Source organism: Impatiens glandulifera, chromosome 6 (assembly GCF_907164915.1).
Source record: "Impatiens glandulifera chromosome 6, dImpGla2.1, whole genome shotgun sequence".
Lineage (NCBI taxonomy): Eukaryota > Viridiplantae > Streptophyta > Magnoliopsida > Ericales > Balsaminaceae > Impatiens > Impatiens glandulifera.
In genome coordinates this window covers 50,798,978-50,857,036 of record NC_061867.1, presented here as the reverse complement: position 1 = coordinate 50,857,036, position 58,059 = coordinate 50,798,978, and the positions used below count along the sequence as shown (strand labels likewise).

The following is a 58,059-nucleotide window of genomic DNA, read 5'->3' as shown; positions in this document are numbered from 1 at the left end:
AAGAATATCAGTCATTTTTAAGGGTGTTAGGGTTTAGAAATAAACGTCAAATAAACCTTGGTCAAAATATTTGTTGGGAAACATCCTAGAAATATTTTAAAGTCATTTCCAACCTCTCGAGATTTTTAGAAAATGGATCGGGGTCCCAAAATTATAAAAATAATTTTGGATTTTGAAAAGTGGAACCAAACAAACATTAGGATCGGAGTCCTAAGGTTTGAGTCCAATTTTATTGGTCGGGGTCTAAAGACCCTCGATTTATGCTCGGGAGCTCTCGGTTTGAGTACCGGAGTCCCTCTATTTTGGTGCTAAGAACTCGGTCATTGGTTGGGATTTATCAGTCTATGTGTAAAACCTATTGGTCCTAGACTAACATGGGGTTAGGTTTATCGGTTGAGGTATAAATACCTCTCGGTATGGGGCTAGCTCTAGGTTAAGTCCCTCTTTCCTGGGATCGAGAAGCTCTCACTCCCAAGCTTGAGATTCTCAGTCCCAAGGTTAGACCTCTCGGTCTTGGGTCTCGGGAGTCTCGATCCCAAGTTTGGATTTTTCGGTCCCAAGTCGAAACTCTCGGTCCTAGGTCAGACTCATCAGTTCTAGGTCTCGGTCCTAAGTCCCGAGCATCAGTCGAACCTCTCGGTCATAGCTCAAGAACATTGGTCCTAGGTCGGATTTTCTCGTTCATTGGTCTCTGTCCGAACTGAGGATCTTCGGTCGAACCTCTCGGTCCTACGCTAACAAGACTCGGTCCTCAAGAACATGAGGATCTATTTTTTAAAATTCATTTTGTTAGCTCTAATTCTTTAATCCAAGAGCTTGGGTATCCTCACAAAGCTCCCAAAAACATGTTGATCATCATCTCAATGTATTAATCGACCTAGATGATGATCAATTTGTTCAAAACAATTTGTGATCAAAATTTGGGTTATTGATTTTAAAGCTGTTTTGAAGTGAAATGAGTTATTTAATAGCTTCCTTATATCACGTATACTTGATTGGTACCAAAACAAGAACACTAGTTGTTCGTTTTGACCAATTCAAGAACATTAAAATTTTCATTTTATATGAATTTTTTTTATTTTGATCAAACATGATCGGGATGGATCAAACTTGATCCAAATAATTTCCCAGCATGTTTACAATCATGTTAGGAAACTTTATGGGATGTGATTCAACAGAATTAACCTAAGAACAACGAACTCGTTTATTTGATTTTGAAAATTTAAATTTGGGTTTTTGTTATTTAAATTGATTGATCGGTTCTATCATATTCAAATAGTTTTTAAATTATCCTAGGATCAATATTCAATCATAAAACTACATGAACATGAAGCATACAAGCTTTTGTAATTTGAAATATAAAAATTTCGAATTCAAATTGTAAATATGAATTAGAGGTAGAGGGTGATTGGAACCTTACCAAGAATTAAAGTACCTGCTTGATCCTTAGGGAAGCTTTCGAGATGCTTAGATCTAAGCTTTAAGGTCTCAAACAAAAAATTTGAAAAATCCAAAAGTTTTGAAGCTTTATTGGCGGATTTTGATTTTCTTCGATTTGAAGGTTGTGTGTTGATTCCTTTTCTTCGGAATGACTTAGGGAATCTATATATAGCATTCCTAAGTCGGTTGATGGCCTCAAGTGGACTAAATCATCCAAAAACTATTCATGGCGTTTTGACTGTTCTTTAGTCAACTGGCTAGAGTAGGCGGTGACGATGCCTAATCTTATAAAGAAAATGATCATCTTCATAGGGTGATCATTTCAAACTTTAAATCAAGTAATTTGGCGGATTAATGACTGAGTTCCAAAAAGAGAAGATCATCACGGATCTTCATCCTTATCCAGATGGTGGTCGCGCTGAAGAAAAAGACCGGAGGCGTTCCGTCAACGGTTCCGTCAAAGACGCATCGTTTCATTAGCGATCGAGTGGACGAAACTAACATCCAGTTATTTGATCCGGTACGACCTGGGTGCGCGTTCCTTCTGCTACAACGGGATACTCGGAGTGCTCAAGCGCGTTGAATCTGATTCGAGCGTCCATGCAATGGACGCGGCTCCTGCTGTAACTAATTCATCCGTTTTCGGCCACATAGGATTACATATATTTGTTTTTATTAAAACCTTAAAAGTTTATTTGAAATTTATTTTTTTCACCCTTTTAACTTTAATTTTGATATTTTCAAATACATAAAATATTAAAATAAATATGACAAATATTTTACAATTTTTTTTTTTTATATTTTTAGGTAAATAAATAATTCTTTTAGATGAAATTGATACAACAATTCATCAAAATTATTTATTTTTGTCCATTAATTTTTTTAAAATTATTTTTAGATAATATGGGTACAACATTTATCGTAATTTTTTTTTATTTTGGCCTTAACCCTAATTAATTTGATTAATTAACACAATAATTAATCTTAATTAACTATTTTAGATAGTGTTTGATCATGTGGTTAATTATTTTGTCTTATTTATTTAAAAATAATTATTTTAATATTATAAATTAGAGTGTTGATTTTTAGTGTTTACAAGCGTTGATGATGAATTCGAGGCAACCCTCATTGAAGAAATGAAGCAGCTCGAAATTTTCAATTAGAATATCGACAATGAGGACCTTGTAAGTAAAATCTCATTCAAATAACTTTGTAAGTAAGTGCTTCATTAAATGCAAAATAAAAGGTTATTTGAAGGTGTAAATAGTTTTATATGATAGTTTGCTATATATTTTTCAGTTTTCAAGCATTTTAAGTCGCATTTAAACATTAAACAAACCATTCTATTATTATCTTTTAATTTTTAAGCATTTTAGTAAATCTCATTACAGGTCTGAACTACATTTTATATGAAAGCGTAAATCGTTTTATACGAAGGTTTCAATCATTTCATATGAAGGTGTAAATCATTTTATATGACAAATTGCTATATATTTTTCAATTCAAGCAATAAAAGTCGTATCTTAATACTAAACCCAAACATTCTAAATGATTTACATGAAATTATTTTGCAAATATTCATTCACTTAAAAGCTAATCACTCTGCATTTTACATGAAAACCTTGCCATATGATTCAAAAAGTGTAGTCAAATATGTACATTATCTACTTTTTAAAATGATTTACATGAACACCTAATTCATTCACTTAAAAACTAATCAGTCTGCTTTCTACATGAAAATCAACTACAATATTAAAAACAATACTATATAAATACAGTTTTAAATGCGTTACTTCTTAGTTTTATTTGTCAATTTCTTTAACGATTCAGTAAACGAAACGACTTTTTCTGTGATTCATGAGTATCAAATGAGAGATAAATGTAGAATTTTAAAAGAAATAAGAAACAAAACGTAAAGTTTGAAAAACTGAAATAAGAAATTAAACTAAGCTTCAGAAACTATTTTCTTACCATTTTGGCTTCAGAAGACTAGAGCTTTAGAAATATTTTTCAAAAATGTTTGATATCAAGCCAACGGAAAGACCAATCGGAGAGAAGAAGAAGAAACGCGAGCAAGCGGAAGAGCAACCAGAATAAAGAAGAAAAAATGCAAGCAACGGAAGAGACGAGACCAGACGAAGAGACGCGACTGGTAGCGAGGGTGTGAAACGTTTTTTTATTATATCTTTTTCCTCCGCTATGGCAGGTACATGACAGTATGACATGCCACGTTCTCTATGTCACCCTACCTATCATTTCTCGCTATAATACCTGAGTTATTATATATAATTTATCGTATCAATATATTAACAATTTTAATTGTTAACCTATCTATTTTTAAGCTTATAAAATGATACATATATCAATATGATTTATAATAAAATAATATATAATTAGTTAGAGGGAGACAATAACACATTAAAGAATATTTTTTAAATTTTTTTATTGAAAATAAATAAAATATATATATATATATATATATATATATATTTAAAACAAACAAAATTGAATAGGTGAGGACAAAAAATACTTGTTGAGCAATAGTCAGCCGGGTTATTTTCTGCAGGAAAAATGCAAACGACGTCGTTTCTTTGTTTGTTCAATGTTCATCTTCAAATTTTGAGTTTCTGACTGCAGATTACAATGAATTTCCATTGCGATGAATGATTCTTCTTTATGTATTGCAAAGTGACGCTTCGAGGAGGAAGTAATTGAATTAACTTATTTGGGTTTCTTCAATAAGGTAGGGTTTCCGACGCTAATTCGTATTTATTCCCTCACTGTCATGTTCTTAAGTATTTTTATCGTCCACAACATCCTGGTTGTTTGCTGCATGAGAGATTATAAATTATTTTCATATGGATGATACTCACAGTGAACTGTAGCTTAAACAGAAACAAGTTAGTCAAAACTGTTGCTTTCCAATTGTTTCTGTGTATTTTAATGCATTCTAATTAGCAGGGGAGAAACAGAAGGAAGGGCGGAATTGATTCTAATTCTTTGTTAGGCTTTAGAACTGTTTAGTTACTTATGAACTAGAAACTGAAATTGCTAATAATGTACTGTCAGGGTTTTTTATTTGATTTGTTAAACTTATTTGATTCAGTATTTATTTGATAATCTGAATTTTGTTGTTTGTTATATGTAGAGACTAGAGATAGATGTCTGTAAATTTGGTGGTGAATGAAAAGTTATATCAACATGCTGAAAATGTGCATGAGATGGACTGAAATGTGCTAAAAAAAGTTTTTGTAAATAACTAGCATATGTCATTTAACTATTTGATAACCGATGGTTGGAGTTTTTGGAAAACCGACCCCAACGGATAAGATGACTTTTTCGGTGGAATAAACGACTCAACCAACCTGTTTATGCACATAATTGTTGGAGCTCTCAATCTTTGAGAATTTTGTTATTTATATAGATAAAGTATATACCTTTGTGAATCCGACATGCTTCACAGTTTAAGATTTTATTTATGCATCACATCCTCCCACACTCATTATGAAGCAATTTTGTTAGAGAATCATAACTGATACGTGAGATAGGGTTAGGTTATGAGGCAATTGGGCTGATTGAGTAAGTTGGGCATTAGGCCATCTTTTATGATATTAGCTTTTGTTAGAGTAGTATAAATTGTGATAATCTTTCATTTGTAGTTAATCAAAATATTAGTAAAATTTGGATTCTCTATCACCTAATGTGTCAGGATCACTTGATGTTATATTAGAATGACTTAATATTGTAATAGGTCAATAGATTGTATCAAATTTGTTGATTTAATGAAATGCAAGTTGATTTTCAAACTATTGATGCTCCATTTCTTGTTGTTAAATTGTTGATTTAATGAAATGCAAGTTGATTTTCAAACTATTGATGCTCCATTTTTGTTGTTAAATTGTTGATTTAATGAAATGCAATTTGATTTTGAAACTATTGATGCTTCATTTCTTATTATTAGGTTTAATGCACTCTAGGTTTATGTTAAAATGATTTAGAATGGACTTCATCTAGAGAATGTAGCTGAAATCCAATCAAAACCTTTTCATATTCATAGTTTCAAATTCAAAACAGTCTTGTATTTGATTGAGATTGTTTGATCAAGATCTTGTGTCTTTCATAGATACTTGGCCTAGAAGTTGGTTTTGGATTTCATTATTTAATCTTATGATCTAGATGTGTTTAAAGTTGAAATGATTAAAGGTATCTTGTTTCAGATTCATAACTTGTTCAAGTGACATGACATTCTGCCAAAGTAAAGTTGAGTAGGTTATCTATTACTGTCTGAAATCAATTGCATGATATCTAGATGAATTTAGATTTTATTTGCTGAAAACAAAATGTCTGTTAGATTTCCGAAATCTGAAATTTCAAAATCTATCAAGTCTGCTTTTTTAGGAATAACATCGAAACGAGCTGAAAAGTGCAACCTCAGGTGGAAAGATGAATTTTCGGAAAACCTGTTAGGAAGAACTCTTGTTTTTTAAGTTTTGGCATTTGGATTGAAGGATGACCTATTGCCCAACTTTCCAACCGAGACTCAACTCACTCAATCAACGCAATTGCCTCCTAACCTAACATTATTTCACTTGTTCTTGATTTATTTATGCTTCGCATATACTGAACCTAATGCAGTCTTTTTTTTTGGGAAAAAAAACTAATGCAGTCTTAATTTTGTCATGATTTGGTAAACCACAACCATAACTAGAAATGGATTAGTTTTACAATTAGGTTTTGTTATTAAAGTTGCTAACCATTTAATCCAATCCTTTGACAAGCTCCCTTCAAATTATATGTTACAAAATTATTCTCCTTTTCTTTCTTTTGACTAATTTAGTTAATTTCTCCTTTTCTTTGTTGCTCACTTTCATGTGGTTTACTAAAGAAATGAAGATCTTCTTGCTGACATCCACCAGTTGTTCAACAAAAGTTGTGGATGATCCAGTTGCAGTCTCAAGGAGACCGCGCTTATCGCAAATCATGTCTGCCAAGAAGAACTCCGAGTCTATTTCTCAAGGTCTTCAGAGAGAACCCCAAAAGGACCTTTCTCGGATTCTTCGAACAGAGGCTGCCATTAAAGCCATTGAGTGTAAAGCTAACTCGACCAAGTACAGTCAGCTATGGCCTAAGGCGGTTTTGGACTCGCTGGATGTGGCAATTCGAGAAAAACAGTGGGAATCGGCTCTCAAGGTCAGTACACTTTCTGTTCACTTCATGGAAACAAAAATAACTGAACCTATTTGGATACTGGTATTTTGTCACCCTCACAATAACATTAGAAAATCGCTAGAGTAAAAAGTGAGAGTAATAGTTATATGAAACTTCATTTAGTATTTATTTAGCATACAAGAAATTCCAAGATTAAACTCTTGAATTAACAAATAGCCATATGGATATCCTACTTATAGATTTTCAGTCTGCTTCGCAAGCAACTTTGGTATGAGCCAAGATGCCAAACTTACACCAAACTGTTAATAATGCTTGGCAAATGCAACCAGCCAAAGCAAGTCGGTCTTCTGTTTGAGATCATGCGATCGGATGGAATCCAGCCCACGATTGATGTATACACCGCGCTTATTGGTGCCTATGGCCTGAACGGTTTTCTCGATGAAGCATTCTTCATTCTAGATGAGATGAAATCTGCCGCCAACTGTAAACCGGATGTCTATATGTTCTCCACTCTTATCAACTGCTGCATCAAAAGCTGTCGCTTTGACCTCATTAAAGGCGTTCTTACCGAAATGTCATATCTTGGGATCGATTGTAACGACGTTACCTACAATACCATAATCGATGGATACGGAAAGACAAAACAATTTAATCAGATGGAAAGCGTTTTAACGGATATGATTGAAAGTGGGACATGTCTTCCGGATGTCTTCACATTTAATTCGATTATCGGCGCTTATGGTAAATATGGGGATATAGAGAGAATGGAGAAATGGTTTGACGAGTTCCAGCTTATGGGAGTAAAACCAGATATTAGAACCTTCAACATCTTAATTAGATCGTACGGGAAATCGAGAATGTACGAAAAGATGGAATCTGTAATGGAATTCATGCAAAAAAGATTCTATTCTCCGACAATTGTAACTTTTAATATTTTCATTGAGATGTTTGGGAAAGCAGGTGATATTCAGAAAATGGAAGAATATTTTTTGAGAATGAAAGATGGAGGAATGAAACCGAATACTGTCACGTATTGTTCGGTTGTGAGCGCTTATAGTAAATGCGGGCTTGTAACTAAGGTTGATTCGGTTATGAGGCAAGTGGAGAATTCGGATGTGGTTTTGGACACAGCTTTCTTCAACTGTGTTATCTATGCTTATGGTATGGCGGGTGATGTTAGAAAGATTGGCGAATTGTATATGTCAATGAAGGAAAGAAAATTGAAACCTGATAGTATCACTTTTACTACTATGATTCAATTTTATAATACTCTAGACATGCCTGAATTTGCTCAACAATTACACAAAGAGATGATTGCTGCAAAAAACATTTCAGGTATACCCTTTCTCCTTTTTCTTTTTGCTAAAGGTTTTAATTTCATGTAAGTTTTTGTTATGAATAGTTCAAATATTTTAGAGGAATGACTAATTTTTTTGCCAAAGAAAAAACAAGCTCTTAGATTAAATACAAATAACCCTTAAGAATAAGCTCTTAAATGTGTGTCTCGAATATGGTTTTTTAGTTTTCATGACCTTGCGAACATGAGTATTTGCTCTTTGAAAATGTTAACACAGTTTTCTTTAATGACATGTTATTATGTAGGTATGAAGCTGATGAAGACATAAGTTGAGTTTTTTTTCTTCCAATTTTCATATATGAAATAGTTCTTTCTGCCTCGGATTTGAGCTTTGATGGCAATGTATGCAATTGCAAATCCGCCCGAATTCAACTATTATTTTGTATATATAAAACCCTTTTAAACAAGATTTTATTTTTCATTCAAGCTTGAAGTCACATAGGAACACTTTTGTCATGTGATGTGCTTGTTTTAGTGACTTGGCATTCTGCCAAAGTGCAATTAGAGACTAGGTTGATGAGTTAGGATTTGAATTATGAAAGTGTTACGACTTAAATCTGTAACTAGTGTTACCGGTTCTTGATCTCAAAGATCAAAAGAGAATTTATGTTCAAAGTGCAGCGAGATAATTATGAGTAATAGTCTAAAACAAAAAGCGAAATTAGAAAATACAATTGAGATAAACAAACTTTCACAAAACTTTTCATTGATATTTGTTCGGGGAATGAGTTTCAAAAAAAGAAAAACAGAAACTCCACGACAATATCTAGCCTATGGCTAACTGCACAATTGAACATTATAGGGTGAGATTCTATTAAGAGATTGTAAAGGAAAGTATTTATATTTTGAGCATGAAATGGCATTGAACTTAACCAAAACAGTGATCTCCCCTGTTCTTGGGAACCTGCTGTCCACTTTTGAAATAATCCAAAACTATCTTAATCAATACATTTTATGTTGAAAATCTACCAAATGATAAGACATAGGGTCATTTCCTAAAGCTAATTATGAGAAAAAATGATTTTGTAAGTTGAGGTTAGAAACTGATATTGTAACTTTCTGAAATTTATAAGATGTCTTGTTTTCCTCTATTTGGAATTTATTTATAAAATGATTGAAGTAATTATTAAAAAAATATATAATAAATATTAACCAAAGTAAATTTTTTCATACAAAAAACTTAATTATATTTTCAATTAACCTTACATCAATTAACGCTATAAATGATACACTTTCATCAAATAACACTATAAATGATACACTTTCATCATATTTTAAAATTTTTATATGAATACATTTTCTTATCAAGCACATTATAAATTATTTACTTTGTTACGGCCATTTCAATCCAAAAATTATCTTATACCATATGTTACAGTTTCATAAAAAAAATTGAAAATCTTAGGAAATAACATTTATATTAACTTTAATATCATAAATATTAATTTACGAAATTGTTATAAAAAAACAATTGGGCGTTTGGTCTAGTGGTATGATTCTTGCTTTGGGTGCAAGAGGTCCCGAGTTCGATTCTCGGAACGCCCCCACTTACTTCTATGTTATTTTTCTTATTTGATTGTGAAAAAAATAATTTTTTTTACATCAAACAAGTTATAATTTAAAAGAATTGAATTAGTGTATTTCATTTTCATTTTCACAGTTTTGGTGTAAGTTATGTATCTAAACTATTTATTTTTCTTTTAAAAAGATTAAAAGAAAATTGTTTAATTAAATTTTAATAATAAAACAACCTCCATGTTTATTGTTCCCTTATTTGTGTGTTTTGCTAGCTGATATATGATTCCATTGTTATGTATTGGCCTGCTTAAAATTAAATATGTTATTTAGAAATGAGATCCTCCTATGTTTCTTAAGATTTTAGTCTCATTAATTTTATCTATATTTTTTCAGTATAGTCATTCATTTTTTTAATCTCACCAAAATGTTAAAATAAATATTAGTTAAATTAATTCATTTTAAAAATACTCTTTTACATAGTCAAAATTTAAAAATATAAAGTTGTAAGTTTCTGAATTACCCACGCAAATATTTATAATAAAGAATTCATGCCTGCACCACATATCTCAACTACAATTACCTTTTATTAAAATATTAAAATAATTCAATAAATATTATGTTTTAATTGAAGGAGAAAATGAAATTAGTAAGTTAAGTCAAAACTATATTAACTATTTCATTTTTTTTAAGATGAAAAAAAAAGTTTAATTAAACAACTTTAATGACAGAAGAATTTGAATTTACCAATAATCATTGCACGAGCAAATTCCATCGCGAAAGTGATGAAACCGATTTACATCCCTAACAACGATTTCTCGGTCCACAACCTTCGAAACAAACTTCATAACAGCATGACAATCCAAACATATTCTTAGATTCTTTATAATCCGAACTAGACTTCCAGATGGGGTCCGAACCAATGCAAACGCCAAAGCCAATCTCTCGCTATGCATCCACAATAGATTAGATTTCTCATTATCATCAACATCTAACAAAACAACATCACAATTGGGAACAAAACCTGCCCTGCTTACTTTCATTTTCAACCATACCAACATTCCATGAATCAACCTAGTATCATAATCTGAATTGTTGTTGTTATTGTTCTTCCCCCCGACTGAAAAGTAATGAACAATGCCTTGATACTCTATCCAACTCAAACCCGGTTCTTTCTTCACCCCTTTCCTTTTCATACTCTCCCTAACGAAACGCACTTCATCCCATTTCTTCGCGATAGCATACATATTCGAAACCAAAACATACGATCCATCGTCTTCAGGATCCATTATTCTAAGCAAACTTTCCACACATTCTAAGCCAACCTCAATCTCTTTATGAACAACACAAGAACTAAGCAAAGCTCGCCAAACCGACACGTTAGGCTCGAAAGGAATTTCTCGAATCAACTTAACCGCCTTATCGAAAAGTCGACATCTTCCAAATAGACCTACCATACAAGTATAGTGTTCTCCGCTAGGCTCGATGTTATAGTCTTTAACCATGGAAGTAAAGTATTCTTCGCCTTTCTCTAATAACCCTGTGTTTGTACAAGCAGAAAGGACTCCGATAAACGTCGTCTTGTTCGGTTTACAACCGATTTTCTTCATTCTTTCGAAGGTTTTTAACGCTTCGTCCCCTCGACCGTGCATGGAATAAACTGAGATCATTGTGTTCCATGAAACTATATCCTGTTCGTTCATTTCGTCAAAAACCAATTGCGCGTTAACGATACTACCACATTTTCCATACATGTCGATTAAAGAATTAGCAACTATCGAGTCAAGGTTATATAAAGTTTTTACGGTTAAGGAATGTAACTGAGAACCAGTCTCCATTGATGCTAATCCGGCACAAGCACGAACAACAGTCGAGTAGGTCACCTCGGTAGGGTGAATTCGGTTTCTAAGCATATTCAAAAACAAGCTCAAAACCATTTCCCCATCTCCCAAACTAACATAACCCACAATTATCGTGTTCCACGACACTTCATTTGTGTTGGTGCATTCCCGAAATAGTTTCATCGATATTTCTATCCGACCACATTTAGCATATACGTCCATAAGAGCGTTTGAAACAAACACAACAGAATCTAAACCGACTTTCATAACAAAGGTATGAATCTGGCTTCCTAATTCAAGATTTTTTGTATTCGCACAAGCTTGCAACAAGCTAGTGAAAGTAAATTGATTAGGAAGAACAAAGTGAGTACCTTGCATTCTACGGAAAACCTCAATGGCTTCGTTGCTTCGGTTATTCTGCGAGTACCTTGCAATCATGAAACTCCAAGACACTACATCTTTTTCGGGAATTTCGTTGAATACTTTCTCAACATCATCCATGTCTTCTCCACATCTTGAATACAATTCGAGAAGAGCTGGTCCGACATAAGGATCCACCTCATAGTTCATTTTCAATGTACATGCATGAACACCTTGAGCAATGTCATGGGCTTCAAGACCAAGACAAGCTTTAATCACACTTGCAAATGTGTAGTTGTTAGGCTTCAATCCTGTACATCTCATTTGAGAAAAAAACTGCAATGCTTGTTCAAAATAACCATTCTCTGAATAACATCCTATCATGCCTGTCCAAGAAACCATGTCCTTGTCAATAATTGAATCAAATACATCCTCAGCAACATTAACAAAGCCAGAAACAGAATAGGAATCAATAAGAGCAGTGGCAACAAAGGTATTGGAAACATGCCCAAGCTTATATATACAAGCATGGAACCTCCATGACATCTCTGCTGATTCCATACTAACAAGCAGTTTGAGAATAGTTGTGAAAACAAATGGATTAAGCTCGTGGCCTTCTCTATGTAGTCTCAGAAACAAATCTAAAGCCTCAACAAACCGTAAAGACTGCACATATCCCTGAATCATTGTCACGAAAGAGATGGTATTTCTCTCGGGCATTTCATCGAACAGCGTGATTGCATGGGACAATAGGTCTAACTTAACATACATATTCAGGAGAACATTCCAGGCAAACAAATCCAAACAGTTCCCTTTCTTCAAAATGTCGCAATGAAGACTCATTCCTGTGTTGGGTACTCCATTCACAACACACTGTTGCAGACGGCGTGCAGTTGAGTGAGAGTCGAAATTTGTAGTCACCTCCTCAAAGATGTTCAACGTTTCTTTGTTCATCTGGGTTGAGAAGAAACATGCTTTTTTAAGGAAAACAGACAATTCCCTAGTAAAAGAGGACGTTTTTGAGTAAAGTGTCCCGTCGATCTCCATAGTAGACAACCAAGGAGAAAAACTCGTGGCTGCCGTTCGAAAGTTGTTCGTGATAAGTGTACGACATTTGGCGAACGTGTAGTTGTTGCTCATATCGGATCAGTCTAATGTTCAGCTAAAGAAGGACCAACGGATTATTCGAGTTTCCTCAGTCGTCTATCATTTGATATCAGAGTGGGTATTGATCCCCAAACTGAAACAAGCTGTTGTCACAACAATGATTAAGAAAAACGATTCTTGACAACCAGTAAACTGAGATTAGGCAAATGCAATAAAAAACTAAGCGACATACCTGCTGGAGGAGTGGAGAATCGATGAAATTGTTCGTGTTGTTCGACGTTCTTCGTTCTTCAACGGAAGGAGATGAAGAGCGAGCAGGAGAAGAGCTTTGTTCATCGATCTTCATCGGAGAGTAGAAGCGGCTGTTCTTCATCTTCAGCGGTTGGAGAATTGAGCCCTTTGTTTGCATTTTGTTTAGCCCATTACAAAATAAAATATATATATATATCAAAATCAAATCTTAGCGGTTTTAATATATCTAGTTGTTTGTGGTTTCTTATGTAATTTTCCTTTTTTATAGTGAATCATAAAGGTGAGAAAGAAGGGTGCATGCTTGTGTGATTGTGAGATTTATCACACACCAAAATAAATTTTGCACCATGTTTTTCAAATAAAAAGATGAATAGAAAATTGGGTGCTTATTAAGTTTATGACATGTACGGGCATAAGGGTTACACAACTTGTCTCTATTAATTTTTTCTCGACTCAGACTTAACACAGATCGAGGTTCTAACTAAAGGGTGGTCGACACACCGATTAAATGGTTGAAAACATGGCCTAAAGGAATCAAAGAGAGTTGTGGCCCTCATGAGATAAAGCTACCCCGCCTGACCATGTATGCCGAGAATAAAGATCATACGGCTCACATTAACATGTATATGATGAATATCATGTTGTTACAACTCGAGGAACACATTGTATTGTAGTTATTCCTCTGACATCTCAAAGAAGTGCCAATTAAATGATATCTGTGTCAAAACATTGTCGAGTACCAAACTATTGAAAACTAACCAAGTCTTCATTAGTCATATGTTGAAAATCAGTCCCGATTGGGACATACTTATATGATATGTACAGCCATAATCGAGTATCCATTCATCTTGCGATCTCGTGTTGCAAACAGAAGCCATGAGAAGTTCACTGTCTTCAGCTTCGATAATACTAGATTCACTGAAATTTGAAGTCTGCTTTTTAGTCAAATTAATACCCTTTTCTTACCTTTATTTTGTAGCTTACAACACTCAAATTTTATGTGGCCTCATTTCTTGCAGTAATTGCAAGTCTTTCAATGTTTTATGGACTTCAATCTATCTCTATCATTACTTTTTGAACATTTTTTTGAGTTCTTCCTCCAGCAGTAAGGCCATCTACCGGACCTTCGGAATGACTAACAATGTTGAGTCAAATTAGTTTGACTAATGTTATTTTGATGATGTATGAGTAAAACTTAAATAAGAATGAAGCTAAGTCGTCTAAATTCTTTTTATGCAGGAGCATCAGACTATTCTGCTTTAGACGTGGTCTAAGAAGGCTAATTAGACGTGTTGCTATGTTAGACGTGCAGTCTAATAGATACGTAGTTAGGCGTGCAGTCTAACTCCATTAGATGTGTTAGTCTAATGAGATGCGAAGTTAGACATTGCCGTCTAACTCCTTCAGACAAGTCTGAAGTAATACGTAGTTAGACGTGCAATCTAACAGATGCGTAGTTAAACGTACAGTCTAACAGATGCGTAATTAGACGTGCAGTCTAACAGATGCGTAGTTAGACGTGCAATCTAACAGATGCGTAATTAGATGTGCAGTCTAACAAATACGAAGTTAGATGTGCAGTCTAACTCCATTAGACGTGTTAGTCTAATAAGATGCGAAATTAGACGTGCAATCTAACTCCATTAGACGTGTTAGTCTAATGGGATGTGAAGTTAGACGTTGACGTCTAACTCCTTCAGACAAGTCTAAAGTGAAACGTAGTTAGACGTTGCAGTCTAACTCCATTAGACTTGGTGGTCTAATAGAACTCGCTATTAGACGTTGACGTCTAACTCCCTTAGATTTGGCAGTCTAATGGAGCACGTCTAATGCCTCGCTTCAACAGTTGTTTGAAGTTATCATATGTCTACCCACGATCAACTAACTGTACGCTACTTCTGCTCCACTCATCTGTGCAATCCAGTACGCCAGTTATTTGTATCAAATGACTGAATGCCACGTAAGTAAATATTCTTTCCACTACTTATTCTGTGCAGGACAATTACAGAAGAATATTTGGCACACGTACCAGTATGGTACGACCACGATCCATGTGCATAGTGCCTGCGGTACTCGTGTACTATGGGCGGCTTTCCAATGGATGCTTGCCACGTGTCCATGCAGAAGATTCGACCGTTGGTGCCCTTCTACTACATATATAGATGCCAAAGGACAATGGACAAACAACTTTTACCGGTTACCGAATTGAATATTCTGAATTCACTCTTGCACTTACTGATTTCATCATCTTCCAAGTTCAAGAGAGATAGAATAAAAACATTGTCTAGTTGAGAGATATTCTTGATCATATTGTAAGTTGAATCGAGTTTGTTCTATTCAACAGAGTGTTAGCTAGTCAGTAAACTGTATTTGATTCAAAGAAGTTTAGTGAAATCCTTCCGGTTGTTGGAAGAATGTGTGACGTAGGAGAGTTTGCTCCGAACATCCATAAACAACTTGCTGTATTCTTTACATTCTGGCTTTCATTCTCATTAGTTCAAAGCTTCAAATCTAAGAAAATAGTTCCGTACTTGAATCGTTTCAAGAGTTTGCAAGGGTTTGTGAAGAATAGAAAGTGACATTAATCCCTAACAGGATTTCTATCAATTCGTTTATCAGAAGTTGCTAACAATAGTCAGACCCCCGTCTCTATTGGTTGCACTGATCCTATCAAACAATATATTTTATTTTCTCCTTAGAGAATAATGCATTATAAAAATCATTAGTCGTGATAATATCACGACTAAATAACATATTATCAAGAAACGTAATATATGATGGGGGCAACGAACACAACAAAACTTAAGCTAGATCTTCATCGTCATACTTGACTTCTAAGGCTTCCAAATCAGCATAGTTTCTTTAAATGCCGATAAATGTTCTTGTAGAGGCGTACCTTCTAACATACGATGAAAATATAATCGCTACTCCAGATGCAACTTATTAGTAAGAATTTTTTTCATACATAGTTGTTCTAGCTTCAAACATAACCCAACAACACCCGTCTCTTTCAGAACATCGTGTAGAATATTGTTTGATATATGTAGATGTATATGAGACATAACTTTGCGATCCTTCCTCATTTTCTCTTATACTGTCCATGAACTGTGTATTTTATCAAACCCTAATAGAGTTTCGTCCAAATTCATCTGAGTGAGCAAACCTCGCATCTTTATTTGGCATAAAGAAATCTGGTGTTGTGATCCAATAACAGAATATTGTTTGACATCTCCAAAAATAAATATAGTCTCAGAATAAAAAAAGCTAAAGACTTTGATACCAATTATTGAAAAACATGATATGAATATGACACTAATCAAGATATAGAAGAGACAAATTATTAATCAAGAAAACACGTAAATAACACAAGATTTACGTGAAAATCCAAGACGAAAAAAGCACATGCAGAGTTGGAAACAATTCACTATGTTTAAAATAGAAGAATGAAACTTAGAAAGAGAGTGAAGAATAATGACAAATATTTTGTGTGTGAATAAAACTCTAACTAAGACCATATATTTATAGGTTACAAAACTGGGTCTAGTGGGCCCAATATCAAATAGTAGGATTTTATTTTATTACATCGCGAGCCTAGACCTAAATCCCGATCAAAACCCATATAGGTCACAAAATCTAACAAACTCTTATTAGTTTTGTTAGTTAGAATTGTGCACACTTGTATTAATTGATTCATAATTGTTCTATGTGATTGGAGAATATTGGTAGATTACGTGAGAGTTAATTTTGAATTTGTGTATAAGGATTAGCATTTTTCGATTATGATTTCTTATTTTCCGGTGAAACTTCAACCAATTTATTACTACATTTGAGGTCACATGGACGATGTGGTTTAACGCTTCATTGAATGGTGACAATATGTATGCATATGGTTTTGGTTTTAGAAGTTATACATTTTAAGACAGAATATGAAAAATTATATCTCCTGTTATATTTTAAGTAATAAGTATAAGGCAATATAACTACCTATAAGACTGCAATATTCATTTACAGAATATGAAAATTTTGAGATAGACAGTCTCTTGTTGATTTCTTTCTTTTTAATATTCTAAAAAATAAGATTGTGTTGGTTAAGATATTAAAATCACCACTTGTTGCTCAACTTAGACTCTTGTAAAGATTGTTAAACACAAGAAAAAAAATGTATCGATTCTATCGGATATACGTCGGTCACAGAAAAATATACGATGAAAAAATACTCATAGTGGTTGAGATATTAAAATTACCACTTATTGTTTGCCTAAACTTTTATCCGATTGTACTAAATGAAATAACATAATTGTATTGATTCTATCAGATATACATCAAGTATGTCTAGAATGAAAATGAAAAAAAAAACACTTTGAGGTCTAGAGTTTAAAGCACATAACTTTAAAAAGAGAAGCAAAATTTAACCTCATGGTACGTGGTTGAAATATTAAGCTTTTTCGTGAACTTCAAAATATTGATGTTCGAGCACATAAAAAACCCTCAAGATAATTAAACTCTATTGTTTGAATTCATAATTGATCAACTATATCTCGAAGAAATGCACTTACAATTGGTGGGGGAGAGTACATTAGGCCTTTTGATGAGTATTGTCGACATCAATGTATTCATCACCAAAAATCGCCTAAAAAAATACCACAGTTAATTAAATGGGTTGGTTGAAAGAATAAATGTGATACTGGTAGAAAGGGTGATATGTGTTCTTTCACAAACAAAGTTGCCAAAATACTTTTTGGGTGAAGTATTGAGTACAGTGGTACATGTGTTAAATATCACATCATATGTCTCTTTAAACTTTAATGTCTCGAACCATGTTTGGAGTGGTAAAAATGTCTATTATGATCATCTTAGAGTATTTGGGTGTATGGCTTATATGCATGTTCCTAAAGATGAGAGGTTAAAGTTGGAAGACAAGATCAATAAGTGTGTGTTTGTCGGTTATGGACTTGATTAATTTAGATATCGATTTTTTGATCCGATTAATAAGAAGCTTATTCGTAGTCGTGATGATGTATTTATGGAGGATTATACTATTAAAGATATCGACAATGTAGACGAGGTTGTTCTCACTCAAGTAAACGAGAAGATAGTTGAAATGAATTCAATTATAGTTGCTCCTAACTCAATCAGCATTAACAACGATCAAACTGAAAATCAAGGTATATATTTAGATGTTGGTAATCCTTTAAAAACTAATGATTTTATTGATGTTGGCTTTAGTAGTGAAGCTAATGATAGAAATGACAATCAGTAAGGGAATGAAAATGTTGATAAGTCAATTTCTTTTAATGAACCAAGACGGTCTACTCGAGAGATACATCCTTCAATTAGATACCCAACAAATGAGTATATATTTTTCACTAATGGTGAAGAACTTAAGAGTTTTCAAGAAGCATTAGAAAGTGAGAATAAAAAGGAATTGATGAATGCCAGGGAAGATGAGATGCAAGTGAATAACACTTTTGAGGTAACAAGGCTGCATAAGAGCAGTAAGGCTTTGAAAAATCGATGGTTTTATCGGTTGAAGCAAGATGAGAATAATTAACCTATATATAAGGCTCGGTTTGTTGTAAAGGCTTATTGCAAAGAAAATATGATAATTGATCATATATGATGACAAATATGTTGTCATGAAATATGTTCGAGTTCAATCGCTCAGTTGTTAGTCGGGGAAGTTTGTTGGGCTTGTTCTCCTAGTTGGAGAGACTCAATTTGTTGTGGACTTTATTTAGGCCAAGAGTATATAATGTGAAGAGACATTATTTTTTATTTAGGCTTTTCAGTGGATTTTACATAATAATAATAAGAGAGAAAGAGAGAAAAAAAGAAGATTTAGGGGGTTTGAGGTGCAATTGGAGAAGATTTTTGTTTGTCAGAGTTTGCACATTTTGATCAACTTCAAACGTTGACAACTTGTTGGTTATTTCAAGGGCTACGTTATGAACGGTGAAAATTTGTTTTGTGTTAGGATTTATATCTCCCAAATCCGACCTGCTTGAAACGATCTGTAAAAACGCAAGAAAGAAGAACACAAGAAGACACATATTTATAGTGGTTCACTCAAATTAAGCTACGTCCACTTCAGCCGCCAACAGATTTCACTATGAAGAAGAAGAATGAATATAAAGTTTTTGCCTCAGACTTTATCTCTCTAGAATTATGTCTAGTATATGTAAACTCTTAATAATCACATATTTATAAGGTAAAAACATTCAGGTAATAATACCTAAATAACTCTTGGTCAGACCCAAGCCCAAAATCAAATACAAACCCAATAAACTCTAATTGACAATTGTAGAGCTTATTATAAGTGTAGGCTCCATAACTTAATAATCACCCACTTGGAGACTAACTTCATCATCTCTCGATCGATAACAACTTTCCATTCAATGTCTTAAAGAAGAAAACCAACTTTCCATTCAAGTTTCTCATTTGTCACAGCTTTCGTCAGTATATCAGCTAGATTCTCACTCCCGGGAATCTTCCCAAGAACTAATATTCCATCTTCTAAAGCTGACCGGATGAAATGATAACGAACTTGTATATGCTTTGTCCTTCCATGATAAACGGAATTCTTTGCCAAATAAATGACACTCTGACTGTCGCATCGCAACACACTTTCCTTGTAGTCTTGACCCAATTCTCGCAAAAAGGGTTGTATCAAATCATCTCCTTAACAGGCTCTGTCACAATAACATACTCTGCCTCACAACTAGAGAGAGCAACAATCTTCTACAATTTTGAAACTCAACTGATTGTAGTATCTCTTAGAGTATAATTGTACAATGTTGTGTTCTCCCTACTATCAATATCACCACCATTGTTAGCATCAACATATCCTTCAAACCCATATTAGACTTTCGAAAACAAAAAGCGAGACACATATTTCCTCTTAAGTATCGTAGTATCCACTTTACTAGTTCTCAATGTTGTCTACCCGGGTTACTAATGAATCTTCTAACAACTCCCATTGTATATGATATGTCTGGTCTTGTGCAAACCATCGCATAAATAATGCAACCAATGACATAGGCATACGGAACAGTGTCCATGTAATTTTTCTCCTCCTCTGTTGAAGGCGATTGATCTTTAGATAGTCTGAAGTGACTAGCTAAGGGGGAAGTAACTGGTTTTACATCATACAAGTTGAACCTGCTAAGAACTTTCTTCAAATATTCTTCTTGTCAAAGCTTGAGAACTTCTCCATCCCTGAAAATTCTCATCCCAATGATTTGTTTTGCAGCTCTTAAATCATTCATTGCAAACTTTTCAGACAACTCTTTCTTGAGATTGTTAATCTCATACAAGCTTGCTTCAACAATCAACATGTCATCAACGTAGAGGAGCAGAATAATGTACGATTTATCAAACTTCTTGATATAGAAGCAATGATCAGCTTCACACCTTAGAAATTGTTACTTTTCATGAAGCTATCGAACTTCTTATACCATTACCTTAGAGTCTGTTTCAAACCATATAGACTCTTCTGAAGCTTACACACAAACTCATCTTTTCCTTTAATTTCAAATCCTTCTAGTTGTCGCGTGTAAATTTCTTCATCAAAATCACCATGAAGAAAAATAGTTTTGACATTCATTTGTTGAAGATAAATGTCTTCTTTCACAATCAAATTCAAAATAGTTATGATTGTCATCAATTTAACTATTGGAGAGAAGATCTCATTGTAGTCAATACCTTCTTTCTGTTGAAATCCTTTCACAATCAATCTTACCTTGTACCTACCTCATGGTTTTATCATGTTCTTCTTTAATCCTAAAGATCCATTTGTTGTAACTGCTTTCTTTGTCTTTGGTAGCTTAGTGAGATCCCAAGTCTGATTCAACATCAAAGAGTCCATCTCATTTTCCATTGCAGACTGCCACTTAACCGATTCATTAGATTGTATTGCTTCCTCAAAGCATTCAGGTTCACCTCTATCTGTCAACAAGATATAGTTCAAAGATGAAGACCATCTCTCGACTAGTTTTCGATTCCTTGACAATCTTCTTAACTGTATAATCGGTGTTTGCTGATTTGTCTCTAGGGCCACGTTCTCAACGATTTTATCTTCAACAACACACTAGTCTTCTTCGACAGTCGGTATATATTTAGCTGAAAATTCTCTCAAATCGGTCGTACTAGTCTTTTCTAACTTGGAATCATCATCTGATGTCTTCCTAACACAATTTTTATAGAGACTATGTTCATTGAAGATAACATTTCTACTACGAATGATCTTCCGATTTTGATTATCCCCAAAACGATAACCAAACTCGATATCACCATAACCAATAAAAAACATTTGTTAGACTTTGGATCAAGCTTACTCTTATCACATTCATTAATATGAACATATGATAAACAACCAAATATTTTCAAATAAGAAATGTTTACCTTTTTATTGCTCTAGACTTCTTCAGGAATTCTGAATTCAAGAGAAATAGAGGGTTCCATGTTTATCAAGTAGGCATCAATATTGATAGTTTCTTCCTAGAAGGTTTTAGGCAGCCCTACATGTAATCTCATTCTTCTAGCACGTTCGTTCAATGTTCGATTCATCCGTTCAGCTACTCCATTCTATTAGGCGTTCGAGTAACAGTCTTCACCATACTGATCTCATTTACATCACAATATATTCTTTGAAACCTGAATTGATGTACTCGCCTCCGTCGTCGGATCTCAAGCATTTAACCTTCTGATTTATTTCATTTTCAACCAAAGTCTTCCCCTTTTTGAAAATAACAAATACTTCAGACTTGTGCTTCATAAAATCTACCTATACCTTTCTTGTCGAATCATCTACAAACGTCACGTAGTATTATGATCCGCCAATAGAAGAAACAAGTGCAGGTCCCCACACATCAGTGTGTACCAACTCTAGTCTTTCTTTCTTGAGCTCCTTCCTAATCTTTAAGAAACTCACCCGTTTCTGTCTTCCAAGAATGCAGTTTTCACATATATAACTGATGTTCAATAGACTTCAATTCTAGAATCTGTCCATTCTTCAAAAGAATTTTCATCCATTTTTCGCTCATATGGCCCAACCTGCAATGTCAGAACTCATTGTTCTTCGAGTCATCAACTACAAAAGCAATTGTTTCTCTTGCAAGTTGAAGTAGTGTATAACGTTCCAGTTTTGTGACCTCGAGCAACAACTACTGCTCCTTTAGTCACCTTCCACGCACTATTTCCACTACTGAAATTGTGACCTTCTTCATCAAGTTGTGTAACATAAATCAGATTGCGCATTAAACCTAGAATGTGTCTCACTTTATTAATCTTCCAAACAGAATCATTGCCATCTTCAATTTGATGTCCCCTATGCCAAGAATATTTAGTGGCTCACCATCTACGAGATAAACTTTACCACAGTTTCCAGCCACATAATTCTCCATTAATTTTTTGTGGGCAGTGGTGTGGAAAGACGCTCCCAAGTCCAAAACTCATAAATCTATCGGGCTATCAACAGACATAAGTAACTCATTAATGACAGTTTCTGTAACAACGTTGGCTGTATCATTTTTATCATCGCCGTTTCTCTTCGGTGCTTTGCAGTTCCTCTTCAAATGACCATGTTTACCAAAATTCTAGTACTCAAATGTCCGCCCAGACTTGAATTGACTCATCCTGCTCCTCGACATAGATATGCTCTTACCTCGGTTGAAATTTCTATCATTACCTCTCCCCTTGTTTTCTATATTCATAGTAGAATCTTTGAACGTTTCACCAGAATAAATTTTACGAGCCTCTTCAGAAATAATACGATCTCTAACTTCAACAAATTTCAGTTTAGAATTTCCAACGGAATTACTAATTGTTTCCCTCATAGGTTTTAACTATTTGATAGAGATGCTAACAAAATTAGGGCACTAACTTCGTCCCAAAAATCAATCTCAACAGATAGCAATTGATTCACAATTGTATTGAATTCATTCAAATGAGTAGTGACAAAAGTATCATCAACCATTCTTAAGTAAAATAGTCTTTCATTAAGTGTACATTATTGTTAGCATATGGTTTCTCATACTTATCATAAAGAGCTTTCATCAGACCCATGGTGGTCTTCTCCTTTGCTATATTGTGAGCAACCGTCTTGGCTAGCGTCAGTCAGACAATTCTTAAAACCTGTCTATCAAGGAGTTTCCATTCAACTTCATTCATCAACTCTATTTTCTCACCCAAAGGACATTAATTTTTTACCATAGAGATAATCTTCAATCTGCATCCTCTAGAAGGCATAATTTGTCCCATCGAATCTTTCAATCCCATGTCCTATACTGTTCTCGCTTGCCATCGTTTCCAATGTTCAGATGTAGCCTAGAAGCTTTGATACTAGTTGTTAGGATTTGTATCTCCCGAATCATACCTGCTTGAAACGATCTATAAAAACGCAAGAAAGAAGAACACAAGAATACACATATTTATAGTGGTTCACTTAAATTGAGTTACATCCACTTCAGCCGCCACCAGATTTCACTATGAAGAAGAAGAATGAATACAGAGTTTTTGCCTCACCTTTTATCTCTCTAAAATTATGTCTTGTATATGTAAACCCTTAATAATCACATATTTATTGAGTAAATATTCAAGTACTAAAACTTAAATAACTCTTGGCCAGACTCAAACCCAAAATCAAATACAAATCCAATAAACTCTAATTGACAATTGTAGAGTTTATTATAAATGTAGACTCTATAACTCAACATTCTGAAACTTCTAAGTCAATCCAAGTGAAACCAAAATTGTAGAATTTATAAGGTTGATTGATCTTGCTCTTTCTATTCTTTGTTGTTATTTGTCAAGATTGTTGTGTGATTTTGATGGAAATGATTAGACTCTAGTTTGGTTATATCTAGAGTGAAATCTTATTTGTAACCCTTTTGATGATAGTGGATTGTTAAGTGGCTTGTTCAGGTCCTGTGATTTTTATTCTCGATTTGAAGATAGATTTTTCCACGCTAAAATTTGTTTTATATGGTCGATTCAATTTCATTATGTTTTGCTATGAAAATGTTTTGTTTTGAAGAATCCATTTTTAAATCAGAACCCGCTCAAGACCAGACCCACGAGTAAAACACTTGTGCCAAGCGCCTGTTGACTGCTTTGAGCCCGTGTTGACCTTGCATGGTTGGCACCTCCCGACTTCCGGTGGCAGGCTGCAGTTTTCGGCCGCCCATGTGGTTGTCCTTAAATGACGACTTCATATTTGCCCCCAAAATTATGTTTCCTTCATTTATTTATATAATAACTAGTTTTGGAGTTAATTTAAAATTTTGCGACATATAATAATTCATTTGGAATCCGACTTTTAAGATAGATTCAAAATTAATTATTATTAATTATTATAACAAAGTCTTATAAAAATATTTTTTAAATAATTTTGAGGCTCAAAACATTTTAAATTTTTATAATTGGAGAGTAAAAAAATTATTAATTCCGTATAACAAGACCTTATAAGAATTTTGAAATTTGATTTAGTAAATCTAGAAAATTTATTATTACTTAATCCAGTATTATAAGAGTTCTTGTATCTTTGTTCAATAATGTAAGACATTACAAATTACAAATTCTTACAAAATTACAAATTAAAGATTCAAGATGTATCCCATCTTATAATTTTATTTATTTATTTTTGTAATAAAATAAAATAAACTAAATGTCATTTATTAAATACAAATTTACTTGTTAATTTTTCCGATAAATTAAATATTATAATTTGGGTTATATACAAATATTTAAATTCAACTACTTTATTCATTTTATTTTCCATTTATTTAAAAATTTATAGTTAGACTATACATTATTGATTTAGATTAAATATATAGAATTAACCCAATTCACACCCCCTTGCTTATAAAAGAAAAGATAGAGTTACATAAAAATTAAAGAAAAATAATATACTTAATAGGATCGATCTCAAACAAATGCAAAATAATGAAGGAAATGAAAATTTATCCCATTTTTTTTTTATTAGTATAAGAGAACAAAATTAGACATTATTTATGTACAGAGTAAGACTTCTTCTAAAATTTAAGAATAAAAATATCAATTAATTCTTATATTTTTGCTTACATTTATTTAATAATTACAAAATTATATTTCAAACAATTATTATATATTATTAATATTTTAAAACTAAATTTAATAGGAAATTTTTATTTAATATAAAAAATTGTTTGAAACTGATATCATATTTAAACTTGATTTCTTAAATTAATTATTTAAATTTATCAAAAAAAAAAATAGAATTAATCCAATAATTCAAAATGCCTTGATTAAAAAAAGTGAAAAATCACGTCAATAAGGTAACATAAATGGAAAATAATTAAAGAAAAATAATATATGTAATATCTCAAACAGATGCAAAATAATGGAGGAAATGAAAAATTATCCTTTTGTATCAGATTGGGTAGAAGATCCACTGCACAAGGTAATTTAAAATCAAATTAAATTGTGGGACAAATTTGTACATTTATTTTTATAAAATCTCTATATTGGTTTATTTATAAAATATTGATTACTAAAGAAATTTTTAATTATATAGAAAGATAAATTCCTAGTTCAATTTATACCATTATGGTTTAAAAAATTCAATAAAATAATAATTAACTTTATTTTATTTAATTAATTTGGAAAATAAGTAAATGTATTAGTATATATATTGATTAGGAGTTTTCTAATCAAAGAAAAATCATTATTATAAAATTTAAATTTTATTTTAGTAATATCATTAATTATTAATAATAATTTTTTATTATTAGTAAAATCATTTTGTAATAAAAAAAGTAAAGACAAATGATTAATTTCCATACAAGATTAATTGTCCATTATTTAAATGATTTAAAGTAAATTGACATTATATTACTTGAAACTCATAAAAAAAGATTTATATCATGACGAGATCGACCGAGTATTTGTTTTACATTGTGAAAACACTTTTTATTTTTTCATTGGTCGATACATCTTTTGAATCTACTGAGGAGCAAAGAAATGTATACATTCCTCTTTGTTTCTTTCATATATTATCGTGGACACAAATTAATATATGATTTGTATTTTTTTTATTACAAAAATAATAAGATTTTTGTTTGATTTTTTTAGGTACACATCATTTATATGGGAAGCCTTCCAGAAGGAGAATACTTAGCTCGTTCCAACCATATAAGCATGCTCCAAGATATAGGCCATAACAAAATGTATGTTGTATGTGATTAATATATTGCGTTTTGTAGTTAGTTTTTATAACGTGTACTATCTAGATTGTGTTAATTGAAATTATTCTTTATATATATTTAAGAATTGAGATGTTTTGATTTGTTTGACAATTTTTGAAGAATGTTATTAAGTAAATATTTTTAGATATGATTATTTTATATATTAAACAAAAGAAATATTTATTAATTATATTATAATCCTAAGAAACATGTATGTAAACTCATATATCTTACCCAAATAGATAAATCTTTGCTAGGTTTATTAATATGCCTATAAAACATTAATTTTAATTAAATTTAACTCACATGTTCCCTTTATATATAACATTGTAACAGGACTTCGGAAAAAACATTAATAAGAAGTTATACGAGAAGTTTTAATGGTTTTGTTGCGAATCTCAATTCACGTGAAGTATTAAAGTTGAAAGGTGCATATTTTATAATTGAGAAAATAATATAAATATTTAAATGCTATTATATATCTATATACATGTATCAACTTATTACTTTTTATTTCTATCATACATACAGCTACAAAAGGTGTTGTATCTATTTTCAAAAGACAACAATTGCAACTTCAGACCACAAGATCTTGGGATTATATTGGTTTGTCACTAAATGTTTCGCGAAATCCAATTATTGAGAGTGATATTATAATTGGACACTTTGACGGCGGTGTAACACCCGAGTCACATAGTTTTTCGGATCACGGTTTAAGCCCTGTACCTACAAAATGGAAAGGTGTCTGTGATGGTGGAAAAGACTTCGTCTGTAACAGGTACTCTCTACTTTAGTTAAATATAAGGTTTTGTAATCATGAATTGATTGTTTTTTTTTGTGTAATATAGAAAGATAATTGGAGCGAGGGCCTACGACATAGATGATAAGTCCGCAAGGGATGAGAGTGGACATGGGACTCATACGGCCTCTACGGCTGCGGGAAGGGTATTGGGAAACACTAGTTTTTTTGGGATAGCAAACGGAACTGCTAGAGGAGGAGTCCCATCGGCAAGGATTGCTGTGTATAAAGTGTGTAGAGCCTTTTGTTTTAATGATTATGTGTTGGCTGCCTTTGATGATGCAATTGCAGACAATGTTAACATTATTACCATTTCTATTGGTGGTAATGTTCGATACCCAAAGTTGAGTAACGATGCGATTGCTATTGGATCATTTCATGCAATAGAAAAGGGTATTTTAACTGTAAAATCTGCGGGAAATGAAGGAAAATTCGGTTTCGGAAAGACAGACAGCTTTGCGCCATGGGTTTTCACAGTAGCCGCAAGTACCGACAGAACAGTAAAAAACAAACTTATCCTTGAAAATGGTAAAACACTCATGGTACGTAAGTAGTATATATATATATTAGTGAAAATGTGTTGTGGTAAAACATTTATAATATTTATTATAACTAAATGTGAGATATTTATTAATATGTTTTGATGATTGATTGATTGATTCAGAGTACTACCGTGAATGCTTTTGAAATGCAAAACAACACAAATTTGTTGTATGGAAGAAGTGTCGGCCTTAGATGCAATGAATCAAGTGCCATGTAATTATTAAATTTCACATTTATATTATTATTGATATAAATATATATAAATGCTTCTTTCTTAAATCTGGATAATAGGCAATGCACGCCCGATTGTGTAGATCCTCACTTGGTGAAGGGAAAAATCATAATATGCGATTCTTTGGAAACATCATTTGTTTCGGCTATTTCAACTGCAGAAAGTGTCGGTGCAAGCGGGGTTGTTCTTCGAACAAATGAAACATCAGAATATGGTTCAATTGTAGCCCTACCCACTGCGATATTGGATGACTCTGACTTTCTGTATCTTACATCTTACCTCAATTCCAAAACGGTGCACTTGGGGCGCATAACGAAGAGTGAGATGGTTGAGAATAATACGCCTTTAATCGCTTCTTATTCGAGCAGAGGACCTAATAGAATTTTTCCACAAATTTTGAAGGTATATATAATTAATTATACAATAATTCGCTTGTTGATTATTAATGTTACAACAATTCAACTCTCTTTAGTTTTATTGTGCATCTAACTAATCATATATATATAATATTGTTCTTCTATACTTTATAGCCTGATATAACCGCGCCAGGCACAAATATTTTAGCGGCATTTCTTCGATCATCGAATCCTTCGTCCTTTCCATCAGATTCTAAAACATTCAAGACTAATTACACTTTCAATACTGGAACTTCAATGGCGTGTCCACATGTTGCTGGTGCAGTAGCCTATGTGAAATCAAAACATCCTGATTGGTCTTCTTCTGCCATCAAATCTTCACTCATGACTTCTGGTAAATAATTTAAATTTAATTTGCATTTAACAAATATTAAAATGATTAATGATCGGTCATGTCTATTTGATTGAATGACTTGTTAATTTGTAGCTTGGAATATGAATTCAAATTACAATTTGGACAATGAACTTGGCCACGGAGCAGGGCATGTTGATCCAGTGAAAGCTCTAAATCCCGGGCTTGTGTATGAGACATCTATAGACGACTATTTCAAATTGTTTTGTAGTCTCGGCACAGAAGGAGATAAATTGATAAAAATGTTCAAAGGAAAAAATAAGTGTCCAAAGGGGGTTACAACATCATCTCCAAAAGATCTCAATTACCCAACAATGACTACATCGGTGCATAAGAACTCGAATTTCACCGTTACATTCTTGAGAGTTGTCACAAATGTTGGAAATAGTAACTCTACATATCACGCCGAAACCGTTACGGGTGATAGCATGGTCCATGTTAGTGTGGAGCCAAGCATCCTCTCTTTTGTTAATCTGAAAGAGAAGAAATCTTTTTTGGTGACCGTTAGTGGAAAGTGGTTAAACCAAAATCATATTTCATGTTCTTTAACCTGGTCTGACGGTACTCATAGAGTTAGAAGCCCAATTCTCTTGTATGAGTCATCATTGATTTGATTTATGTAAATGGATATATTGTTTGGATAACTTGAATAAAATTCCTTAATGAAAAGATTTATGATATATGTTTCAATTTAACAATCTTATTAATCGTGTTATTTAATATAGTCTGATATCATCGGGCCGGCCGGTTTCCTAGTTTCAACAGACAACGTTGGGATCAAAGGTTATTAACGACAGTCGGCAGAGAGTTTTCAAAGCGACGGCATGGGACAGAAAAGCCTCTTGTAAACCGAAACTAAGACAAAAACAGATGTCTTTTCTATCGGAGGATGACGACCCCTTTGCGCGTTCATCTAGCTAGAATCTTAGCAGCAGCGCAACAAGCCTGACTAGGTCGTGTGATTAAAGGAGAATAGAGGAACGGTTCACAGTTAGCCACATACTTTCCAATCGCTCGGCAAGAGATTCCTCGGTGGGAGTGGTACTGGTCAGTTGCTGATGTTGCTTCTTCTTCTGCTGCTGCTGCACCTGCACAGATTGTTGCCGTCGCCATTATCATCATCATCGTCGCGGCGACCTTTTTCTTCTTCTTCTTCAATGAATTATGAGATATGAAATTAACATATTCGAGGATGCATTTATAGAGTTATTTTCATAGCAGCCCTCCTCCTCCTCCTCCTCGGGTTCTTTTTTTACTTAAAAAATTATATTTCACTTTTAATTAACAAAAATATATATTTAATATTTTATTTTAATTATTTATTTAATTGATGAGAAGATGTCAAAAAAAAAAAGTATTGAATGCTAATTAACATTAAATTATACCCGTTTTCTTTCTTTTCTTATTTCAAACTCAATCATAAAAATAGTAAATAGTTCCATTAATACATCAAATTCATTTAATTATTCAATTATATATTTTTCATGGTAAATTGTAGTTATGCTTAACCACTTTTTTGTTTCATTCTATAATAGATTATTATAGATGTAAATATAAAATAATTTATTTCTTTCAAGAAAGAATACTATATATATATATATTCCTAATAAATAGAAAACAAATATAATACCTTTTATAGAACAAAAGAGATTTATTTAATTTTTCTTCCTGAGAATATCTGATCAGCATTTTTTTTTGTTACTACTGCTAAAAATAATAATAATAATAATAATAATGGTAAACAATTATATATTTATATAATATATATATATATATATATATATATATATATATATATATATATATCATAATTATTTTCATTTCAATATTATACATATTTATTTTGCATATATTCACTTCTCCTCCCCTTTCAACTCATGAGCATAGGCTTCCATGGCCAATGTGATCTAGCTTCCCAAAATTTTTATAAAAATAAAAAATATATTTATTAGGAATATATATATATATATATATATATATATATATATATATATATATATATATATATATATATATATATATATATATATATATATATATATATATAATTCCAAGATTTTTAATTTTAGTTCCCATTTAAGCGTTCAAATATCATATTTATTTTAATTATAATATGATCTTCAACTAAGACCGTACACCTATAAACTACAAAAATGTATATTTAATATTTTATTTAATTGATGAGAAAATATAAAAAATAATAATAATAACTAATGCTAATTAAGATTAAATTATACCCTTCCTTTTTCTTTTCGTATTTCAAACTCAATGCTAAAAATAGTAAAACAGCTCCATTAATACATCAAATTCATTTAATTATAACTGCATCTTAGGGTAAAATGTGAACAAATCAATTATACCATTTCTATCCTAACAGATGGGAAGCTTACTGCCATACTTATACTTTATTTTAAATTATTTATAATTTAATTGATTTTAATATATATGATAAATTATTAATTATTCAAATATCTTAAACAAAATAAATATATATTGATTATGGTGTCCAATTTCCAATAGACATAATGCATAAAACATATTGTTTTTAAAGAATTCTCAATTTCTTACACTAATTACTTTCTTTACAAAATAAAAAATAAACCAGTCAATGAAACTATTTTTTAACTAAGATTTTAAACAAAACAAAAATTAATGATATAAGTAGCTAGATATAGGAAAAAGTTTATAAAATATTTATCTTTTATATTGTATTATGCATATATTTATTTATTTATTTTTCATGGTAAATTGTAGTTATGCTTAACCACTTTTTTGTTTCATTATATAATAGATTATTTTATATGTAAATAAAAAATATTTTCTTTCTTTCAAGAAAGAATACTTTATATATATATATATATATATATATATATATATATATATATATATATATATATATATATATATATATATATATATATATATATATATAATTGATTAAGAGTTACCTCCCAAAACAAAATGTATTATAGTTATTACATATATAATTTAATATAATTATTTAGTTTATTCATATATCATTTTATAATTTAATTGATTATAAACTTATTATTTTTAACTCTCAACACAAATAAAAATAATAACTATTAAATATATTTTTTAAAGAAAAAAAATATCAAAAAATGATAAAAACCAATTAATCAAAATCTATTACTATATTCTTTGTTAAACTTTATATATTAGACAAAACTAAGAAGATGTCTAGATAATTTCCATGTGGTTATCAACTTAATATTCACTACCAAAATTAAATAACTAAACAATTTTTTTATTCTATCATCAAACACAACGATCACGCTCATAGACGCCTTCATCAAAAATATATTCTATTGATGAACGCTAGAAGAGGAGGAAGTCATTGTTCTTGAGCCGAAACTCAATAACAATGCCTATAATTTTCTTATGATTAAAGCTAAAATCAAATAGACTTAGTTGATTTTGAAATTGTGATTACATATGTTCAGGCGCCTTACAAATGCTTGGAGTTATGTTGGAAGCGTAAGTTGCAACAGTCACGAAAAATTTGCTTTGATAAAGAAGCTTCCGCCACACTAGGCACGGACTCAGGATTCAATGGTGGGGTGGACTTAAAATTTTTTTAGGGTGGGTTAAAGTAAAAAAGAACGTTTTTTTTTTTGATAAAACGGGTAAATAAAAGTAAATTTTACCATTTTTTAATAATTAAATAAATAAATTAGTGGATTTTATTGAATTTTTTTTAATAATTAAGGGGTAATGTCACATTTTAACCGTAAAAAATAAAATAAAATAAAATTTGGGTAAACTCATATATTCGTCCCAGCGCCAGACGTTCTTCAAGATTGGAGGGAGCAATTATCAACAAACGATTTTCTCAATTCTAGTGATCTCCCGTTGTAGTTTAGGATTCAATTCTAGTGATCTCCCATTGTAGTTTGGGATTCAATTCTAGTGAGGGATTAAAGATGATTTGGTTTACATATTTAGCTGGAGGGGAGATTTATTAGTGAAGTGTCGTTAGTTTGGATCTTATCTAAGCATCCTCCATTGTTTCTAAAAATGTAGCTTGGTTCTAAAATTTGGATTAATTATTGTTTTTCATAGGGGGATAGAGGACTCCTCCATTTTTTCAATCCAATAAAAATCAACTAATTCCATTAATAATTGAAATATTTAGAGCCATTTGAAGAAGTTATAAGTGCTCTTCCTACCTAAATTCTAGAATTTCAACACCAAATCAAGAACAAAGTTATTTGAAGGTCGAAGATTCCAGTGACCCTCCGTGGTGGTTCCATTTGTCGGTCTGATGGGTGAAATAGCCTATGGTGGGAAACCCGTTTTGGGGCCGCATATTGCTTCTTTAGCATACAAATCCGCATCAATAGACGCATAAGCTGCTTCCTTAGAGTTCTATTCTTTCAGAGCCAATCCCAAAGAAGACAAAGAAAAAGGGTCTTGTCGATTCTCAAATTCGAAATTTGAAATTTTTTTCTTCTCTTGTGTCAATTGAACGTTTATCTGAAAAATTAAAAACAAAAATATAGTCAATTTTGTGTTTCTTTCTACATTCCGGACATCATACATGTATTAGGTTTCCTGGATTTTGTGTTTTACAAAAAAATATTGCGTTTAGATTAAATTTCAAAGAATGGCCATCGGGGACCTTTTTGTTAAAAATGCATAATAACAATATTATACTCAAAATTTTGTATTTTTGAGTCGGTCGTTCAAAACGCTAAAATTCTAAGTATTTTTAAAAATAGCGTTTGTATAACTCCAAATAGGCCAAAAATGACTGTTTTGCGAATTAATAATTAATTTTAAATATTACGGTCTAACAATCATGTATGATCATCATGCTAAACTGAGTATATTTATTCTAATTATTTGTGAGTAAAAATAGAGTATATACAAAATACCTTTCTTGGACAGAGTTTGGAAAAAAGAGTCTCGTTAGTAAAACGTGTGTCCAAGTTTGAACAAATAGACACCACCTTTACAAACCCAAGTAATTAAATAAAAGGGGATAGAGAAATACAACTCAATGTGTTGTATTCTTATCTAAACTTCTTACTTGTGGCCGCTTGTTAGAAGAACTTGAGTGTGAATTGTATGTAAGTTCTGGTATGACACCTATAAGACAAAATCAAATGTGAGAAAACATGATTTAACAATTTTAGCTACATATGTTAACTGTAAACGATGAATGGGTTGTGTCATAATCCAATGAGGGATCTAAATTTTTGGATGCATCCTTGAATGAATACCCATCGGATGATATCTTTATAAGGAACGATATATTGAAATTTACAATTGATCATGTATGGGATCATTGTAAAATGCTGCTATCACTGATTCTTTTAAGCAAACAAATGTCAAACGATATCTTAGCATACCTATCCGATGGTAATACAATATTAATAAACCCACATCTTGTCAAGCATAAACACACATAGTGATTCATGTGAATCATCTTTCGTGTCATCTCCCTCTTTAGGAATTTTTAACAAGAAGAAATTTCATGTAAACTCATCAACCGAAAGGGCGATTAGATGAAGGGTTATGTTTTTATACAAGTAAACTTATCAATCAAGCGAGTGATTGGACAAGTTTCAAATCAGGTTTACAATCAATTATGTGATCAAGTCCATGTGAGGATAACTGATGAGGTGCATCTGTGTTAAAAGGAATAACAAACTAAAGACATTAATCAAGTGAGTGATCAAATTTAGTCAATCAAATGAGTGATTTATGATTATGGATTAGAGTGATGATCGTATAGTAAGACTTTTTGTGAGTGACATTAACCACTCACTTGCCCGATTCTATGAGGAATCAAATCATAATATCCTATGAGTGATGGATAATCACTCACTTTTCTGATCCAAGGAAGGATTACAATGATTAGGATTTTCAAATGGGTTAGGATAACAAACTAAGTACGGTCCTATAGGGATCTAGAGTATTGATTCAAGAAATGAATTAACTACGATCATGTGGGGATCAATAGTAGATAGTTGTAAGGAAATACAAACCAACTACGATCTTATGGAGATCTAGAGTAGATGGTTGTGTTTTAAGAAATAAACTAACTATGGTCCTATAGGGATCTAAAGTAGATAGTTGTGAAGAATACGATCATATGGGGTATCTAGAATATAATTCTGTGATTCAAGAAATGAACTAACTATGGTCTTGTGGGGATCTAGAGTAGATAATTGTAAAACAAATGCAAACCAACTATGATCTTTTGGGGATATAGAGTAGAGGATTGTGCTTCTAAATGATTAGAAATGTGAAATACACTACGATCATATGGGGATCCTGAATAGAGAATTGCATCTCTTCTAGAATAAATGGAAAACTATACGATCATATGGGGATCCCGAGTAGTGGGTTGTGCTTCTAGATGATGAAAAAAGCGAGTTGCACTGCAAACATATGGGGGATCATCAGAAGAGAGTTGCATCTCTTATACAGAAAAAGACAAACCGCACTATGATCCTAAGAAGAGCGAACTACACTACGATCCTATGGGGGTGCTAAGTAGAGAGTTGCATCTTTAATATAATAAAAGGCAAATCGCACTACGATCCTATGAGGGATCTTGGGTAGAGATTTGCATCTTTGATAAAATAAAAGGCAAGCCACACTAAGATCATATGGGGATCTTGAGTAGTGGAATAGTTGTCTATCAAGTTAACATGATCAGATATGATATCGCGGTTAACTAGAACAATTGTCTATCGATCAAGCAAGTGATCAGGAAGGAAATTGTGAGAACTAGAAAAGTTTCTTATCGATCAAATGAGTGATCAGATAGAGGAATCATGAAAATTGGAACAATTGCCTATCGATCAAGTGAGTGATTATATAGGGAATCGTGTGAACTGGAATATTTTTCTATCGATCAAGCGAGTGATTAGATAGAGGAATCACATAAACTGGAATAGATGCAAATCGATCAAGTGAGTGATCAGATAGGGAATTATGGGAACTAGAATAATTGTTTATCGATCAAGCGAGTGATAAAGAGGGAAATGTGGGAACTCGAACAGTTGCCTATGGATTAAGCGAGTGATCAGATAGAGGAATCGCGTAAACTGAAACAATTGCCTTTCGATTAAGCGAGTGATCGGATAAAGGAATTGAAAATTTTGGAACAATCGCCTATTGATCAAGTGATCGGATAGATTGTTGTATTACTCCTGGCTGTTACAACGTTTACAAATAAATGGAAGATCTGCATTAATGAGGAAAACGGCAGATTTGCAATGATGAAGAAAACAAAATATTTGCAATAATGAGGAAAATAGAATATTTTCAATAAATTTCATTAAATTAGAAAATTAAGAGTTTTTTTTATTTAGTATAAATAAAGTGTATGTTACTCTTATTAAAGGAAGAAAAATAAAAGAGAGATAACAACTCTTGTAATTATTTTTTTAAGATTTTATAGAAATTTCTCAAAGTTTTGTGAGTGATTCTCTTCCTGGGCCAACATTTGGTATCAGAGCATCAGGTGAATGCCCAAAATCATCCGGTGGGATCAAATGTCGAAGGGTGCAGGATCATCAGGGGCGCAGTAAAACAATGGCATATTCCACTATCCGCAGCTAACACACACGAACTACATCAGTTGGGTGATACGTGTACAGGCTATGATGGAGGACCAAGGAGTATGGGAGGCAGTCGAGTCAGTAGAAGGCACAAAGATTGATGTTCAACTTGATAAGAAGGCGAGGTCACATCTTCTGCAAGCATTTCCGGAGGATCTTCTAATGCAGGTGGCAAATAAGAAGACAACGAAGGAAGTGTGGGATTGTCTCAAGACGAGGTTCGTCGGCGCAGACCGAGTGAAGAATGCACGATTGCAGACATTGAAGAGTGAGTTTGATAGGATGCATATGAACGACAGTGAGTCGCTCGATCAATATGCTGGTCGACTCACATCCATATCAGTCAGGTACTCAAGCCTTGGAGAAACACTAAATGATATTGCGATAGTAAAGAAGCTATTCGACACCGTGCTAGAAAGGTTTATCAGTGTGGTAGCCGGCATCGAGCAATTTTACAACCTCGAGACATTTGAGGAAGCTGTTGGAAGGCTGAAGGTCTTCGAGGAACGTACGCGCAAGAAAAACACAAACTTTGGAGGAAACGAAGGACAAGTGCTACTCACTCAGGAGGAGTGGAAGACACGGTTTAAAAAGGACGAGGAAGACTCATTGAACTAGTGGAAAAAGGATTCCACAGATAGTGGGACCCGTGGTCAAGGAGGTAGAACCCGAGGTAGAGGCCAAGGGAGAGGAGGCCGAGGAGCACCATCTCGGAAAGACAAAGAAGGTGGTTCAGGTGGTCGAGGAGCTCCTCGAGACAAGCGTCACATTCGTTGTTTTAATTGCAACGAGATGGGACATTACTCAACACAATGTCGAGCAAAGAAGAACGAGGTATCACACCTTACCCACGCAGACAACGTCGAACCAGCATTACTTATGGCAATCTCGGAGGAGATTCCTCCAATCAATGTTGCCATGCTGAATGAAATGAAGCTGACTCCAGAAATTCTAGAAGCTAAGAACGATGAGACATCAAGAGATGCTTGGTTCTTGGACAACGGCGCTAGCAATCACATGACTGGCGATAAAGAGAAGTTCTTTGAACTAGACGAGGCAGTCACTGGAAAGGTGAAGTTCGGAAATGGTTCCACGGTACAAATTTGTGGTAAAGGTTCTATCATGTTCGAATGCAAAAATGGCGACTAGTGGCTTCTCGAGGGAGTTTTTTTCATTCCTTCTTTAAAAAGTAATCTAGTGAGTCTCGGGCAACTTACCGAGACAGGTCACAGGGTGGTGATGGATGGAGAATATCTTGAAGTCTTTGCTAAGAACCCTTCATGCCTTATCATGAAAGTGAGACGAACGCATAATCGACTATATCAAATTTGCTTGAAATTAGCAAAAACGGTTTATCTTTTAGCTAATCTTGAAGATCCAGCATGGTTATGGCACGCTCGTCTCGGTCATGTTAACTTCCAAGCACTAAAGTCCCTCATAAATAAGGGAATGGCTGCTGGTGTTCCAAAAATTTCTCCTCCAAAACAACTTTGTCGAACATGCCTAGTTGCAAAACAAACGAGACAACCGTTTGCGTTAGAAGCCATGTTTCGAGCGAAAAAGCCACTCGAATTGTTGCACATTGACTTATGTGGGCCAATCACGCCATCAACCCCAGGAGGAAATCGATACTTCATGCTGATTGTTGATGATAATTCCAGGTGGATGTGGTTCCATATGTTGAAAACAAAGGACGAAGCATGCTCTTCGTTTAAGAAGACAAAGAAATTGGTCGAGAATGTGACCGGACTTCGAATCAAAGTCCTTCGTTCAGATAGAGGAGGTGAATTCTTCTCGAGGGAATTTAGAGAGATGTGTGAAGAAGCAGGGATAGAGCGACAATTCACAGCACCATACTCTCCTCAACAAAATGGTGTGGTGGAGAGGCGTAATCGAACAGTGATGGCCATGGCTAGGTCGTTGCTCAAAAGCATGGAAGTCCCGAGCAAGTATTGGGGGGAGGCAGTTCGTCATGCAGTCTATCTTCTCAATCGGGTTCCAACCAAAGATGTTCGAGACAAAACTCCATTTGAGATGTGGACTGGAATGAGGCCACACCTAGCGCACCTTCGTGTTTTTGGGTGTACTGCGCATGCCAAGGTGACCACTCCCTATCTAAAAAAGTTAGATGACAGAAGTCAGTCGTTTGTCTATTTAGGTGTCGAAGAAGGAAGTAAGGCACACAGGTTGCTCGAACCACAAAATGACAAGATCCATGTGATTCGTGACGTTGTGTTCGAAGAAAGTGCAGCATGGGATTGGCAAAATGAAAAGAGTGATCAACCCTTCAAAGTTTACGAAGAGGTTAATCACGAGCATGTTGGAATTCGAACGATCCCATTTGAGAGTGGATCGACAAGAGGACAGTATACTTCAGAAATGTTCCAAGAGGATGTCTCGAATCCTCCACAGCTCGAGCAAGTGACTGAACAAACAGACCAAGGCGATGGTTTACCCACTCCATGGTCAGGTGGACACATTGGGAGTGATAAAGGACCTGTTCGATACAAGAACATGACCGATATCTTGGAAGAAACACCTCGAGTGACACTTGATTTTGAAGACTTGATGTTAGCATAGACGGAGGAACCTTCTTGCTACAATGAAGCGGTTGGACAACCACAATGGGAAGAAGCAATGACTAAAGAAATTGAAGCCATCGAGAAGAATGAGACGTGGTCTCTCGTCCCATTGCCAGTCGGACACAAGGTAATTGGACTCAAATGGGTATTTAAGCTCAAGAAAAACTCAGATAGTGAGGTGATCCAACACAAAGCTCGTTTAGTTGCAAAGAGATGTGTGCAATGACAAGGCATTGACTTCGAAGAAACCTTCGCTCCAGTTGCTCGAATGGACACAATTCGAGTCATTCTTGCATTGGCAGCCAATTGTGGTTGGAAAATTTATCATCTCGATGTAAAGTCAGCTTTTCTCAATGGAGAACTGGAAGAGGAAGTGTACGTAACTCAACCGGAAGGATTCAAGGCAACAGGGAAGGAGAATATGGTGCTTAAATTAAAAAAGGCATTGTATGGCCTAAGGCAAGCTCCTCGTGCGTGGAATCTAAAGTTGGACAAAAGTTTGAAGAAAATGGGCTTCGAAAAGTGTACACAGGAGCAAGCGTAGTACACAAGAGGCAACGGTAATACCCGAATTATTGTTGGTATTTACGTGGATGATCTTATTTTAACAGGTGGAGATCCAAAGGGTGTCAAACTTTTCAAAAAGCAGATAATGGGGGAGTTCGAGATGAGTGATCTTGGATTGCTTTCATACTACCTTGGAATCGAGGTAGATCAGTTCGAAGGAGGTGTATCGATCAAGTAGACAACATATGCCAAAAAGGTGCTGAACCAATTTGGAATGCTTGATTGTAACTCAACAAAGGCACCAATGGAGCATAGGGCTCAACTCTATAAGGATTCCGAAGGACAACCGATTGATGCAACTGAATATCGAAGAGTCATTGGTTGTCTGCGATATCTCCTTCATACAAGACCAGATCTTTCTTATGTTGTTGGTGTTGTCAGTAGATTCATGGAGAGGCCAACTGAGATACATCACAAGGCAGTGAAGCAGGTGCTTCGATACCTTCAAGGCACTATACACTTAGGTCTAGTGTTTCGAAAAGGAGGCGGTGACGAGGAAATAGTGGGTTACTCTGATAGTGATCTCGCAGGTGACCTAGATGACCGGAAAAGTACGGGGGGCATGGCGTTCTACATTAACGATAGTCTTGTTTCGTGGAACTCCCAGAAACAGAAAACAGTGGCATTATCCTCATGTGAAGCAGAGTTCATGGCTGCAGCAGCGGCAGCGTGTCAAGCACTTTGGTTGAAATCATTGTTGTTTGAACTAAGTGGTTCGAAATCTAAGGTAGTGAAGCTCTACGTTGACAACAAGTCTGCACTTGCACTCATGAAAAACCCAGTTTTTCATGGTCGTAGCAAACACATCGACACAAAATATCATTTCATTCGAGAGTGTGTTGAAGGAAGTCAAATCAAAGTAGAATTTGTTCGAACGGATGAACAGAAGGCCGACATACTTACGAAAGCTTTGCCAGCATCAAAACTGGTGATGATGCGACACCTGATTGATATTCGTGATCTCGAACCACGCCAGGACTAAGGGGGAGAATGTTGTATTACTCCTGGCTGTTACAACGTTTACAAATAAATGGAAGATCTGCATTAATGAGGAAAACGGAAGATTTGCAAAGATGAAGAAAACAAAATATTTGCAATAATGAGGAAAATAGAATATTTTCAATAAATTTCATTAAATTAGAAAATTAAGAGTTTTTTTTATTTAGTATAAATAAAGTGTATGTTACTCTTATTAGAGGAAGAAAAATAAAAGAGAGATAACAACTCTTGTAATTGTTTTTTTAAGATTTTATAGAAATTTCTCAAAGTTTTGTGAATGATTATCTTCCTGGGCCAACATAAAGGAATCGCAGAAACTTGAACAATTGATTATCGATCAAGTGAGTGATCAGATAGAGGAATCGCGGAAACAAGAATAGTTTCTTATCAATCAAGTGAGTGATTAGATAGAAGAATCGCAAAAAAACTAGAACAATTTCCTATCGATTAAGCAAGTGATCAAATAGGGTTCGTGAGAACTAGAACAATTTCATATCAATAAAGCAATCGGTTAAATAGGGAATCACAAAAAAAATATAATCACCTAGTAGCAGAGTCTAGAATTTACATTGTGAATTTATGAGTGGATATTAAACACTCGCTTTCTTATCTAATGAGAAGTCAAAGCATGAGAATTTCGCAAAGGTTGGTTGCATGAACATCCACCGGATAATTCAAGATGAGACAGAACAAACAATACCTCGTCAATTCTACAAAAGATCAACGAGGTCTAAGAAACACACATTTTTTTAAGTGGTCCTTGGGGATTTTTATTCAAATCTGGTAGAGGCCTGATGTATGACTTTAGAATGGAGGTAAACGTTTCCTATCTTGTATGAACTAAGACTTGTAATGGACGAGTGACTTCGTATGAGAAAGCTAAGTTTATGCTCCTTGAAATTGCAAGGAAGTTGCAACCTAATGCTTGAGTGTTAGGTCTTAGGCGATGGGTTTGAAAAGTTACCATGGAATTTTGAAAAAAATGTCCCTAGTATAAATTATAGTATTTTAAATTTCCAATGTATGAAAACCATAGCTGGCTCGAAACCAAAATGTTTCATTGCATTTTCTAGCTCATGGATAGGACCACTGAATGCATGCTTTTAAAAAATTCCCATAGTATAAACTATGGTGTTTGTATTTTTCGTGATGCAGAAATGCATGGTTATCTATGGGCTAAATTAATGTATGCTCAAAAATGCCTCTAATAAAGATTATTGTATTTTTCTTGATCTTGATCTCATCGTTGTGTGTTAGCTCTAAATCGAAACATCTTTAGCATTTAAAGACTCCTGAAAAAGTTCTAGACTATTTTAGAGGAAGTTAATTTTAACTTGCTGTAAGCACTAAAAATAAACACTCCAATTTATAATATTAAAATAATTATTTTGAATTATTTTTAAATAAAGAATATTAAAATAATTAACCCCATGGCCAAAAACCTATTTAAAACAATTAATTATAATTAATTATTGTGCTAATTAATCAAATTAATTAGAAATTAGGGTCAAAATAAAAAATAAAATTATTTGGGATAAACGTTATACTCATATTATCTTAAAAATATTTTAGAAAAATTAAAAGACAAAAATAAATAATTTTGATGAATTGTTGTATCTATTTCATCTAAAAAGAATTATTTATTTAAATCCTAAAAATATATAAAAAAAAACTTGTTAAAATATTTTCCATATTTATTTTAATATTTTGTGTATTTAAAAAGATCAAAATTAAAACCGAAAAGGGCGAAAAAAAAATTAATTTCAAATAAACCCTTAAGGTTTTAAATAAAAACAAATATCCTAATTAATCCTAATTAACCCTTAGCACAATAATTAATCCTAATTAATTATTTTAAATAGGTTTTTGATCATGGGGTTAATTATTGTGATTTGTAATCTTATTTATTTAAAAATAATTTAAAATAATTATTTTAATATTATAAATTAAAGTATTAATTTTTATTGTTTGTAACCTAAATAATGAGATATTCTCAAACGAATCTCAAACGAATGCAAAACAATAAAGGAAAATGAAATTTATTCTCTTATTTTTATTTTGTTTTATTATTATAAATAACAAAATTAGACATTATTTACTTACAGAGTAAGAATTCCCGTGAAATTCAAGAATAAAAATATCAAATAATTCTTATTATATTTTTGTTTAACATTTATTTAGTAATTACAAAATTACATTTTAAACAATTATTATATATTATTAATATTTAAAAACTAAATTTAAAATGACAATTTTATCTAAAAAAAAATATATTTGAAACTAATATTATATTTATAATACTTATTTCTTGAATTAATTTTTTTAATTTATCACAAAAAAAAAAGTGGACGTAATCCAATAATTCAAAATGCCTTGATTAAAAAAAAGTGAAAAGTTACCTGAAGAAGTAACATAAATGGAAAATAATTAAAGAAAAATGATATGTGTAATATCTCAAACAGATTGGGTAGAAGATCCACTGCACAAGGTAGTTTAAAATCAAATTAAATTGTGGGACAAATTTGCACATTTATTTTTATAAAATCTCTATATTGGTTTATTTATAAAATATTGATTACTAAAGAAATTTTTAATTATATAGAAAGATAAATTCCTTGTTTAATTTATACCATTGTGGTTTAAAAAAAATCCTAAAATAATAATTTACTTTAATTTATTTAATTAATTTGGAAAATAAGTAAATGTATTAGTATATATATATTGATTAGGAGTTTTCTAATCAAAGAAAAATCATTATTATAAAATTTAAATTTAATTTTTTTTAGTAATATCATTAATTATTAATAATTTTTATTTTATTATTATTAGTAAAATCATCTTGTAATAAAAAAATAAAAGTATATGCAATTGTTTCCATAAAAGGATTAGTTGTCCATTATTTAAATGATTTAAAGTAAATTGACATTATATATCTTGAAACTTATAAAAGAAGGATTTTTATCATGCGGAGATCAACTGAGTATTTGTTTTACATTATTAAAACACTTATTATTTTTTCATTGATCGATACATCTTTTGAATCTACCGAGGAGCAAAGAAATGTATACATTCCTCTTTGTTTCTTTCATATATTATCGTGGATTTAAATTAATATATGATTTGTATATTTTTTATTACAAAAATGATAAGATTTTCTTTTAATTTTGTAGGTACACATCATTTATATGGGAAGCCTTCCAGAAGGAGAATACTTAGCCCGTTCCAACCATATTAACATGCTCCAAGATATAGGTCATAACAAAATGTATGTAATTAATTTATTGTGTTGTTATTTTTTCATAATGTGTACTATATTAGTGTGATAGTGTGCTAATTGAAATTATTTTTTTTATATATATTTAAGAATTGAGATGTTTTGATTTGTTTGACAATTTTTTAAGAATGTTATTAAGTAAATACTTTTAGATATAATCAATTATTTTATATAATAAACAAAAGAAATATTTATTAATTATATTATAATCCTAAGAAAAAGGTATGTAAGCTCATATATCTTACCCAGATAGATAAATCTTTGTTGGGTTTATAAATATGCCTATAAAACATTAATTTTAATGAAATTTAACTCACATGTCGCCTTTATATATAACATTGTAACAGGACTGCGGAAAAAACATTAATAAGAAGTTATACGAGAAGTTTTAATGGTTTTGTTGCGAATCTCAATTCACGTGAAGTATTAAAGTTGAAAGGTGTATATTTTATAATTGAGAAAATAATATAAATATTTAAATGATATTATATATCTATATACATGTATCAACTTATTTACCTTATAACATTTTATTTCTATCATACATACAGCTACAAAAGGGGTTGTATCTGTTTTCAAAAGACAACAATTGCAACTTCAAACCACAAGATCCTGGGATTATATTGGTTTGTCACTAAATGTTTCGCGAAATCCAATTATTGAGAGTGATATTATAATTGGACACTTTGACGGCGGTGTAATACCAGAGTCACATAGTTTTTCGGATCACGGTTTAAGCCATGTACCTACAAAATGGAAAGGTGTCTGTGATGGTGGAAAAGACTTCGTCTGTAACAGGTACTCTCTACGTACTTTTCTTTAGTTAAATATAAGGTTTTGTAATCATGAATTGATTGTTTTTTTTGTGTGATATAGAAAGATAATTGGAGCGAGGGGCTACGACATATATGATAAGTCCGCAAGGGATAATAATAATGGACATGGAACTCACACGGCCTCTACAGCTGTGGGGAGGGTACTGGAAAACACTAGTTTTTTTGGGATAGCAAACGGAACTGCTAGAGGAGGAGTCCCATCGGCAAGGATTGCTGTGTATAAAGTGTGTGCAGCCTTTTGTTTTAATGATTATGTGTTGGCTGCCTTTGATGATGCAATTGCAGACAACGTTGACATCATTACCATCTCTCTTAATATTAAAGTTAGAAACCTAAAATTGAGCAGTGATGCGTTTTCTATTGGATCATTTCATGCAATAGAAAAAGGTATTTTAACTGTACATATTGCGGGAAATAATGGAAATTTCGGGTTCGCAACGACAGACAGCTTTGCGCCATGGGTTTTCACAGTAGCCGCAAGTACCGACAGAACAATAAAAAACAAGCTCATCCTTGGAAATGGTCACACACTCGTAGTAAGTATTATTGTAATGTGTTATATTTTAGTTAAATAAATAATATTAATATATTTTCATGATTGATTGATCGATCGATTCAGAGTACTACCGTGAATGCTTTTGAAATGCGAAACAACACAAATTTGTTGTATGGAAGAAGTGTCGGCCTTAGATGCAATAAATCAAGTGCCATGTAATTTTTCACCCAAAATATTTAATTATTAATATTGCACCCTTCTTGATATAAATATATAAATGCTTCTTTCTTAAATCTTGATAATAGGCAATGCATGCCCGATTGTGTAGATCCTCACTTGGTGAAGGGAAAAATCATAATATGTGATTCTTTGGACATATCTGTTATTTCAACTGCAGAAAGTGTCGGTGCAAGCGGAGTTGTTCTTCGAACAAATGAAACATCAGAATATGGTCCAATTGTAGCTCTACCCACTGCGATATTGAATGACTCTGACTTTCTTGATCTTACATCTTACCTCAATTCCAAAACGGTGCACTTGGGACGCATAACGAAGAGTGAGATTGTTGAGAATAATACTCCTTTAATCGCTTCTTATTCGAGCAGAGGACCTAACAGAATTTTTCCACAAATTTTGAAGGTATATAATTATACAAGAATGGATCTAGTTTGTTTGTTATCACTTGTTGATCACATAACAATTCAACTGTCATTAGTTTTATTGTGCATCTAACTAATCATATATATAATATTGTTCTTCTATACCTTACAGCCAGATATAACCGCACCGGGCACATATATTTTAGCGGCATTTCTTCAATCATCGAATCCTTCATCCACATCAGATTCTAAAACATTCAAGACTAATTACACCTTCATGACTGGAACTTCCATGGCGTGTCCACATGTTGCTGGTGTAGTAGCTTATGTGAAATCAAAACATCCTGATTGGTCTTTTTCCGCCATCAAATCTTCACTCATGACTTCTGGTAAATAATTTAAATTTAATTTGCATTTAACAAATATTAAAATGATTAATGATTGGTCATGTCTATTTGATTGAATGACTTGTTAATTTGTAGCTTGGAATATGAATTCAAATTACAATTTGGACAATGAACTTGGTCACGGAGCAGGGCACGTTGATCCAGTGAAAGCTCTAAATTCTGGCCTTGTGTATGAGACATCTATAGACAACTATTTCAAAATGTTTTGTAGTCTCGGCTCAGAAGGTGATAAATTGATAAAAATGCTCAAAGGAAAAAATAAGTGTACAAAGGGGATTACAACATCATCTCCAAAAGATCTCAATTACCCAACAATGACTACATCGGTGCATAAGAACTCGAATTTCACCGTTACATTCTTGAGAGTTGTGACAAATGTTGGAAATAGTAACTCTACATATTACGCCGAAACCGTTACGGGTGATAGCATGGTCCATATTAGTGTTGAGCCAAGCATCCTCTCTTTTGTTAATCTGAAAGAGAAGAAATCTTTTTTGGTGACCGTTAGTGGAAAGTGGTTAAACCAAAATCATATTTCATGTTCTTTAACCTGGTCTGACGGTACTCATAGAGTTAGAAGCCCAATTCTCTTGTACGAGTCATCATTGATTTGATTTATGTAAACGGATATATTGTTCAGATAACTTGAATAAAATTCTTAATGAAAAGATTTAAGATATGTTTCGATTTAACATCTTAGTCTTAACCAAAATCATATTTCATGTTATTAAATAGTTTGATATCATAGAGTTAGAAGCTCAATTATCTTGAATGAGCCATCACTGGGTTGATTTGGTAAGAATATAGAGAAAAAGATTGTATTAAATAATTGATAATACAAAATTATAATATATATATATATATGATTTATCTTAGCGCCCAAGTTATGGCAACATTTAGATGAGTTGGGCCACATAATATATTCTAACACCCTCCTCAAATTCAAGGTGATAGAGTAGAGATCAACTTGAGTTTGCTCAATAACATGTAAAAATGATCATGCAAGAGAGACTTCGTGAAGACATCTACAGTCTAGTGTTCGGTAGACACGTACCATAATTGTATAGTACCAGTACTAACATGTTGTCGTACAAAGTGGCAATCAATCTCGATGTGTTTAGTGCGCTCATGAAACACATCATTCCGAGAAATGTGAATAGCACTTTGACTATCACAATGAAGATCGATGGATGGCGGTTGAGTAACGTCAAGATCTGAAAGAAGTCGTCGAATCCAAAGAAGCTCAGAAGTAGAATCAACAAGCGCACGATACTCTAACTCAGCGCTGGAACGGGAAACAACAGTTTGTTTTTTGCTTCGCTAGGAAACAAGAGAATCACCCAAGAAAAACAATAACTTGTGATGGAGCGTCGATTAGTGGGATCGCATGACCAGTGAGTAGCAATGATGAATCAACGGAGAAATGAAGATTATGTAAGAGAGTGCTCTTAATATAGCGGAGAATACGTAACACAACAGAGTGATGAGCTGTATGAGGACTAATCATGAATTGACTAACTATGTGAACTGCATGAGCTATGTCAAGGCGAGTAACAGTTAGATATATTAGAGAGCCACTAACTGATGATAGAGTGTGGGGTCTTTAAGAGGGGTTCCATCGAGAGGAGTAAGACGACAATCTGCCTCAAGTGGAGTCGAGGTAATTTTGCTATCAGTTAAACCAGCACGGGAGATGAAGTCTGAAGCATACTTCTCCTGAGACAAGTAGATACCATCTACTGCGTCGGAAATATCAAGACCTAGAAATAACGTAGCTTACCAAGACTCTTCATATCAAAATGTTAATGAAGATAGATCTACAAATTAGATATACTAGAGCATCATCACCATATCATCAACATATAAGAATTGAATAATAAATCCAGATGAAGAGCGATGAATGAATAAAGCATAGTCATAGGGAGAGACAGTAAACCCATATTGAATAAGTGTTGAGCTGAACTTGGCAAACCAAACTCGTGGTGCTTGTTTCAGACCATAAAGAGCACGACGTAACTTACATACCTTCCCTGAAATGTCTGAACCTGGTGGTGAACTCATATAAACCTCCTCAGAAAGATCTCCATGAAGAAAAACATTTTTTACATCCAACTGGTGAAGAGACCATCAACCAACAGCAGCAATATCCAAAAGACAATGAACAAAAGTCAAACGGGCAACAGAAGCAAAAGTCTCTTCATATTCAATGTCATACTCCTGTAAGAAACCTCTGGCCACAAGACGAGCTTTGTAGCGCTCAACAGATCCATCAAAATTTGTTTCGATCTTGTAAATTTATTTGCAACTAATAGATTTCTTGCCAAATGGTAGATCAACGATATCCCCAAGTCTCAGTCTTCTCAAGAGCATGTAGTTCTCTGACATGGCCTCACGTCACAATGGATCACAATTTACCTCACGAAAGGTCTTAGGCTCATGGTTAGCTAGAATGGTAGAAAAGAAATGGTAATCTTGAAGATTATGAGGAAGACAATGTACCCGGGTAGAATGTCGACCAGTGGCAGCAAGGACCTGAGGTATTTTATCAGGTATTTGTTCAGAATACGCAGGTGGGTCAGGTACTTGTTTAAGGGATCCAGGTGTTGGGGAGAAACGACAATGTCAACAAAAATTTTTGTGATCTCAGGACCTGTAAAAGAAGGGGATGGATCTAAAACAAAAATGGGGAATCAGTCTGAAAAGGATTGGCAAACTTGGACTCAGAATATCTTATGTTCCCAAAAGGTGACATGACGAGAAACAAGAATCCTATTTGACACAGGATCCCAACAACGATAGCCCTTATGCTCTACCTCATATCCCAAAAAATAACACAGACGATTCTGAGGCTCCAACTTGTTTCGTTCATGCGGGGGGAGGTGGACAAAACTGACACAACTAAATGGTCGAAAATGGAGTAATCTGGTGGCTGACCAAAGAATTTTGGTAAGGAGTGACATCCTAATGTACAGAAGATGGCATTCGATTGATTGTATAGACAGTAGTAAGGGCAGCTTCTCCCAAAACCGATCTAGACATGAAGTAGAAAGAAGCATGGCACGAATAGTATCTAGAATGTGTCTATGTTTACGTTCAGTCCTACCATTTTGTTGTGAGGTGTAAGGACATGAGCGCTGAATAACAGTACCCTGGGAAGAAAGAAAACTGAGAAAGGTAGAATCGTTGTATTCTAGAGCATTGTCGGTACGATGTGTTTTAATATGGCATGAGAATTGTGTTTGAATCATTTTTGCAAAAATTGAATAAGTAGAGGCAAGTTCAAAACGATTTTTCAAAAAATAAATCCAAATAAAACGTGAATAATCATCAACAAATATCACAAAATATCAATAACCATGAAATGTACCAATATGGGAGGGCCCTCAAATATCTGAGTGAATTAGCGAAAAAGGTTTATCAGCAATGTAATGATTATTCAAAAAAGAAAGTGTTGGTTGTTTGCCAAGCTTACAATGCACACAATCAAATGACTCAAATTGAATAGGACCCAAAAAAACCTTTAGCAACAAGAGACCGGAGTTTATTTAATGAAGAATGTCCGAGATAAGATGCCACTAATAAATGGAGGAAGGAGAAACGACAACAGAAATTGAAGGAAGAGGTTGAAGGGAAGAAAGCTCAAACAGGTGACTCGTCCCAAGAATCCGACATGTATGTGAATCTAGAACATGTACACCAGAAGATGTAGAAGTAACAATAAGTCCCTACTCAACCAACTGACCAACATAAACAAAGTTTAATGTTAAACGGGGAATGTGGTAGATAACTTGGAGAGATGGTGAAGTGGCATGACCTTATGTGTGATGCGCATAGTTGCACCATTTGTTGTGTGAATGGGAGGTGAGGTGGTGAGAGGTTTTAGGGAATACAACAGATTAATGTTAGATGTCATATGGTTATAACAAACAGAGTCTATGAACCATGGTTGATTACCTGATGTGGTGGCTAATGTAGGATTGACAGATAAAACCTGAGTGAACAGTTTATAAATATCCATAAGGGTGGGAGTAGTGGACTGAGGCGAGTGCAAATCATTTGTGGCGGCGGCTACGGGGGAGGAAGAGCCAACTGAAGAAGATGAATGACTTAGTTTTGGGCATTTCTGAAGGACATGACCCTTTTGATGGCAATAACGACACTCAATGTTGGGGCAATGAGTGTACACATGATCAGCATTCGGACAACGACAACATCTAGCAGACTTATCTGATCGAATATCTTTCTGCGCATTCTTACGAGGAAACACAGGTAGAGAAGATGAAACAGCCATAACAGAATCAGTAGTATGAGATCGAAGTATGACAAGACAAGTAGCCTCAAAAGAGATCTCCTTCATAGTTATGTCTAACGAAGGCAATAGATGACGATGAAGCAATGATCCACAAACAGACTCGTACTCAGGCCAAGCTTCGACTACCCTTAAGTGTTTCTCATTAATTTATATGGAAAGCCTTTTTAGAAGTAGAATATTTAGCCTGATCCAACCATATAAACATAACCATATTAACATGCTCCAAGATATAACTCATAACAAAATGTATATAATTAATTTATTGCCTTTTGTATATATTTTTCATAATGTGTATTATATTAGTGTGGTAGTGTGGTAGTGTGCTAATTTAAATTATTATTATATATGTATTGAGGTGTTTTTGATTTGTTTGACAATTTTTTAAGAATGTTATAAGTAAATACTTTTAGATATAATCAATTATTTTATATATTACAAAAAAAAAATATTTAAAATTATATTATAATCCTAAGAAATAGGTATGTAAACTCATATATCTTACCAGATAGATAAATTTTTATGGGTTTATAAATATGCCTATAAAACATTAATTTTAATGAAATTTAACTCACATATCCCTTTATATATAACATTGTAACATGACTAAGAAAAAAATGTTAACAAGAAGTTATACAAAAAAAATTAATGATTTTGTTGCGAATCTCAATCCCCGAAAAGTATTAAAGTTGAAAGGTATATATTTTATCGTTGAAAAAATAATATAAATATTTAAATGCTATTATATATCTACTTATTTACCTTATAACCTTTTATTTCTATCATACTGCATAAAGCTACAAAAGGGGTTGTATCTGTTTTCAAAAGACAACAATTGCAACTTCAAACCACAAGATCTTGGGATTATATTGGTTTGTCACTAAATGTTTCGTGAAATCCAATTATTGAGAATGATATTATAATTGGACACTTTGACAGTGTTGTAACACCCGAGTCACATAATTTTTCGAATCATGGTTTAAGCTCTATACCTACAAAATGGAAAGGTGTTTGTGATGGTCACACAATTGTAGTAAGTATTATTATTATTGAAATGAGTTATATTTTAGTTAAATAAATAATTAGTGTATCTATATATCCTACATATTTATTTTAACTAATTAATATGTTTTCATGATTCATTCCGGTAATGCTTTTGATATGAGCAACAACACAAATTTGTTGTATGGAAGAAGTGTCGGCCTTAGATACAATGAATCAAGTGCCATGTAAATTTTCACCCAAAATATTTAATTATTAACACCCTTCATGATATAAATATAAAAATGCTTCTTTCTTAAATCTGGATAATAGGCAATGCACGCCCGATTGTGTAGACCCTCACTTGGTGAAGGGAAAAATCATAATATGCGATTCTTTGGAAACATCATTTGTTTCGGCTATTTCAACTGCAGAAAGTGTCGGTGCAAGTGGGGTTGTTCTTCGAACAAATGAAACATCAGAATATGGTTCAATTGTAGCTCTACCCACTGCGATATTGGATGACTTTAACTTTCTTAATCTTACATCTTACCTCAATTCCAAAACGGTGCACGTGGGACACATAACAAAGAGTGAGATGGTTGAGAATAATACGCCTTTAATCGCTTTTTATTCTAGCAGAGGACCTAATAGAATTTTTCCACAAATTTTGAAGGTATATAATTATACAATAATGGATCTAGTTTGTTATCACTTGTTGATTATTAATGTTACAACAATTCAACTCTCATTAGTTTTATTTTGCATCTAATTATATATAATGTTCTTCTATACTTTATAGCCTGATATAACCGCACCAGGCACAAATATTTTAGCGGCATTTTGAATCCTTCTTCCTTTGCATCAGATTTTAAAACATTCAAAACTAATTACACATTCAATAATAATTAGGAAGTTGAAACCAGACCGAACTTATTATTATTCATAAAATTATTACTGAATACAGAAGCTAGTAGTTATTGTTAAAAACAGATCATCATCATCATTATCATCATTCGTCGGGCTGGTTTCCTGATAATTAAGAAAAAAAATAAACGAAATTAAAAACCAGAAGAAGGAGCTAGGAAATAAAACAGAGTTGTACCTAAATTCTCAACAAACGTTATTTGGATCAAAAGTGATGTAGCGTGCGTGGCTAGGATGAACCTTTATCAAGATTCGTTGATTCTTACGAATACCGAAAGTTGATAGATAGTGAGGAAACCTCGTTTTCTGATTAATAATCTTCCCATAACAAAGTGTTTTAAAATTCTTTAAATACTCAAACCCTAGCTTGCAAAAGAAATAAACAACTTTTAATAAATTGCAAAAAACACCCGAAACTAATAAAAATGTGATTTTGAGCCCCTAAACGTCGTCAGATGGCCTTAAACCATCATACCACATGGCAAAGCCATGACTTCTTCACAGCACCACGTTTCCGCCCGAAAAACACTAGGCAATCGTCGAAATCTGACACTTGCGAGATATTTTCGGATGCTGCAACTTTCGCATAAACGCCTCTTCGACTCGCACCGCATCATTCCCCCCAGGGTAGAAAAGATTCGTCCTCGAATCTGGAACCGCATCATCCTCATCAGAAGAAGACTCACCCACAAAAGGAACAAGATGCTTCACATTGAACACATCAGAGGTACGCACATGGCTGGGAAGGCGTAAACGATAAGCATTGGGGTTGATCTTCTCCACAATCTCAACAGGACCAATCTTCTTAGCAGCAAGCTTGCTATATTCATGAGCTGGAAAACGATCCTTAGTCAGAATAGCCCACACAAAGTCACCAACTTCAAAATCAACAGCACGCCTTCTCGAATCAGCCTTCTCCTTGTACTTGGCAGTAGCAGCAACCAAGCGGTCATGAGTGGTCTGATGAACCTGAGCCAACTGACCAACAAAATCCGCAGCAGTGGAATGAGGACGCACCTTGCTGGGCAGCGCTAATAAATCAAGAGGAGCACGCGGAGACAGCCCGTAAATCACATGGAAAGGACTAAAACCAGTGGAGCGATTAACAACATGATTGTGAGCAAACTCGGCCTGAGGCAGCTTCAGATCCCAAGCCTTAGGATGATCCCCAACTAAACTGCGCAGAAGGTTCCCCAAAGACCTATTAACAACTTCAGTTTGGCCATCAGTTTGCGGGTGATAGGCACTGCTAAAATTCAGCTGAGTATTAACCAAACGCCAAAGACTCCTCCAAAAGTGACTCACAAAGCGAGTGTCCCGATCAGAAACTATGGAGGCAGGAAGTCCATGAAGGCGATACACATCCCTGAAATAAAGCTGTGCAACAGCCACAACATCAGAGGTTTTCTTGCAGGGAATGAAATGAACCATCTTCGAGAATCGGTCAACCACCACAAAAATCGAATCAGAACCACGCTGGGTACGTGGCAGCCCAAGGACAAAATCCATACTGACATCAGACCATGGTTGAGTGGGAATAGGCAGAGGCAAGTATAACCCGGCATTAGTCGAAGCGCCCTTAGTCAACTGACAAACACGACAGCGAGCAACAAAACGCCCCACCTCTTTGCGCATCGAAGGCCAGAAATAAGAAGCTACAAGAAGCTGGAAGGTACGATCACGCCCAACATGGCCTTCTTTGTGGAGTTCCTGAATCATCCTCAAACGTAGGCTGCAATCTGGAATGCACAGCTGCACACCGCGGAAAAGGAACCCATCCTCCAAGACAAAGTCCCTCGAATCCCCCTGTTGGATGCGAATGAGGACCTGAGAAAAGAAAGGATCATCACGATAGAGGTCCACAAACGAATCAAAGCCGGGTACATGGACACGCATCTCCGCCAACAGCCCATGACGACGACTCAAAGCATCAGCCACGCGATTAGACACACTAGCCTTGTGTTTAATCACAAAAGTAAACTGCTGTAAATAAGAGACCCACGAAGCATGACGATGAGAAATCTTGTCCTGACCACCAAGATGCTTGAGGGAATCATGATCTGTATATAAGACAAACTCCCGCTGAAATAAATAATGACGCCAGTGTTTGACTGCCTAGACAATAGCATAGAACTCAATATCATAGGTACTGAAACGAAGTTTAGCGCTAGATAGTTTCTCACTAAAATAAGCAACAGGACGCCCAGATTGGCTAAATACAGCCCCAATACCCAATTTCGAAGCATCACAATGTAGTTCAAATGGCTGGGAAAAATCAGGAAGAACCAAAATAGGGGCTGAAGTGAGTCGGTGCTTGATCTCAACAAAGGCAGCCTCGGCATCATCCGTCCAGAAGAACTTAACCCCCTTCATACAATCAGTGATAGGAGCCGTAACACTGCTGAAGTGAGGAATAAAACGCCGATAGAAGGAAGCCAAGCCATGAAAACTGCGAACTTCAGTGATCGAAGAGGGGCGGGGCCACTAATTGACAGCCAGTACCTTACTCGGGTCCACTTTCAGGCCCTCCCGAGACACCACATAACCGAGGAACTGGGTAGAATCAGTAAGAAATGTGCACTTCGAGGAAGCAGCATAGAACTTGTCACGCCGGAGAACAAATAACACCTCACGAAGATGGGAGAGGTGTGCTACCTCGCTGTCACTGTAAATCAAGATGTCGTCGAAGTAAACGACTACAAACTTCCCAATGAAAGGGCGAAGAGCCTGGTTCATCACACGCATAAAGGTGCTAGGAGCATTCGACAGACCAAACGGCATAACCAGCCACTCATATAAGCCCTCACGAGTCTTAAAGGCAGTCTTCCACTCATCACCCATGCGAATACGAATCTGATGGTATCCACTCTTGAGATCCAATTTGCTAAACACAGAAGCACCACCCAACTGATCCAACAAGTCATCCAACCGGGGAATAGGAAACCGATAACGCACTGTAATCTTGTTGATAGCACGACTATCAATGCACATACGCCAAGACCCATCCTTTTTTGGGGTAAGAAGGGCCGGGACAGCACAGGGACTAAGGCTCTCTCGAATGTGTCCCTTAGCCAGCAAGTCCTCCACCTGTCTACGCAACTCTTCATGTTCTTTGGGACTCATGCGGTAATGAGGACGGTTGGGTAGGGCAGCACCTGGAACCAAGTCAATGTGATGCTGGATATCACGCAAAGGAGGCAAGGCACAAGGCAGATTCTCAGGAAAAACATCTGCAAACTCCTGTAACAGCGGCTGCACTGGAATAGGCACCTCAGAACTAGCACCACAGGTAATCAGCGAACAAAATAGAGCAAACACCATGCCAGATTCGACCATGGCGGTCTGAAAAGGACCCCGAGACAACAAGGTGGCAGGGGGGACGCATGATGAGTGGGGGCAGCACCCTTCTTGGGCTGATTTGGCATCAACACAATCTTGGTACCATGAAATAAGAACGTGTAGGTATTAGCACGCCCATCATGTATAACAGAATGATCAAACTGCCAAGGGCGACCAAGTAAAAGGTGACAAGCATCCATAGGAACCACATCCCAATATACAGCATCACGATAATGGGAACCAATGGAAAAATTAACAAGTACGCGCTTGAAACTGTAACATCCGTACCTTGACTCAGCCAGGACAGGCGATAAGGCTTGGGGTGAGGTTCAGTGGATAGACCCAGCTTCGAAACTACAACCTCAGAAATCACATTCTCACAACTCCCAGCATCAATGATGAAAGTGCAAACTTTGCCACCGATGGTACAAGTGGAATGGAACAGATTATTGCGTAACCACTCGTTGTCAGGAGCACGAGGGGTTAAACATGATCGACGAATCACCAAAAGGGGGCCAACATCACCAGAAACATACTCCTCCGCTGCCTCATCATCATAAACATCATACACTGGGGCTGAATCTGAAGGAAGAGCAGAGTCAGGATCATCCACCTCAGTAAAAAGACCACGATTGGTGGACTTTGGGTTGCGACACTCTGCTTGGCGATGGCCAACTTCACCACAATTGAAACAACGCAAGCCACCGGGACGTCCCTGCGGGGGGGCTGTAGTGCTGCGAGGGGGGGCTGGGGTGGGATGGGTCGGCTGGGAAGAAGAACCAATGCCACTAGTGGGGACAACCTGTTTTCCAAAGCTACCCGAACCGCGCCTGGCTAGCTGTTTCTCAGCCTGTGAAGCACGCTGATGTGCCTCAGAAACAGTCAAGGGATCAAACATATTCAAAATATCCTGCAACTGGAGGCGAAGGCCACCAATATAGCGAGAAACCAACTGGAGAGGGGACTCAGACAGGTCAACACGAGCCACAAAGGTGTAAAACTCAGTGGAATAGTCATCCACGGAACGAGAACCCTGACGAAGATTCTGGAACCGCTGGTACAGGTTACGTTCGTAATTATATGGTAGAAATGCAGCCCTAATATGCTTCCTGAATTTGTCCCAATTCGTGAGCTTTGCCTTACCATGACGAACACGTGTCTGTTTCAACTGCTGCCACCATGCTTGTGCACGATCATGTAAGCGGATCGTAACAAGGGGTACACGACGATCTGCAGGAACTTCCTTGAAATCCAGAATCTCTTCAACCTGAGAAAGCCAATCAATAAACTCTTCCGGTGGTAGACTACCATCGAACTTAGGGATGTCCACCCTGAAAGCCTGCTCCCAACGATGATTGGGGCGTTCAGGGGATCGATTCCGAAGACCACCGAGAGGGTTTTCATCTGTCACTGTAACATCATCTTCAGGGTGGTGCATGTGCATAGATGCATCCATCCATTGCGTCAACCATTCAACCTGCCGCCTCAAATCGTCGTTATCACGGCGAAACTCAGCGTTTTCACGTCGCAACTCAGCAAGGTCACCATCATCAGCACCAGGGGTAGGGTTGCGCAGCTGTCTTCGGGGCGGCATACCTCAGGGTCGACTGGAAACTGATACCAACTGATGTAGCGTGCGTGGCTAGGATGAACCTTTATCAAGATTCGTTGATTCTTACGAATACCGAAAGTTGATAGATATTGAGGAAACCTCGTTTTCTGATTAATAATCTTCCCATAACAAAGTGTTTTAAGATTCTTTAAATACTCAAACCCTAGCTTGCAAAAGAAATAAACAACTTTTAATAAATTGCAAAAAACACCCGAAACTAATAAAAATACGATTTTGAGCCCCTAAACGTCGGCAGATGGCCTTAAACCATCATACCTCATGGCAAAGCCATGACTTCTTCACAGCACCACGTTTCCGCCCGAAAAACACTAGGCAATCGTCGAAATCTGACACTTGCGAGATATTTTCGGATGCTGCAACTTTCGCATAAACGCCTCTTCGACTCGCACCGCATCAAAAAGTGATGCAGGAGAGTCGGCAGACTGCTTTGACATCAGCTGCATGAGACTGAATTGCTCCTTGAGTAACCGCAGTAAGACAAAAACAGATGTCACTTCGATCGGATGCCGAGGATCTTTTTGCTCGTTCATCGACGAGCTTCGCTGCAGCGCAGCAGTTCTGAGTAGGTCGTGCGGGCTTAGAAGAAAACAGGAATGGATTGCAGCTAGCCAGAGCCCTTGCAATTGGGGGACAAGAGACTCCTGGGTCTGCTGCTGCTGCTGCTGTTTCTTCTTCTGCTGCTGCTGTTGCTGCAGCACAGATTATCAAACTCATGATTATGGCTGCTGCAGCGACGACGGAAACTTTCTTCTTCTTCGTCGTCATCATCCTCTTTGCATCCCCAGACCCAGAACCAGAACCACCGAAGAAGATGAAAAGATCAGCACTTGAACAACCAGTCATATTCAATATTACAATTACAATTACAAAAACAGAGAAAGAGAAATGAGATGCATATAACAAATTAGA

The 58,059-nt window shown here is 34.5% G+C and overlaps 4 protein-coding genes and 1 non-coding gene across 5 annotated transcripts; 4 read left to right on the top strand and 1 right to left on the bottom strand.

Annotated features, from left to right (window-relative positions):
• The first annotated feature begins 4,043 nt into the window (after positions 1-4,043).
• LOC124942554 (pentatricopeptide repeat-containing protein At3g53170) lies at positions 4,044-8,444 on the top strand. Its single transcript, XM_047483080.1, has 4 exons — positions 4,044-4,183; positions 6,326-6,630; positions 6,849-7,944; positions 8,212-8,444. Exons 2-4 carry the CDS (start codon positions 6,328-6,330, stop codon positions 8,232-8,234), a joined length of 1,422 nt encoding a protein of 473 aa, XP_047339036.1. The 5' UTR covers positions 4,044-4,183; positions 6,326-6,327; the 3' UTR covers positions 8,235-8,444.
• Positions 8,445-9,439: 995 nt separating this feature from the next.
• On the top strand, positions 9,440-9,511 carry TRNAP-UGG. Its single transcript has one exon. It is a non-coding gene; the product is annotated as a tRNA-Pro (tRNA).
• Positions 9,512-10,214: 703 nt separating this feature from the next.
• On the bottom strand, positions 10,215-13,188 carry LOC124942584 (putative pentatricopeptide repeat-containing protein At5g13230, mitochondrial). The gene is made up of 2 exons (XM_047483115.1): positions 13,022-13,188; positions 10,215-12,932 (listed from the first exon to the last, which is right to left on the bottom strand). Exon 2 carries the CDS (start codon positions 12,820-12,822, stop codon positions 10,225-10,227), a length of 2,598 nt encoding a protein of 865 aa, XP_047339071.1. The 5' UTR covers positions 12,823-12,932; positions 13,022-13,188; the 3' UTR covers positions 10,215-10,224.
• A 12,229-nt stretch (positions 13,189-25,417) lies between these two features.
• LOC124943794 (subtilisin-like protease SBT4.3) lies at positions 25,418-29,217 on the top strand. Its single transcript, XM_047484266.1, has 9 exons — positions 25,418-25,477; positions 26,149-26,243; positions 26,598-26,689; positions 26,793-27,039; positions 27,110-27,602; positions 27,725-27,816; positions 27,895-28,237; positions 28,366-28,585; positions 28,679-29,217. The coding sequence occupies exons 1-9, from the start codon at positions 25,418-25,420 to the stop codon at positions 29,215-29,217; spliced, it is 2,181 nt and encodes a 726-aa protein (XP_047340222.1).
• Positions 29,218-39,594: 10,377 nt separating this feature from the next.
• LOC124943793 (subtilisin-like protease SBT4.6) lies at positions 39,595-46,575 on the top strand. The gene is made up of 6 exons (XM_047484265.1): positions 39,595-40,306; positions 44,175-44,421; positions 44,500-44,939; positions 45,353-45,594; positions 45,727-45,943; positions 46,037-46,575. The coding sequence occupies exons 1-6, from the start codon at positions 39,595-39,597 to the stop codon at positions 46,573-46,575; spliced, it is 2,397 nt and encodes a 798-aa protein (XP_047340221.1).
• The last annotated feature ends 11,484 nt before the right edge of the window (positions 46,576-58,059 follow it).

What these genes read in the sequence shown, in the direction of transcription:
- LOC124943793 (XM_047484265.1), top strand. Translation starts at nt 39,595, where the DNA reads ATGGAGCATAGGGCTCAACTCTATAAGGATTCCGAAGGACAACCGATT. An exon ending in AAAGACTTCGTCTGTAACAG is followed by an intron (nt 44,422 to 44,499) that starts GTACTCTCTACG and finishes TGTGTGATATAG; the next exon opens with AAAGATAATTGGAGCGAGGG. An exon ending in TTTTTCCACAAATTTTGAAG is followed by an intron (nt 45,595 to 45,726) that starts GTATATAATTAT and finishes TATACCTTACAG; the next exon opens with CCAGATATAACCGCACCGGG.
- LOC124942554 (XM_047483080.1), top strand. Translation starts at nt 6,328, where the DNA reads ATGAAGATCTTCTTGCTGACATCCACCAGTTGTTCAACAAAAGTTGTG. An exon ending in AGTGGGAATCGGCTCTCAAG is followed by an intron (nt 6,631 to 6,848) that starts GTCAGTACACTT and finishes TCCTACTTATAG; the next exon opens with ATTTTCAGTCTGCTTCGCAA. An exon ending in TGCTGCAAAAAACATTTCAG is followed by an intron (nt 7,945 to 8,211) that starts GTATACCCTTTC and finishes GTTATTATGTAG; the next exon opens with GTATGAAGCTGATGAAGACA.
- LOC124943794 (XM_047484266.1), top strand. Translation starts at nt 25,418, where the DNA reads ATGGAGGAAATGAAAAATTATCCTTTTGTATCAGATTGGGTAGAAGAT. An exon ending in TGCAATGAATCAAGTGCCAT is followed by an intron (nt 27,817 to 27,894) that starts GTAATTATTAAA and finishes TCTGGATAATAG; the next exon opens with GCAATGCACGCCCGATTGTG. An exon ending in TTTTTCCACAAATTTTGAAG is followed by an intron (nt 28,238 to 28,365) that starts GTATATATAATT and finishes TATACTTTATAG; the next exon opens with CCTGATATAACCGCGCCAGG.
- LOC124942584 (XM_047483115.1), bottom strand. Translation starts at nt 12,822, where the DNA reads ATGAGCAACAACTACACGTTCGCCAAATGTCGTACACTTATCACGAAC.